This window comes from Lontra canadensis, unplaced genomic scaffold (assembly GCF_010015895.1).
Source record: "Lontra canadensis isolate GAN:19392208 unplaced genomic scaffold, GSC_riverotter_1.0 scaffold42, whole genome shotgun sequence".
Classification (NCBI taxonomy): Eukaryota; Metazoa; Chordata; class Mammalia; order Carnivora; family Mustelidae; genus Lontra; species Lontra canadensis.
This window is the reverse complement of record NW_022631036.1, coordinates 11,636,359-11,708,447: the sequence shown is the minus strand read 5'-3', so window position 1 is coordinate 11,708,447 and position 72,089 is coordinate 11,636,359.

Below are 72,089 nucleotides of genomic sequence, written 5' to 3'. Positions count from 1 at the left end.
AAACTTAACTGTTTGGCTCAGCAATTTGTTAAGAGGCCAAATATGTTAGATATTATCTTTATCCCCACAAAGTTTACAAAAGCTAGTTGGTCAACCTTTGTAATTATTGTCAGGTTGATCTTCAAAGTACAAATTATAGTCTAGAGTCCAGGATAGCATTCCCTACTTCATTCTTGCTCACAGGTTGATTAAACATATAGTCTCATTCTTAAATGTGAATTCGAAGGGGATATTCTTCTGTGAGCAATTGAAATCTAACCTGGAGTTTGGGTTAAACTGAGTTGCGTGTAAGATTATTTTGGAAATATAATGAATTATCATATTAGAGTCTTCGTTACCAAGAAGAATTAAGAATTATAAATATGTGGGGTACCTGGGTGGCTCAGTGGGTTAAAGCCTCTGCCTTCTGTTCAGGTCATGATCAGAGTCCTGGGATGGATCCCCACATCAGGCTCTCTGCTTGGCAGGGAGCCTGCTTCCTCCTCTCTCTCTTTGCCTGCTTGTGATCTCTATCTGTCAAATAAATAAATAAAATCTTAAAAAAAGAAAAAGAAAAAGAAAAAGAAAATCATGAGGAAGGGATGCCTGGGTCGCCCAGTTGGTTAAGCATCCAACTTTTGATCTCAGCTCAGGCCCTGATATTTGGGTCATGAGTTGAAGCTCTATGTTGGGCTCTACACTGGGCATGGAGCCTACTTAAATTAAAAAAAAAAAAAAAATCACAAGGAAGAAAAAATACATTTATAGTACTGTACTGTAAAAAATCTGCCTGTTAGGGGAACCTGGGCAGTGAAAACCCATGTTGTTCAAGGGTCAGGTGTATTTATTATTACTCTTTTTTTGGTGATGGCTTTGTGCTCACTGTTATTTTTACTTGAGTGACTTTAAAAACCAGCAGTGTGAAGAAATTAATGTAAAGGGTAGGTATAAGAAGATCTGTATTGCAGGGTCTAATGGCTTAGGACCATCGATGAAAATAAGGGAGATTAAGTTTGAAATATTAGGTCAGCAACAGTCAAGTGAGACTTGAATACCCTAGCATATTTAAACTGATAGCAAATATTTGACAACCTATAGGCATATCAATTGGTGTTTCAGGCATTTGCTTAGTTGTTTTTAAGGATAAGGACTCTGATGAAGACTTGATTCTGTACCCAGGCTTTTTGACATCGGAGTCTACTTCTATAATATCTGTCTTAATCTCGTATTGTACATAAGATGCTTGAAAACTGATGAATCTTGTTATATTTTCAGCTGATAAAATACCTACCAGCATACCCATTTACTTTCCTCAGGTGCTGTGGGACTGCTTCTATAGAGAGGAAGCACCCATTTTGTGCTAAGCCAGCACAAACATTAGAAATCAGTCAAGGTCATTCAGTGTACTCAGGGTAATTCAAACAGACAAGAAGCAGCCTCAGCTCTTTTGATCTTCTTTCTGTATGCATTGAAAAAAATATATAGATGATGAAAAGAAAAATGTTAACGAAAATAATATCCCTTGATCAGTTCATTCAAGGGTAGTTCTAAAATAGAGCTAAAGTAGAGAGGTGGCTCCCTCACCCAAGCATTGGAACCTGAAGACCTGTTTGCAGTAAGCTTATGTAACCTTGGCACTGTGCTGTGCTTGTAATTGAAGTTCATCTTTATGAGATTTCAGCAGAGCCTGGTCAAAGAGGTTGGTCATTAAAGGCAGGAAGCACAGCAACTTTAGTAAATATAGTAGAAAGAAATGCAATTTTCCTTAGCAAGGTGTTGAGAGAGCTTTTGAAATTTATCTTAATTTAGCCTTCGGAAGATATGACCTTGCTCCTACATCTTACTGTAGAGCTGCCTTTAGATGTACTTGCTTTACATACTAAGGGAGATGACTGTGTTACCTTAATTGAGTTTGTGTTCTATTGCTTTCTCAGTAAATTCTATTTTAGTAGCTTCATAAATTGACCATAAAAACCTATGCTAGACTGAAATTTCAGAGACCTAGGAGAAAACTATTTCTTTTATTTAAAAAGACATTTATTTATAAGATTCAAGGTCATTTAGGTATTAATTTTCTTATTAACTCTTAGAGTTTATTGGTTTTCCTCTTCAGAAAATAATATTCTCCAACTTTCAGTACAGGAACACATCATTAATTTAGGTCAGCTTACGTTGTAGAGTAAGAATCACAAAAATCTGATTTTAGAAACCCTGGAGAGCAGCAGTACCTTGAGAAGCTGAGTAGTACAGCAGTCTGCCAGGAGGCAGGGATTTCACGGGACAGGTCATGTTTGGGCACACTTCTAGTTCAGAGAGCTCTAACTGAAAATTTGCCAAGCTGCTCATGGAGGAACAGAAGATGCTGTAATGAAAAGAGGAAATCATGTCAAACAAGGTGGGTTCTCTTTCTTTAGCTCTTTGAAAATCTCCTATCACTTTTTTTTTTTTTTTTTTTTTTTTTTTTGCCACCATTCCAGGGCGTGAGCCCAGGGGGATTCATTGCCCATTACATGCATTCCTCCAAGTACTAGACCTCTCCACATTTCAGTCTTGCTCTCTTGCAGCCCTCTTTTCCTTATCACCCTTTCCTGATGTCCACATATTAGACATAAACAGCGGCTGAAGCATACAACTAAACATGGCTATGGTCTCTGGTGCCACAATGATCACATGAAGATAGGATACAGTAAAGCACAAGTGCTCTTTCCTGCTGCTCAAGGGTCCAGACAGCTGGACACTGACCAATCTTAGCTGGGCCTTCCTGTTCTTATTTCCCTTTCATTTATAAGTCCCGCTCCTCCACCCACCCCAGACCTGGCCCTTGGGGTATGGTTTTTCCAGGTAATCCCATTACAGTGCACTGTAAGTACATACAAAAGCAAGAGGCAGGTGAAGATAGATGTAGAGATAGGAGTAACATGGCCTCAAGGAAAGGAAGCCAAGGAGTGCTGATAGGCATCAGAAGATAGACAAGGCAAGGGCACGTTCTCCCATAGAGCTTTCAGAGGGGGCACGCCCTTGCTGACACCTTGATCTGGGACTTCTGTCTTCTAAAACTGTGAGAGAATGAAATTCTGTTGCTTCAACTCACCAAATTTGTGATAATTTGTTGCAGCATCTACAGGAAACGAATATAGATTTTGCTCCTGGGAAGTGGCCTGTTAGTATAATAAATGCCTATTAAGTGTGGACAAGGGTTTAGAACTGGGTGATGGGTAGAGGCTGGGAGAATTTTCAGGCACATAATAGAAAAAAACCTAGATTCCAGTCAGTGCTCAAAAGGAAGTAAGGACCACGAATGAGAAAATTTCTTAGAGAATACCTATATTGTCAGGAGCAGAGTGCTGATAGAAATATGAACGTTAAAAGTGTTTTTGATGAGGACTCAGAAGGACATGGGAGAGCACGTTATTTTAAACTGGAAGAAAAGTGATCTTATACAACTGGAAGAGAACTTGACTTAATTGTGTTCTCTAGTAGTAGGCAAAATAGGACTTGACTTGCAAGTGAAGGCCTTGGATATTTAGCTGAGGAGGTCTCTAATAAAGTGTTGAAGGTATGGCCAGGTTTCTTTTTTCTGATTACAGTGAAATGCAAGAGGAAATAGAGAAATTGAGGAAATAACTATTAAGGCAAAAGTACCCAGAACTTGATAATTTGAGAAATTTGCAGCCCATTCAGATTATAAAAAATGCTAATGTTAGGAAAGCATGCTCTGGAGAGAAGCAAAGGTGTAGCTGGACCATGTTTTGGTCCATGTAATCATGAAGAGATTACAATGTGTTGCTCATGGATTCACACAGAAAACAGAGACAGAGTTATCCAGGAAACCTCTGTGGAGGACCCACTTGTCTATGACCTGAATCCCCTTGGTGTACACAGGAGAGCTGTCTCATTTGTGAGAGTATTGTTTCAGTAGACATACTGCCAGCCTGTACTAAAAGGGACAGAGACAGGATGAAATAAAGGAAAGCTGTTGGACTTCTCCCTTAGAGTCTCTAGAGGCAGTGTGGCCCTGTTGACACTTTTATTTTGCACTTCTCATCTCCAGAACTGTGACAGAATAAATTTCGGTTGGTTTGAGTACCTATGTTTTTGGTAATTTGTTAAGGCATCCCTAAGAAACTTACAGTGTATCACCTTCAACCTGCTTTTTTTGTGTGAGGAGCCAAAGCTAAAAAAGGTCGTGGTTGCTTGTTACCCCTTTGGATTGGTGGTGACAAGCAGGCCCACTTCTTGACATTCCCTCCAAGTGAGCCAGTCTCTCCCGGCGTTCCCAGAGGAGCTAATTGGCTGCAGGAAGACTAACTTTTCTTTGTCTCTCTAGCCCTTGTCAATTCCCAAGTTGTTGGAGTACGTCCTTGTTAGCTTCTACTTCTTTCACTCTTTTTTTGTTTCTCAAAAAACACATTAGCTTAGTACAGCACCCACCGGACTCTTTACCCTCATTCTTATCATCCAGTCACAGGGATGCCACAGCTCCTGTCCCTGCACTCTGCAGCCCTTTCCTCTTTGTAATATATCCCTGCAGGAATTCAAATGTAGATTTGCATTTTAATGGAAATATAATTGACTTCCCCTGAACATTTAAATAATTAAGACTTCACATTTACATTTTAATCCAGGTATGCTATAGCCCTTTTTAACTTTTGGGGAAAGAGATCTTTTTTGACAGGTAAAAGTAGTAGCTCTCAGGCTCTGAGCACCCACCCTGTGCCAAACATTTTGGTAGTCACTTTGTAGATTTCATAACATTTAATTCTCACATTGGTCTTTAACTTCAACCCCAGCTTGCAGAATAGGACCAAAGACATAGAGACACTAGGCAATCTACACAAATTCACATGACTCAGGGCACCATAGATTAGTCTGAGAGACCCAAGATTTTTTCTGTCTTCTACTTATGTTTTAGATTTTTATATTCTCCACTGTTAAAGCTTGTCATACGGATTTTTAAAACCTATGTTCTCTCATTTTGGATTATTGCTGTCTCAATGGAAGAAATAATAGTAACTTATATTTGATTTTACTGAGCACTTACTACTGTCCAAAAGACTAGACTTCTCACAGTTACTATTATGTATGATCTTTACTACAACCTAGTTAGGTGCTTACCAGTTTCCTGATTATAGATGAAGAAACTGAATCTTAGGTTAAATATCTTACCCAAAAACACACAACTTGTTTGACGTAAAATATATATTTGAATATAGATTTGTCTAAAGCAGAGAATGAGTCCTTGACTAAAGAGTATAATAGCTCAAGAACTTCAAAGGCAAATAGTGTTTTATTATATACAAGATCCCGAGTTAAGAAGAAGAGCATAACTTTGTAGGAAATAGACTGATGTGTTCAATAGATGCTTTTTGGTCACACACCATATTAATCATTATTAATCACTATTAATTATTAATCATAATTAATCACTAATCAAAATAAATGTCAGAATCTTATTTATGTATCATGACCTTCCGAAAGTCATTTGAAACAGCTTTCAGTTAAAAGGTAATAAAAACTAAATCCAAACTCCTGAAACAAGAATAATGAGAAAAGAGACCAAAATCTTGAAGCATGTTAGAAATAAGAAAGACAACAGACCCCAAATGGTGTGGCCCATGTCACCAAACAGTGACTTAATTAAAACTGCAACTTTCCAAGAAATGGAGTCTTAAACCAGTAAATCAGAATACTTGATCAGCACTAGTTAGGTCATCTGACTGATAGACCCCTAAAGAAAAATAACTTTGCAATAACCAACCTCCTCTTTTGTTAGTGTAACTTCCTTGTTCCTGATCCTTTCTGCATATAGAGTTTTTCATTTGATATACCTCCTCAGATCTCCTTTCTATCTGTTAGTTTGGATGTTGCCTGATTCAAAACAGTTTTTGCTCAAACTCTTAAATTTTAATTTGCCTCAGTTTATCTTTTAGCAAGCATAAATGGAAAAGAAGAATAGCTATGAGGAAGCTTGGTTGAATAATCACCCCTTAGGTATGTGCACATGTGAAGCATTTTTATTTGAAGCTCTCCATGAACTAACCTTGGCCTTGAGTCACCTAATCTTTGTTAAGCAGATAGCTTTTGTGTTGTTCCAGTTTAAATATCAACTGAATCCTATAATTCTTTTGTAAGCCAAATCTCTGCCACTTCCCAATTTATAAGATCAGTCTCAAGTTCAACGTAGCCTGAATAGAGGTAACAGTCAGTTTCCTGAGGGTGTAAATGTGCAAGGTTATTTTCCCATACTCCCTCTTTCCTCCAGAGCCTGCTTTCCCATTCCTGCCATGGACTGAATGATGTGTCTAGACTGTGACTGTGTGCATGGCTGGAAATATCTACATACATGTGGCTCTGAATCAGTGGGAGGCAAGCTTGCTATTCATTTGCTGTTGGTCTCTGCTGCACTTGTGTGAGCCTGATTATTGATTCTCTGAGTGACCAGAGTCTATGTTCTGAGTCTTAGCTGCAGTATAGTTATTGATCCTCTGGGGGCTCTGCTCAGCTTTGTTGTGCACAGTAAATTGTCCATAGTAAATTGTCTTGCTACCAAAGATTAGAAAGATGAGACCTCTTGCTTCTAGGGTCCTTATGCACTGTTGAGCACCCATTCTACTTCCTCTTGATTGAAGAGATTCTCATAAATCTTAGCCATGCCTGCTTTCAGCTTTACTTGCTTTTACCTCTCCTGGCAGCTTTAGTGACTCAGCAAATGATTTAGCAAATCAAGAAAAATGCCACCACTTACTACATAGCAATAGGGAACTGTGCGTGCGCCCCTGCTCTGCCCCTCACTGAGGGAATGAGTTGAATGACCCTTTTTCCTCCATAGCAAGATGAGTATTATAAGAAGTTGATAATGCTCTATATTCTGCTACTCTAAAATGCTGTGTCTCTTAGGCTGTTAGCCCCCTTACATTAAAGGATGGCGATTTGTAGACTGATTATTAGAATTTGCTGGAATACCTTATTTTAATAAGCTCCAAGAAAGTATGGTTAGCAACACAGTGGGCTTCTGATGTTTTGTTCTCAGGTGAAACTATTTCTACAGTAACCCTAGGCATTCTGTTTAATCGTTGATATGAGAGGAATGTGTTAACGGCATCCACCCCAAACTAATAAGTCAGAATTTGGGGGAGTATTTTCCCAGCACAGTATTTAACCAATGGGCTAGAAGGGAAGCCTAGTGAAGAAGAATGAATATCCCGTTTGCTCATTACAACCTCATAATCTCATAACAGGAAGAAAATATTTTACTAGAAAATTTGAAGTGAAGAATCTCACATAGTTGAATATAGGCTCTTCGTTCTTAGCTTCCAGGTAGCCAAGTAAAGAGAGAAACAGATTGTATAACTCTGTCTTCAGTGTCTAATTAAGGAACGATAATTGTTCAGAATTAAAACTTTTTTCCAGATAGAAGAAATTGATAGCATGAGTCTTAATCTAAGGAACATTCACAATCATAATGGTTCATATCTTAGATAACACTTTTATGACATAAAAAAGTACTTAGATATATTGCTATTGCTTTTATTTTCAATAAGAACTGAAAACTGTCATTGTGGAAAAGTTGACAATGATGTGATGCCATTAATCTACTCTGATTTTTCCAGTCATCAGCACATTGGTCTAGAGGTGCTAATGATGCTGTATGATCATTGTTTGGACAGTCATGTAAATAAGCATGTTGGGGGAGGATGCATTTGCCCAGATTACCTTAAACACCTCTAAAATCGGTGTTTATTTTTTTTTTCTCCCCTGAATGGATTACTTTGAAAAAGAATGATGTGTTAAGTATGTTGATGAATTTTGTAACTGGAAAAATTAAGTTACTATCTGTTTCATAATTTGCTACTTATGCAATCTTGGAAAAGTTGCTTAATTTATTTGAGCCCTAGTTCCTCATTTTCAAATAGTGGTAACAATCTCTCTTTAAAAGCCTATTTTGATGATTAGGTAAGAGGTAGCACATGTAACTGTAAACTTGGTGAGGATTTTTGTTACCCTTTAAACTGATCTATTGGGGGAGATTATCAGTTCCTTCGTGGACTTGACTTTGTATATGGTGCTAACTATTGTATTTTCAGATTCTGGCACCAGGCTTTTCCCATGAAGTATATGTCAGAATATAAGATGATAACCTTAAAAATTAAATGTTTTGTAAACCTTATTTATTTTGCTATTGTTGTTTGTCCTTATTGTTAGGCCAAGAGCTTTACTTTCATAAGAATGAACCCTCAGGGGCGCCTGGGTGGTTAAAGCCTCTGCCTTCAGCTCAGGTCTGATCCCAGGGTCCTGGGATTGAGCCCCACATTGGGCTCTATGCTAGGCAGGGAGACTGCTTCCTCCTCTCTCTCTGCCTGCCTCTCTGCCTACTTGTGATCTCTGTCAAATAAATAAATAAAATCTTTAATTTAAAAAAAAAATGAACCTTCAGCCTGTTTGTTTTCTGTAAACACATGAAGTAAAGGCAGAATGAGACTGTGTGAGATACTTGCCTAATTTATAATAGGGGTTGTCACTGGAGTATTAAGAATTTGATGGATTTTACCACAGTCTCTTTCATTTTATGGAGTTTCTTTGTAAAAAAAGAAACATTACTATCTCTTCATGGGCTTTTACTACATTTTCAATCTACCAGCCCTGCCACAAACATCAGATTACTGTAACTTAAAAAAATATCATTCCCTTATAGCACAATTCATGCTCCTGCAGACTGTGCAAACCGCATCCTTTATGGATTATACTGCTGAGATAACACACATGGGGTTGAAGTTTTTATGGCTTTGGCACTGATACTAATTCTGCTCATGCCTTGGCTGGGCTTTGTGTTCAAGGGATTTAGAAGTGTTCCCCCTTCCCCTCCTCCACAAATAGGAACAAGCCCAGCAAATGTGGGTATTTATTTGTTTTTATAAAAATATCTACATAAACCAGCCCAACCAGGCCTGCAGCTGTTGATCAGTAGTGAAGGAATCAGCCTTAATCTCTCTCTCTCTGTTTAAGAGCTCATATTTATATTGACATAAATTTCTATTAGTAAAAATAGAATCATCAGCCCTAGCCCTCTTCTTATTCTTTCTCAGGTACTGATATATTTGGAGGAAAGAATTATATGCCTGATGAAACTTAGTATTAAACATAAACGTTAGTAAGAAATGTGAAGACGAAAGTATCTTAAAATCTATACATTGAAATAATTTGTAGCTTAGTACCCATATTATTGGACCATTTAAATTTTGTAATTCACACCAATCTGTGGTAACTGACTATGGGTATAAATCTCATTTCCTAGGAAAAAATAAACTTCCAAGGGAAATATCAATTTCATGTCTTACTTTCCAAAATTTCACTGTATATAAAGTCATAATGGTCACTGGTGAAGTCATCATCATGTTTTCATGGTGTCTGTGGACTGGCTAAACCCCTTCCGCTTTTCAATTTTATATTCACCTTTTCCTGTTTCTTCTGGAGAGTGAGAAAAAGGAACTTGTAAAAGACATAAAATGAGTCATCCTTCAACAAAAGATTTCTCCTGAGATGGTACTTCTGAGTGTAAATTGCCTTCTTTCTCATCTTCTCAGAATAAGGACTAGGAGCTGTTTATTCTCTACTGCTTTGACTATTGTGCCTATAATCTCTCTCTGTCCCCCTCCCTCTTTCTCTGTTAGTTTAGTGGATGGCAATTATGTATTGTTTTTCTAGGTGCCAATTGTAGCTGCCATTTTGCTATTGCAGCGGTGGGAGGCAATTGTGTATCCTCTTTTCTTTTGAAAAGGGTATATATAATCAGTAAGTAATTCTATCTATTACAATGGCAAGTAGGTGGTGTCTACAGCAGACAATCATTTTTCAAAATAAAATGATATATGCGTTAGATTCCAACTGTTAAGTGAACTAGAAACTTAAAAAGTCAGAAAATCAAATGATATATTATTTCAAAGTTTCTTTTTGTTTTTAACCATAAATTTCAATATGTGGAATTTATAGTGAGACTGGATAGAAAGCCGAATGTACCTTTAAGGTATGATGAAAAAATTTACAGATATTTATCTTTAGTTAAGCAAACATAGTATACATATTGATTAAAAATTATATTTAAAATTAGAAGTTGATCTTACCATTTCTACTTGACAAACATAACATAATGATTTTTTTTTCTGGTTTTCTTTTCTTGTCTTTTTTTTTTTTTTTTTTTTAAGAAGATGAATTGATAAGTTCAGGTGCCTGTAGTTTTGAGAGCTGAGTGTGACACCAGTGGTGCATCATGTTTCAGACTTGTTATTCTGTACTTAATTGTTTGTTGTTGACTAGAAATAAGGGATCTGGAATAGGAAATTATAAAATATCTAGCTGTTGTGCTGAGCAAATCCCTTAACCTCTCTGAGCTTCAGTTTTATAATTTTTAGAATGGGGGAAAAATATACTTGCCTCATAGGACTATGGGGAGGATTAAAAGAGACCTAGAAGATGAAACACTTAGCCCATTTCCTAGGATGAATGAAAACACGTCAATCTTCTATCTGTGGTTGTGAAATAATGGTGATGAAATGTGAGAGCTGAGAAGGACTGCAAAGGTCTTTATTTGCTAGAAGATCAGAGATGTACGGGAATATGAGCAAGGTCACACAGTTGGTGGCAGAGCATTGCCAGCTCTCACTTAGATCACTACTTATGGTATTTTACAGTCTTACTCTGCAGGATTTTCTGCCAGTAACTCAGAATCCCATATGGTGTCATCATAGTGCTGCTATTTCATGATAACCTTTTAAATGTCAATAATCATAGCTGTGATATTTTTGATGATAAGCAGTAAAGAGAACAAGTGAGAATTTCAAAGAGCAACTGTCTTTACTGCTCAATTTTCTTTGTGAATCTCTGAAATTTGATCCATGTTGGGCTCAATGGCCAATGAATAGCAACTTTAGGAATTGGGGAATGGGTTCAAGTTTCTTAGCCTGACTACTAATGTACATGGCTTCTGATCTGAGTCTACTAAAAAATGGGTCCTACGTTTTATGTCACCTATACATTTTATATATCAGTACAGAAATATTGTTTTTCTTTTTTTTTTTAAAGATTTTATTTATTTATTTGACAGACAGAGATCACAAGTAGGCAGAGAGGCAGGCAGAGAGAGAGAGGAGGAAGCAGGCTCCCTGCTGAGGGGAGAGCCCAATACAGGGCTTGATCCCATGACCCTGGGATCATGACCTGAGCTGAAGGCAGAGGCTTTAACCCACTGAGCCACCCAGGTGCCCCTGGTTTTCATTTTTGAAAGGAAATAATTTTTTTGACTCTAGAAATCCTTAACTTGCTACAACTTCACATCATTGTTTTATCTCTAGTCACTAAAGTTGAAAAACATTTCAGTATTACAATATCAGTATTTTGAAGACAAGTTTATTCCTCTGATGATTTTGCATTGGATTGCTTCATGATAAGTACTAAAAATAATTTAGTTAGAGGTATCATCATAGTGCTAAGTTCCCTCTATTAAATAAATACTGAGCAGTTTGATACATAACCATTCTATCCAAATTATGTCCTATATAATATCATGATGAAAAAAATTATATTTAGGGATGCCTGGGTGGCTCAGTTGGTTAAGCAGCTGCCTTCGGCTCAGGTCATGATCCCAGCGTCCTGGGATCGAGTCCCACATCGGGCTCCTTGCTCGGCGGGGAGCCTGCTTCTCCCTCTGCCTCTGCCTGCCATTCTGTCTGCCTGTGCTCATTCTCTCTCCCTCTCTCTCTCTGACAAATAAATAAAATCTTCAAAAAAATTATATTTAGACTATATTATTTGGTTAGAATGCTTTCTGCTATATATAACAGAAAAGCCCCAATCCCAGGAATTTCAAACATAAGAAATTTATTTTGCCATGTAGAGTAGGGATGCTCCAGCATTGGTTAGTTAGGGGAGATAGTGAAGTCCTCAAGGACCCAGTTTCCTTCTATCTTGTGTCTCTGCTATTTTCATTATCGTGGCTTCTTTCCCACATGGTTACAAGATGTTTGCTATAGTCCCAGTTTATCACATGGAGATAACATGATATCCAGCAGCAGAAGTGGGGCCATGATTTCCTTGTCTCTCTTTCTGACCACAGAGACTTCTTTCAGAAGCCTTTCAGTAGATTCACTCTTCTCTCATTGGACAAAATTACGTGTCCATGCCGATGGGAAATGGAACTACCAGGATTGGCTCGATTATTCAGGCTCTGCTTCTGCCCTTGAGCAGGAACGATTGTTCATTAGGAAGGAGGAAAGGGGCAATGACAGTTAGATAGGTAACTGAGAGTGTCTGATATATAGAGGGAGCTTGACAATAAGTGATGGTAAAACTAGGCAAGAAAAGAAAATAATGGAGAACTCTGAAAACCATAAATAACATTAATGCTTATCTTTTAATTTATCTGGAGCAAAAGGGGAAGAAATATAACTTAATTGTGCCATCTAAATGGTTTCTTCTTCTGGTAAATTGTCCTCCTGCTGTTGATGAAGACAATTATTCCATATGTGTATTAGAGTCCTGCTAGCTTAATAGATCCCTAATGAAATTAGTAAAGTTTGTGCTTCATTATATAACTTTATGGGGGAAAAATGTTATTAGAGATACCTACAAATATTTTCACGCTATGTACTTACATGTTTTATTTATTTATTTATTTATTTATTTATTTATTTATTTTGTTACAAAAGGACATTTGGCAATAGTCCTTTATAAGAATCCATTCATTTAAAGTGCTGCAAAATAATTTGTATCTTGTGGGATTTGAAAAAACTTTTCTAGCATTAATTTGATATCAGTGTCTGGAGGTTTTTTTTTTTTTTTTTGGTGAGGTCATCACAATAGTAGTGAGAATTCGAAGTCAGATTCTTAGTGTTTTCAAAGGACAGTAATAGTAATAGGACTTAGTATCAAAAGTAAAACAAATATCTGTTCTCTGTATGAAGCCTGCGACATTGGAAGTGAAGAATAGGCGAGTGAAGGTAAGATATAAAGACTCCAGTGAGTCCTGGAAGTAGAAAAGTAGAGAGAGACGAGGTGGTCCGAAGAGTTAGTTGATAGTAATTACAGAGGGTATAGTCAGTGCAGTGTGGCCAGGATATGGGAAGATAGGTTGGAACAGACACCAGTAGAAAGTCAAGAAAGGTGACAGCACTTAATCTTGATAACATGTGGTCTCAGATATGCCCTGTGTTATTAGAATAGAACAAAAGAAAAGGAATTGAGATACTTTATTTTTATTTTTTATTTTTTGGTACATGTTCAGTTTTTCTTCTGCAGACTTTGTCCTTATTAGCTACTCATGTGATAAGACTTCACTTCCTCTGATGCCATTGTAACTTGTGGTTTCTTCATGATGAGCTTACTATGCTCTAATAGAAAGATTTGCTGGCTTGTTTGTATACTTCTTTGGACTTTGGTTTTTTTGTCCCTATTTTTATTAATCAGACTTCAAATCAATTCTGTATACTATTGTGATGATTTTACTGGATATTAGGGAGAAGAAGGAAAAATAAAGGAATTAATATTCATTGAGTTCCCCACTCTGGAGGAGATGCTGAGCTACATGTTTTATTCACTCTTTTATCAAAAGAAGTATTGTTAATAACTACAAGGACCAACGTGGTTTTATGTACTAAGAATACAAAGATGTGTTGTGTGAAACATATGTAATTTCTGCCTTCGCAGAGCTAATAATTTACCAGATGAGAGACAGACAATGCACAAGTCAATAAGCCAATAAAGAAAGATTTTCTAAAAAGAAGGCCAATTATAAGATATGGGTAAGAGTACATGTTTAAACTCTTCTTATACCCAGAGAAATGATAGAAAAAATATTCTTAGAAAGTTAACTGATACATAACCACTTTTCAAAGAGAGAAAGTGAATTTTCCTTGGACTGAACACTGTGAAACTATGTGGAGTAAAGCAGGTAGGAGTTTCAATAATAATCTAATAATCTATCTAATAATAATGACGTCTGCTCCATGAAGAACCAACACAGCCAAACTCTGGTGAGCCACCAAGGCTTAGGACACATTCAGGAAAGTTCTATTGTGAAAAGTGAGTTCACAGTCCACCCCCCCCGCCTCAAAAAACAAGTAATGAAGATCAATGTGAAAAAATGCTTTACAGAGTAAAAGTAGATCTTGGGCCTAAGAAAATGATTAAAAGAAAGTTCAGGGCCTGTTTTTGAAATTCAATAGAAAGATGGATGAGGATTAGAAATAAAAAGGAAATTCCATATCTAGCTAACAAATAAGGAAGGGATGCTCAAACATGTGGTACCTAGAAAAATGCAAATTAAAAAAACAATGGAGTATCACTTTATACTTACCAGCAGGAAAATAGGTTAAATACCTAGTATTGTTTGGGGCATGAGAATATAAGGACCCTTGTGGGAATGTGGATTGAAGCTGGCGTTCTGGAGGGCAATTTTGCAGCACTCAGTGACATTAAACTATGACATTTCCTATGGTCTATAAAGTCATGGACTTCTTACCCTGGGGAAGCAATTCCATAAAGAATGTGTGCAAATATATTTGTTGCATGCTTATTAGTGGTGGTGGCATGTTTGTTGTCATAAGGCAACAAATAGATCAAATAGAATAGAGTGTAGAGTATAGAACTTGGGACCAATGGCTAGATGGACAAACAATATAATTAGAGTTCTAAAATATGTAGCTGAGGAAAAACAGCAAGAAGTAGAAGTCTACAAACCGGTAGCATTTATATCAGTTACACATTCGTGCCCACAAAATAGCACAGCATGTTTAAAAGGACATATACAATTAAAGAGATACATATCTAAACCATTAGAATGGTGGTCTGCTGATGGAGCAGGGAATGGAGTTGGTCTTGGGGAGCAAAAAGTTTAAAAGGAGAAAACAGCAAAAATAAAATGATGAGATAGCTTCAAGAGATAAAAGAAATAATCACTTCTAAGAAATAAGAATAAGAGATTAGGAAATCAAACCAATTAGAAGTTAATAAAGTGACAATGCATCTTACGCAAGTATTATGAAGGAAACAAGTTATACATTCTCGTAGAAAATAGTGGTGGCAGCATGGAAGCAGGACTGTCCACGGTCAAAGAAAGGCTCTCTGAGCTGATGAAGTTTAAGTCCAAACCAGTAGGAGGAGAAGCAGCCAGCCATGAAATCTTGAGATCAAGAGCCTCCCTGACACACAGGTTGTTGGCTTGGTTTAGACATCAAAAGGCCAGTGTGGCTGGTGTGTGGTCAACAGGGAAAGAAGAGTCTAAGAGAAGATATAATCACAGGTTATGGCATGTAGAGCCTTTGGATTTCATTCCAGTTATAGTGAGAAACCCTACAAGGTATTAAACATATGTTAATATTTGGCCTACGTTTTTTAAGAGTTTACTCTGCTGCTCTGAATAGAATGGAGTAGAAGGGAACAACAGAAGGATAGGAAACTGGTTGGGAGGCATTCCATGAGAAAGATGATGTCTTGAACTATAGCAGTGGCAAGGGAGATGGAGAGCAACAGAGAGAAGATATAATTTGGAGGTGGAATCAACAGGAATTACTGACATGCTGGTTTAGAAGGTGAGGGAGAGGGGAAAATAAAGGCTTTTTGGCTCTTAACTTACCATTCACTGACAGAGGAAGAGTAGGTGAGAATCATATTTTGAATTAAAATCAAGAATTTGATATCAGCTAGACCACATTTGGCCTCTGGTGAGACATCCAAGATGTCAAACAAAGTACTGGATAAAAAAAGGCAAGAGTGAACATAATAGATTTAAGCTGGAGATATAAATAGGAGAGACAGTTTTCATATGGACTATATTTAAGCCATGGGAACAATTAGCCAGACAGAGTGTTTCTGGGGAGAAAAGAACATTTATGAAGCATCTTGGGGAACTCTCATAATTTGGATGTCTACTGTGGACAGAGGAGCTAGCTAGTAAGGAATAGGGGTAGTCCAAGTGGCAGTAGGAAAACCAGGGTATTTTCTCCTAGAACCAAATGAGCAGTGTTTCTCAAGGGAAGTAGCTGCTAATTCTGTCATATTATTCTGAGAAATAAAATGAGGGCAGAAAAATGGGTCCAGAGTTTGGCAACAACATTGGAGACTTTGGTGATTTTTTTTTTTTAAAGATTTTATTTATTTATTTGTCAGAGAGAGAGAGCACAGGCAGACAGAGTGGCAGAGGGAGAAGCAGGCTCCCTGTGGAGAAAGGAGCCCGATGTGGGACTCGATCCCAGGATGCTGGGATCATGACCTGAGTCGAAGGCAGCCGCTTAACCAACTGAGCCACCCAGGCGTCCCAACTTTGGTGATCTTAATAGGAGCAATTCCATGTTGTTTGAGGACCTGAGGGGAATGGATTGAGGAATGAATGTAAGATAAAATGAAGACATCTGTAGACAACACTTTGGAAGTCTGTCTCTGTATAACTAGGGCAGTCGGTATAGGTAAGGAATGTTGGCTTAAAAAAATAAGTAGTCTGTCATTTAAGAACATTTACAAATGGATTCTAAACTCAGTACTTTCTCTATTCTCTCCATCTCTGTTCACTCATTTTCCCAGGCCAGGCTGAATGCAAGCAATTAGTTTCCTTATATAAGATGATTACCGAACTTCCCATGGTAGGTTAATAATTTAGCATCCTATAAAACTAATGTTCTTGAAGTTATCTGTTCCACATTATTGGGAGGTGGGGTCTACAACAACAGAGATTTTTGTTTGTTTCGTTTTTAATTCTGCTACGTATTTTCTTCTTCATTGGGAGTACGATCAACTACATGTGGAGTATTCAAAAAGCTGAGACCTTAGTTCTTGTCATCATATTTATGATTTATCCTGTTGACAGTTCAGGGCCTCTTATAAATAGACACCAGGGCAGTTTCCTAGCTGACCTACTGCTTTAATATAGCTTTCTTATCCTAGATCCTTTGCTTATGGTATATATGCCCATCTGCAAGTTTTCGTCTTCTCTGCTCCTTCTTGCCCTTTCTTCGTAACATAATTTCTTCCACTTTTAAATTCTTTCTGACCCTGCTATGTCTATGTTCCCTTCCTTTGGACTTCTGCCCTTCTTTTTGTCTACAATATCTCCTTAGCAGTTATGCTTTGTTCTTTACTTGCAAATTTTTAATATTTTTATTTACTTAAATGAGCACTTATTTATAGTACCCAATAATGTTTTGATTGGCTTCTGAGGAATTTATAGGGTTAGCTGATATTTTGGCACTCTCTGTGACACCTATCTATACTCCTGTATTTCCTCAGGAAATATACCTAGTACATGACATTAGATATGAGACTGGAAAGGAAATTTTGTATAATGCCTTCTTTCCCTGATTTAGAGAAATTTAAGGACATTTTCTTCTCGCATCTAAAGTGTGTCACACCGATTTCTTAGTAAAAAAACAAGGAACAAAGCTTTGATAAACTTTTGAAAATCTGGAGTCATGCAGACCTGTTTTAGAACCCTACTTCTGTCATTTACAAGCTTTGCAGTTAAGGTCATGCTTATTAATCTCTCTGATCCCTGTTTCCTTCTGTTGAGTGGAAATAATAACCTATTTCTTTGTGATACTTTAATAAGTTAATTTTGAAAAGCTCATAATAAGGTTGATCACCATGAGTTATTAATTACCATGAAAGTGGTAATAAAACAAAGTAAAAAATTTTGGCTGCCCAGATTGATATTAGGTCCCTTGGTCTCTTCAGCTTTATTCCTCTGATATAGTCTGGGTGATTTATATCAAAGGGCTTATTTGATTTATTTTTCAAGTTGGGTAGGAATTTTCTCATTTACAAACACAGTGCTTTTCTACCACTTGAAGAAATTCAGTATGTTTCGGTTGAACTGAATTTCAAGTGATCATTTGGCCTACGAATGTATATGTGTGACCCTGCTGTTAGAATTTCTTCCTCCTGCTCTAGCCCTTTCAAAGCTGACTTCCCACTAGGATATCCAGAGAGAAAACTTGCATGTATCAGGTCTAGTTCTAAGTCAGTTCTATGCTGTACTTTGATCTGACCGAGGCTGAAAACCTGGATTAGAGCTGGAAACTTCTCACAATTTCTTTACTACCATTTTCCTGACATGATGCTGTTACACTAGGGCTTAATGAAATGATGTGCAAAGCCTCTATCCTATTTTATCTTTCTCTAATTCTGATTTACCATTTACAAAGTCTAGATAAGCATAGCAGACTTTACTGAGGAATTGATAAATCTACTAAAAGTTACTATATGGGAGACAGAGAAATACATTTTAAATCAAACTTTGAAATATCATGATACTCTTAAACCATAGCAAGAGAACAAGGAGGTTAAGTTTATTTCAGATCTCACAGACATACATACCTCAGAACTTTACTCTTCAGGACCACTTCATAGTATTTCATTCTTCAACACTTCTGCATGTTAAGATTCCATCCCCCATTAAGAAACTCCACTCCTGTCATTGCTTCTGTTAATGGGACATAAAAATTTCCCAGAAGGCTGTGAGGCTGGGTTCTAGCCTCCAAATCTAGTTCCCTTGGAGGATTCCCTCCAGTAAGATATCCTTATTCCTCTCCATTGTTTTTCAGTATCCAGTGGGTTACACACATATGCGCAAATACAAGTGGTTATGTAATCCCTGTTACAAATAGAAACATTTCCCTCACTTTGGTTGTAATCCCGCAGAACCAACCTTCAACAAATGGGAGAAAATGAGTCATTATGTTATTATGTTGAGCATTGTTAGGCTTTCTTGTTTTTCCAATTGTGTTTAGGTTGTGCCTCACTTTCTCCAGTACCTAAAATTCAGGAGCTTGGAAAATTGTAACATTACTTGATGGACAGCACTTCTTCTTCCTCTTTTTTTTTTTTTTTTTAAGTTGTTTTAATTTATTTAATAAAGATCACAAGATGACCACTAGGCGGCGGGGAGGGTGGGGGGAAGCAGGCTCCCTGCCAAGCAGAGAGCTTAATGTGGGGCTCTATCTAGGACTCTGAGACCACTGAGCCACCCAGGCACCCCAGATGGACAACACTCTTAACTGTGCAAAACCTCTGCAGTAAGTCTGAGCTTTTATGGTTCTTTCTTTCTTTCCTCTGTTTCCTCCCTCCCTCCCTTCCTCTGTCTCTCTCTCTTTCTGTCAGATTAAATCTTGGGTTATTATAAATGAAAGAAAGACTACATAAAGAATCATTTTCTCTCATCCAAATGACCTCTAGGAAATTGGAAGGATGTCTTAAAGGAAGTAATCAATGATAATTTTACCAACCATAGCCACAGAAAATATCAAGAAAAAAAAAATCAGTACTCACATGGATTTTCTGTAATCAAAAAATCAAAATATTATGATAAAATGTCATTCATTGTAGAAAATTTCAAAAATTATATTCCTAGACACATAAAGAAGAAATAAAAATAAATCTCACAGTGAAGATATAAAGGTGCTGTCAACAAGTTTGTGAACATTTAGGTCTACCAGCTTATCTATAATTTTTCTATTATCTCTATGGAATTTTGATCAACTTGTATTAATCATTTTATAATTAAATTATTCTAAATAAATCATAATGATTCTCATGTATTAAACATTTTTGAGGACTTGATTTTTGGCTAGGATATTCTGCTATAAGTATGTGCTGTTATTTAATTTATTTAATCACTTATTGTTCCACAATTAGAAAGTTTTCAAGGACTGTTTTACTTCTTACAATAATAGTTTAGGGGCACCTGGGTGGCTTAGTGGGTTAAACCTCTGCCTTTGGCTCAGGTCATGATCTCAGGGTCCTGGGATCGAGCCCCGCATCGGGCTCTCTGCTCAGTAGGGAGCCTGCTTCCTCCTCTCTCTCTCTCTCTCTGCCTGCCTCTCCACCTACTTGAGATTGAAATAAATAATATCTTTAAAAAAATAGTTTAAAAATTATTATTTATATTACCTGTATTTACTTCTTAACTAATAGTTGCCTACTTATATTTACTTACAATAATAGTTGACTTATCTTTGAATCATTTGCTTGCAAAATAGAAAATTGAGATCTAACAGTTCTTAAATTTTTTATTGTTAACTAGGCCCCCTATATGATTTTTTTAAAAAATCTACCTTTATGGCTAAAGTTACAGATCTGTAACAAATATTTGAAAGCAAATCATGGTTCTTAGAAAAATCTTATTTTTCTTAGTTAAAAACTTTAACTTATGATAACTATTTCTTCTAGTAGTTTTCTCCCTCAGGATACTGAAAAATAGGAATTACTGTAAGTGTTAACCATCTTAATAATGTTTGTGTGTAGTGGGGTGATCTGAAGTACCTTTAAAAATAAATATACCAGAAAAAAATGTACCAAGGAAATGTCAGTATTTTTCAATGGGTCAGGAATAACAGAGCACAGTTGAACGTAATAATGTTTCTTTGTTAAGAAGATTCATTTTCTCTGTTGGTCATCATGTTGACATTTCCAGTAGATGGCATTATTACACTAAAGAACCAAATAATATAGGACATATTCTTGAACATTTTGGAAAGGAAGGGAAGAGGGTAAGGAATTATTACTCATTGAAGTCTGTTAGGTGTTGGTCTTTTTATATGTGTAATTACACTTAATGCACACAATGATTCTTATAGGTAGGTATTATTATAAACTGAGGCTGACAGAATTTAAGAAATTTAATGTTCTCAAAGCAAGTAAGTGACAAGGTCCAGGATTGTAATCTAGATTTGGCTGATTCAAAATACCTGGGTGGCTACTATGTTTAGAATCTGTGGCATTACAATGAAAATATTCATTCTATAGAAACAGTTTTAAATGAATGAGGTTGATACCATCCAAATTTGGGGTGGTGGTTTAGAGTTTTGTTGTTGTTTAATGAAATACTCTCAACTTAAAAAAAAAAAAAAAGGAGTCATTTCTGTCACGGTGGAACAAAGACATCTGAAAAATCTATTCCTTTTTAAAAGCAGAGAGAACACTGCCCCCAACCCCCTGAAAGTGAAAATCGATGTTTTCAGAACTCTAGGAAATAATTAAATATTTAATTAAAATTTAATTAATTAAATAATATTAATTAAATATCGCAACAATCTGGAGAGGGCTTATACAAAAAATATTACTGAACGTTGGTAAGAACAGCAGTATCTATGACCTTGTAAGTTGTTCTGTTCTCATTCCCTTTTTCCTAGCACCAAGGCAATTTTGAAAACCAGTAGCCTTGTAGCCACAATAGTTGTGAAATCCAGCAGCTTAGAGATACTTAGAAAAAGGAAGAATGGAGTTGAATATCTCCCAAATGCCCCATTCCAAGAGAGTCGTTAATATTCGACCTGTCGAGCAGATCTCTGGAAAAGCCCTTCACAGAATTTGTTTATATTCAGTCTAACTCAGAGCTCACTCAGCGGGAGAAGCTCTTTCCCCTGGAGTCTGTCAAAAAGCCATTAACATCAATTATTTAGCATCACCACTATCTGAGAAAATACCAGTTGACCAAAACAAATCCGAATGTAAAAACTTAAATGAAAAATTAGGGAGATAGAATGTTCATTGGAGGCTTTTAGAAGCTTGAATTTATTACGGGACATCTTAAAGTCCATGTACATGTGAGAGCTGTCAACATGCCTGGAGAGACCTGGGAGAGCACTAATTTCTCATCTCTGGATGAATATGAAATTTTGTATAAGCTGGAAGCAAAGGCTAAGGTAGAGTTGTAAATTGCCAAGCACTGAAGTTTTGCCCTGATACATACAAGAGAAACCATCAGCAAAAAGCAAGAAGTTTACTGGTTCATGGTATTTAAGGAAATCTCTATCTAATCATTGGGTTGCCAGTAAGCTAAGCAAACAGAGACGTTAGTGGCTGTACACACACACAATAAAGACTATGGAGAATTAGCCCAGAAAAGTTCCAAGCAAACAGTAACTACTACTACAACAAAAACTACAAACAGCAATGAAAATAAATACTTGGTAAGGAGGAATCTCATTTTTAAAGTTACCACATTATAATATTGTATCACCATTTTTGGGGGCAAAAACATTATCAAGCAAGGAGAAAAACGAGGAAATGTGATCCATACAAAGGAGGAAAATCAATCAATGTAAGCTGCATATAAAGAACCAACTCAGGGGTGCATGGGTGGCTAGTTGTTAAATGTCTGCCTTGGGCTCAGGTCATGATCCCAGGGTCCTGGGATCAAGCCCTGCATCGGGCTCCCTGCTGCATGGGAAGCCTGCTTCTTCCTCTCCCACTCCTCCTGCTGTGTTCCCTCTCTCGCTGCATCTCTCTCTGTCAAATAAATAATTAAATCTTTAAAAAAAAAAAGGATGAACTCAATCCACAGGTAAGTAGAAGAAAGGAAATAACACAGATGAGAGAAGAAATAAATGGAAATTGAAAGGCAAAAGAGCAAATCCAGAAGATGAATATTTGGTTCTTGAAAAGACCAACAAAATTGACAAATCATTAACTTAGAATAAACAATAAAGAGCTAGACCCATTACTAGAATCAAGAGTGAAAGTGGGTATTACTACTGACATTTACATATCTGAAGAGATTTTATAAAGAAATGCTGTGAACAACTATACCATAAACTGCACAACCTTTGTGAAGGGAATAAGTTCCTAGGAAGACACAAACTACCGCAACTGACTCAGAGTGCAATCTGTGTTCACAGATCAGAAAAAACTTATTGTTGTTAAGATGGCAATACTCCTTAAATTGATCTACAGAGTACATGTACTCCTCTCAAAATCCCACCTGCCTTTTTCTAAAAATGGCCCTAACAGTCATATGGGAATGCAAGGAACCCAGATCACCAAAACATATTGAAAAACAATAAAGTTGGAGGATTCACGTTTCCCAATTTCAAACCTTTCTGTAAAGCTACAATAATGAAAGTGTGTTTACTGGCACGAGGATCAATAAATGGAGTAGAATATAGATTCCAGAAATAGTTTCTTACCTTTGTCAATTGATTTATAAGGAGTGTCAAGACAATCTAATGTGAACACAATAGTGTGTTTTTAACAAATGGTGCTGGGGCAACTAGATTTTTATATGTGAAAAAATGGACTTGGACCCCATGTCACACCATATAAAATATTAACTCAAAGTCCTACATTTAATAGCCTATATAATAGCCTATATAGCTCTTAGAAGAAATATAGGAGTAATTCTTCATGACTTTGGGTTAGGCAATAGTTAGATATAATATCAAAAGAGTAAGAGACAATATTATCTGTCAACTAAACTCCAATTTAAAAAAAAAATTACATGAGACAAAAGAAAAAATAGATAAATTAGACTCTACCAAGATTAAGAGAAACTTCTGTGCTTTAGAGGACACTATGAAGGAGTGGAAAGGCAATGTACAGAATGAGAGAAATATTTGTAAATCATATATCTGATTTAAAAGTATATGTCTAGAAGATAAAATTCATAAAACTCAAAAATAAAAAGACAACCCAACTAAAGATGGACAAATGCTTTGAATAGATATTTCTCCAAACAAGTTACAGAAGTGACTTACCTATAACTTCATGAAAAGATTCTCATCATTAATTATTAGAGTAATACAAATTAGAACCACCATCAGAGATACTGTGTAATACCCCTTAATAGCTGAAATTAAAATTAATAGATGATAACAAGTGTTGGTGAGGGTATGGAGAAATTAGTACCCTCCCATATTGCCGCTGGAATTGCACTTTGGCACACCGTGTAGCAGTTCTTCCAAATGGAAAACACTAAGTTGCCATGAATGGATCCAGAAATTTTACTCTGTCAGTATAAATCCCCTGTCCACCAATGTGCAGAACAACATTATTCATACTACCCCAAGTGTAAACAACTCAGGTGTCCATCAGCTAATGAGTGGATAATTAAAATGTGGTGTATCGATACAGTGGAATATTATTCAGCAATAAATAGGAATGAAGTGCTGATACACGCCACAGCTTTGAAAAGACAGTGTGAAAGAAGCTAACAAAAAAGACAACAAAAGACAGCACATTGTATAATTCCACTGATATTTAATGTCCAGAATAGGCAGATCTATAGATCCAGAAAGATTAGTTGTTCCTTAGGCTTGGAGGAGTGGAGGAAAGAGCATTGGACTGACTGCTAATGGGTATGAGGTTTCTTTTTGGGGTGATGATTTACAATTCTTTGAATATACTAAAACCCACTGAAATATACACTTCAAAAAAGTGAACTGTATGGTGTGGGTATTATCTCATTAAAACTTATAAAAATCTGTAACACGAATGCAGGTTTTCTTTTCAAACTGGGGTGAAGTGTGCCTATTCTTGGGGATGTGTAGGAAGAATATCTAGCATATATTAAATACCTTCTTTGGGTCAATGACTTTAGAAATATGATCTCACTTAAAATGACCATCTTTGTCATATTATTGTTATCTTTGTCATTTTACAGATAAAGAAATGTTATGTTAGAGGTTAACTACTTTCCACAGGGTCACACATCTAATAAGTGCTGGAGCCCAAGTCTATCTCTTTTGCAAAGCTTGTATACTTTTTATCCTCCATTCTGTGGTTCATTGAAAAGATGTTTCATTATTTTCATTGTTATGTTATATGTTGTTATATGTATATGTATATTTTTGCTCTAGGAAGGGTGATAACTGCCCTTGTGTTAGTTTTGCTTATTGCCAAAAACAAGTTGAGAAGAAATGTAAATTTTCTCTTTTCACACCACTTTATTAATTACTAATTTCAAAGCTTGTCAGTCTGTGACATTCTGTTTGGTATATTGAATAGACTTGGTACTGTGTTGACAGAGGCTTCTTGTCTGTCTGTAAACTGAAATTGAACTCTGAAATAAGGAAGATGAATGTTTTGGGGGGTGTGGATTTTTCTTGGTATAAAAATAAGAGTTTTCTTTCAAGTTGATTAATAATGTAGTCCTTCACTTCCACAAAACAGTTTAGAAAAGCAAGAAATAATCTTAGTTTTCAAATATATGCATTGGTTTTAGAGTTGGTATTATCATACTAAAGTTGATCTGGTTTCGAGGAAATTATATATGCATCTATGTAGGGTTTGTTAACATTTTTCAATTGTAAAGAAATTACATATAGTATTCTTTTAAGAGGCAGACTACCTCAATACATTGATAATTATTCTCTGTACAGAATGTTTGAGGAACAGGGTACTTTCTCTCCCTGGGTCTCATTTTCTAAAACGAAGCACTGTATTAGCCACTCCTTCGGGTCCTTTCCAGCTTTTTGATTATATAACACTTTGACTAGCACGCAGGCACACCTGCAAACCTGCCAAGAGTTCCTCGGAATCATTAATGATTATTCATGGTAAGGGAAGCAGAGGCAACATTGACTCTGAAAGCCGATCCTTCTCACTGGAGAAGTGCGCTCTTGTGTTACAGTGTTTTTGTGTATGAGAAATGCCACCTGCCTGTACGTGAAGGTCTCTAAGCACAAGGGATTTACTCAGTGCCCTTCATGTTGAAACATCTCCTGCAAGCCTAGCACAGTGTACCTGCGGTGAGTAGTATGATGCAGTAGTATGATGCTTACACTGATGTTTTTGAGAGCTTCTGCTACACACATCCAGCTTGATCTTTGTCTCTTGCCAAAAGATTTGTGACAAATCTAGGATATCTTTTTTTTTTTTAAAGATTATGCTTAAAAGTTGCTTTTAATAAGAATTTTTTTTGAAGTACTCTAAACCGAATTTCCTCTTGGTGACTTACACATATCTTTAAGTGGGATTCCATAGTAAAAAAAGAGTAAATTATCTGAAAAGAGAACAATGTGTGCTAATAGTATCTCAGAAAGAAAAATTATGATTCGCAGAATCACAAGAGTTTTTATTTTTGAGCCTCTTCTTGCCATGTAGAGCAAATTCATTTTTAGTGACATAAACTAACAATTATGCATGAGTTCTCTACTAGCATAATTAAGAGTCTAAAATTAGGACAGCATCTAAAAAATTTAGGATAATATTTTAACTTGTTTTTAGTTAACAAGATGAGATAAAATACAGATGGATTTTAGTACATTATTTAAAAATCACGTTTGCTTTCAAGCCTATTCTTTTTGTTTCAAGTCCCAGGATAGTTTGCCCGAAGACTGGGAAGAGTCAAGGTTGCCATAATGGGCAGCCATATACTGGGAAGGGCTGAACAGGATTTCTAGGGACTAGTCATTTTTGTTGCTTAAAGTAGTCAGGGCTAGCTATGTTCTATATTACTGCTGCTTATAACCCCAGGAGCTTAAAGAATCGGAAACCAATAGCAATGAACTAAAGAGACACCACTTTGAACCTTAGAACTCTTTAGAATGCACAAATCCATTTTCTCCCTATAATTACATCTTATAATTTTTTCTAAGAAAATAAGAAAAATATATGCTCAATGTAAAAATTTTGGAAAATATAAAATACAGAGAAGATTAAAAATGCTCTTATTAATATTTTAGTATAATTCATTATAGCTATTATAGTCTTTTAATAAACTTTTGTATTTAGATAATCTAGCCCATATCTGTGAGGAATTTTGCTGAAATAGTAATATGAGATAATTCTGGGGAAGTTGTATCAAATAGTTCTACATCCTGAGAGAAACCTATATTGATATGAAATGAACAAACATTTTAGAATTTTCTGGAAAAAAAAAAAGAAGAGGGAGAAAGAAAAAGAAAAAGTAAAACAGTTTTATTTAAGCCCAAGTGAGGACAGCTGCCCTAGATAAATAACCTTCACAAAGAAGAGAGTGCTCCAGGGAAGAAATGTTTAATACAGGGTTACCTATGTTTTTTGTTACAACAAGAGTTACAGATCATCATGATGAAGGACATTTCAGAAAATCACAAACATTATTTTATGGGTTTAGCATGGGCAAGTTTGTAGGCTTCAGAGATATGGGGATGGAACTTAGGGAGATTTTTATTCTTCAGTTTGAAATGTTTCTTGGGTTATTCACTAACGAAGCAGATGTACAGTGTGTGCTCAGGGCTGAAATAGAGCCTATACTTTGAAGTTGGGCAAAGTCATTTTGACCTTGGTAAAAGTATGGCTTCCCAGGGAGTGCAGAGGCAGGACACACAAACTTTAAAAGTTGAAAATTTCCTTTCTCACATGTTTACAAATGATGAAATGTATGATAGCTCCTAGTTCACCTGTTTTGTGGGTCTTGTATAGTATAAGCTTCTGGGTTATTCACTTCAGAAAGTTAGGTGCAGTTAATGGGTTATGCCTTACAAGATAGGCAGATAACTTGGCTTTATTCTATGGAAAAAAGAAGATACTGAAAAATGAGCAAAGGATAAATATAGGCAAGGATGTCTGGAAGGAAAAAAAATTCAAGCAAACCTTGAGATGTTGTCCTATGAGTAATTTAGACTGTTTAAACTGTGTATCAGACATATCTTGCACATTTTCAGATTTTTGTGGTTTCATGTCTGTCACCCTTGGTCACTGATCCACCTACGTCACTGCTATGGTGACACACTCCATGCGGGTTGAGTGATTACCACTGCCTGGAGCCAGCAACCGTACACCCAGACTCACTGACATTCCCAAAGAGTAAAATTTGCTAAGTACTATTTGGAGCAATAAAAGAACACTGAAGGAGGTGAGGAAAACTTTGCTGGGACTTGAAAATTTGCTAAGATTTCGTTAGATGAACAAATTGGAGCGGAAGATTTGCTATGGAGAAGAGCAGAGACATGGAGATCAATTAGGAAGTTGTTGCAATCATCCTCATAATGATGAAATAAAACTACTACAGTGGCTTGGGAAATGGAAGAAGAGAATTATCGAGACATAATTACATGATGGAATCGACATATTTAAGAAATTGAAAGGTTGTAACAGGAAGTGAAAGCAGGTGAGAGAAGTAATAGCTGAGGAATCTCAGGTTCCTGGTTTAGGCAACTAGGCTGATAATGAAACTATTCATCATAGTAAAGAATTCAGGTAGAAAATTCTTTAGGTTACGGTGGTGATGAGATCATTCTTTGATGTTTTGCATTCAACATGTTTGTAACATATCCAAGTGGTGGTCCGTAAGGAACAATTAGGCTATAGGGAGAGAAGTATGGGAAAGACTAGAGCTGGTGGCTTCGACTTCCAGTTAATTGAAGATTGGATCTATAGGCATAGAAAAGGGAATACAACTGAGACTGGAAATTTTGGGCAATGCTAACATTTATGCTTCAGGAAAAGGTGAGTAAAGTCAAAGTAACTGAGAAGAAGTAAGAAGTGAATGAAAAGATAGCAATGAAGTGACAGAGAATTTATTTAAGAAGTGATAGCATCCAAGAAATTCAAGGGTCTGTGTTCCCATGATAAACTGTAAAATTATAAGGCCAACAGAAATTACATATCAAGAGATATTATTCCCAGTTCCTGGAAGAATACTTCAGGACATCTGTTGCTGCTTTTAGAGGGGTCATCTAATAATATTAGTTTCCTAGGTTTGACTACTTAGTGGCATAAACCAAGTTATTTCCATGAAGCTTTTATACTGTCTATATTGGTGACTGGAAACTTTTTTGTGTTACATTCACATCACTTTTACATTCATTAGACATTCAACAAATATTTATAGAGTGTCCACCCTATATGAGAGGTAAGACACACTTTTAGTGAACTCTATAAAAAGGCAAAGACCCTTGCTCTTGAGAAGCCAATATTCAAGAGATAGAACAAGAAATTAACATAATACATACTTTTATAAAAGGTAATAAGTGCTATGGAAAAACTAAAAGGGAATAAATAAGAACAGGAGTGTAGTGGGAAGAAGAGGTTTGGGGCTGGGTAGTCTGCAGTATTAAATGGTGCAGGAGACCTCACTGAGCAATTGAGGTTGGTCAAATATAAAGAGGAGAAGGAGTCGGTTAAGTGGATACACGAGGAAAGAGCATTCCAGGCTCAAGAGGGGTGCAGGTTCAGCATGCGTGGGAATCTGGAAGGAGACTGCAGATGTAGGCAGAGTAAGCAATGAAGAGCAGGTAGATTCTGTAGGGCCTTGTCTGACTCTTATTAGCAATAGGAAAAGAAAAGAAAAGAATCTTTTGCAGGTTTTCATCAAAGGAGTGACCTGATCTGACTTGCATTCAAAGTATCATCTTGGCTGCTCTATTGATGGTAGACCTTTTTCTTTTTTAAAATTCCATGGTTACTGCTACTGCCTGATGCATAAGAGTGAAAATAGGAGAGCTAGGAAAAGGTTAGATACAGGTGAAAGGTGATGATGTTTTCAGGGTGGTATCAGTGAAATAGTGAAAAATGGATGGACTCTGGATGTATTAGTGGATGTATTAGGAATATAGAGTCTACAGTATTTCCTTTACAATAAAACAATTTTGTATAGTAGTCAGCTCTACCAAACGTTTGGCAAATGACCTTATGAAAAAATATTTTGCAAGGTATTTAATCCAATGTTAATATGTTACCATCAGATTCATTGTCCTAAAATTTATGCCAGTGGGTGTTGTAGTTATTGCTGTGTTTATATCACTGGGCTCTGCAAATATGTATCTGGTGGGTTTCATGATGTATAAACAGGATAACTTGTGAGGTGGTAGAAATTATACTTGTACTTTCCCCAGTGGCTTTAGATGGAATATACTTTCAGGTTGTTTCTCCCTTCCACAGATTCTGTACTTCAAGTCCCTGAATATCTAAATAATTATCTTGTCATGACTCTCTCAGTTATGTGTGTCTAGTTGGTATACTTTGCATGTTCTAAACTATAGTCATTTTAAGATAATGCCTTTAAATTTTGAGACATATAATATTGTATTATTACTGGCCAAAACCTTTGTGAGAGACTGTTATGAATGCAGAATTTGGTTAAATTGAGAGGCATATTTGGATGACTTCATAAATATTGATTTAAATACATGCTGGTCTTAGAAAATTACAGTTTTCATGGTTTGATCAAATAATGCAGTTTTGCAACATTGCTGATTTTGTCATATTTAAGTTTTCCTCAACCGCATTGGAATGCTCTTCTCTTTAGGTTAGACATGGCATGGTATTTAACTGTCTAGTTACTTTACTAGACAAGTATGTTGTCTTGGGCAAAAACAAATAGGTGTGTTAAGCAAACCCTTACAATTAGTCTTTTTATTTTGTTTTATTTTACTAAAATAAAAATAGTAAAAATTACTTTTGGCTAACAGTCTAAACTGTTACAGTATATAACCAAATGAGCTCAGTGTATATGTGCATACACACACACTGATAAGTGTCTGCATGTGCACACATATACATATGCAAGCCCATGATGTTTAGCCATAATTTTCAGCTAGTGAAATTAAGCTCAACATGGCTATCATATTTGTAGCCATTGTGTATTGTGTTTTCATTAAGTACAGACAAATAATGAAATGTTTTTCTCTAGTTAACCTAGGGCCTAAATCTTACATTTAACCTGAATATCATGAATGTCTATGTTTGATTAAGGGCATGACAAATGTATCACTTGTTTTAAGGTTAGAAGGAATAGAAATGCAAAGATGTTAAGTAGCTGGGCAGGTCACATTTCTTCTTGTGGTTTGTAATATAAGTGAATAAATTATTGCTTACATTATAGTTTCTGAGACAGATATTGCAATAGACTGGCTATCAAGGAGTGCTTTTAAATTTTTGAGTTAACTTTTTGTTAATAAGTGCATTTTGTTTGGATAACAAAACAGAGCTAGAGTGAAAAACACTATTTTTAAAAACAACTGAAGGTCACTGCTCTGCCCCTCTGGGAGTGGCGTGATTGCTCTCCTAAAGTAGCTGGACATTTTTTAACAAGACACCTTGAGAGACCTCTTTATGTCGGAAAGCAAGAGCCCTCCAAGGTATGGTTTGAAGGAGATGATGGCTGGACTGCTCAGCATAAGAAATAAATGGTTACTGGAAGGTGGGAGAGAAAAAGAGAGGGTCAGAAACATAATGGTAGATGGGGGACAGTAGAGAAATAATTAAGAGTGAGAAATTCCTAGGAGAGGGATAATTAAAGGACTGTAAGGACAGTCCTTTTTTGTTGTTGCTGTCGGGAGCTGGAATCACACTCCCCTTTAGTAGTGTCTGCTCTATACCCAAATTTCTTGACTAAACGCTTTTTTGGTAAAGGAGAAGGCTATATGTCTGTGATAGCTGCTGAATAGAGATAAGAGAATAAATATGTTGGGTCAAACGCAAGTGAGAATTTAGCAAGAGAAGAAATCAGAATTAGAGAAAATAGAAGGCAAGCTTCCAGATTTGAGAAAAATTCTTTCTAAGGAGATTGCCCTGGACATGAGATAGGAATTAGAGGCAATCAGAAAGCGGAGGATGACGCCTGGATTCTACTTGCCTTGGTCGTTGCTTTGAGTCTTCACTTCTTTTATATTCAGAGAGCTTAAACAGCAGCTATAAATGTAGAAGGATTTGTTCTAACTCTAAGAGTGGAGGCAGGTTGTTATTCCTGGGCTCCTAGCAGCTTGGGAATACAGTAGGGAATCTCTGAAACATTTCAAACATTCGAAAACTCTAACAGAAACTGCAAAGCTTCTCATGATGAGGTGACATGAGCTAAATAATTTGTCAAATATCTCCTCGATAACAGAATTATATCCACTCGGTTGATAATTGTGTAATGGTATCTCATGCCTATCAGAAGCTCTGATTAGCAGTTAGATGTATTTGATGGAACAGGGAGGAGAAAACAATTATTAAAAATTTCAATTTCTGTTTCTGCTTGTTCCTCCTGGACTGAGGTGAGCCTTCTCATTTTGAAGTCCTCTGTGTTCCTTGAGCAGATAATGAGACTATAGAACTGCAATGAAGACAGATGTCTGTTAACTCCTACTCAGTCCCTTCATAGAAGATTACTTCACTGTGGAATGGGTGGGAATGGCTCACCTGTCCTGTTAACTATAAGCAGCTTCTCAAGGAAGTCAGTAAAACTCTCCGTAGAAACATCTAGAAATTTATGGTGGTGACTGTAGGCAAGAGCCCTTGGAGATTCTCATATCTCCTATTGTGGTTTGAAGAGCGTGCTTCAAATAGGACCTGGGATGATTGTTGTTGGCTTAGTCACCAGCAAAAAAAAGATTTGCAGCTGAAACCCAGGATTCAGTCTGCCCTGCAGCCCCTGGAAGAATCTTAGTTTCCCTACAGATCTCAGCCAAGTCTCCTACTGATTTCCACCCTCCCCACCACCAGAGAATTGTGCAATATATATTGTCTCTGAATCAGCCAACGTTTTGTTTTGCTTTGTGAATTTTCATTTTTTAAAACTGTAGTCCAGGATCTGATTTCTTGATTTTTTTTTTTTTAAATACAATTTTCACACAGCTATTTTAAACATTAAGAAAGAACTAGAAAAGGCATGGTTGGCCTAGGGAAGATATCTGGTCATGGTTTTCAACAACTAGCTTTTACTGAACACCCATTGTGTGTGGAAATGCAAGGTATATAGTGATACTTTTGGGACTAGTCCCAAAGTTTCCTCCTCTAAAATGTGATGCCATTGAGAATAAGCATTATCCCCTTTTAATTCCCTACCTGACCTAGTTCCATACATGTGAGATGAATGAAGAGGTTTCCTTTTTCTCTCTAAAGACTTAGATTATGAGACCTTGAAGGAAGAGAGGCCAGGTGTTGGAGGATTTGGGGAGACTGGCCCCTGGCTACAGACAACAACTGAATTCTTAAATCCTGGGAAATACCTTTTCTTTGTGGTTGGACAATTCGTTACCTCATTTGGGACATTTGTGTCAGCTGTCGGAGCTCTTAGACGTGCATCCCACCAAAATAGAGATTCTTTATCAAATCAGAAATAGTGTTGGGGCACCTGGGTGGCTCAGTGGGTTAAGCCTCTGCCTTTGGCTCGGGTCATGATCTCAGGGTCCTAGGATGGAGCCCCACATCAGGCTCTCTGCTCAGCGGGGAGGCTGCTTCTCCCTCTCTCTCTGCCTGCCTCTCTGCCTGCTTGTGATCTCTATCAAATAAATAAGAAGAAAACCATTGTTTGTGTTTCCATGGGGAATCTACATAAATGTGTAATATGAAGTGAAGTCAAGGAGTCTTGTAGAGTTACGTGAATAAATGGTGGTCTTAGATGTCATGGCTCTTGAGTGTGGGAAGCATTAAGGAAAGAATGGAGTTACGTTATTATGCAAAGCTCTGTCAAATAGAGCAGAGTGGTTTTTGTTTGTTTGTTTGTTTTTGTTTGTTTGTTTGTTTGTTTTAGAGCAGAGTGTGTTTTAAGGTATGGTGTCAATTCCTGGTAGATTTGATAACGTTCTCTGATTTTTATTAAAAAAAAATCTTCTAAACTTCACAAAAGATGAATTTTATTGTATTTAAAAAAAAGTGAACCTGACGTGTTTAACCAATATGAAGGCGGTAATTAAAGAGAACTCTCCATTCCATGTTAGAAGACCTCATCACCCTTTTAAAATACAAATAACCATTTTGTTTCCTTAGTCTCCCTCACTTCTTCTTTGGCCTGCTTCTTAAAGGTGGATGATTCCCATTTTTTCTTTGGAGTCTCTCTGTCTTCCTCCTTTCTTCCCTTTTTTCTAGTAATTACATTGTCATTTAAACATTATGCTAAATATTCAAAGCACCACAGGGTATAAAAAATTATTAAGACCTGATCTTTGCCCTAAGGTTCCTGTGTTAGGACAGAGAGGTAAGACGATCTGTAATAATATGTAACAAAGGCTGTGTACTTTGGAAACACACAAGAGGTGACATTTGAAGTTCCATAAAGTCCAAATGGGTATTGAGGAATGGGGCGTTTTAGGAATGGGAAATGCACAAAGACTCAGCTAGGGGTATGAAAGTGCATAGTGTCTTCTGAGACCCATAAGTCATTTTGTGTGTTTGGAATATAGAATGTGTATTGGAATGTGCAGCAGCTGAAGCTAGATAAGTGGGTAACTAATCATTTTATATTTTATTCTGCAGGTAGCGCAGAGTAATAAGAGGTTTTTAAGCACTCAGTGGGCCATTTCATTTCTTTTCATGCCTTAACCAGCATCCCTAGGTTAGTTATTCCCGAATCTTTACCTGCAGTTCTGACTTTGTTCCTTAGTATCATAATCATATACGAAATTGCTGACTTATTATTATCCTGCTGTTACTCAAACAAGTTCACTTCAAAAGAACTTACTTTGCTCCTTTAAATTGTTCCCTTCCTTGTTTTGTGCTGCCGTTTCTCCCAAGTCAGCCAGACTGAACATCTCCATGCCACTTTCACCTTCCCTCTTTATTTCAATTTCCCCATAGTCTTCTGTTCACCAAACCCTAACAGTTTTGCCCCAAAGCACCTCACACCCATTTTCCCATTTCTGTTCCTACTGCCACTTCTTCAGGGCTCAGACTCTCATTCCTTCTCATCCAGATTTTTTCAATGGACTTTTAAATGATTTGGTTATTTTCTTTTTCATTTCCAGTCCATATCAAATATAATGGCACCAGAATTTTCTCCCAGAAATGGGGGGTCTCATCTTATAATTCCTATGCTCAAGTGGTGCCTGGGTGGCTCAGTTGGTTAAGTGTCTACCTTTGGCTCAGGTAGAGCCCAAGGGTCTAATCCCAGGGTCCTGAGATCAAGCCCTGTATTGGGATCGTTGCTCAGCGGGGTCTGCTTTTTCCTCTCCCTCTGCTGCCACTCCCCCTGCTTGTACTTTCTCTCTCTCAGTCACATAAATAAATAAAATCTTTAAAAAAAATAATTTCTATGCTCAAAAGCATTTAATGGTTCTTTGCGTATAGAATAAAGTACAGATTCCTTAATGGCCACAAACCAGGGTCCGTGATCATCATCTGTGTTCTCTCCAAAAATAGCTTTTTCTCTTTTCCTCCTCCTTTTTGTAATCTCCTTCCTAATAAATGCTCCTTGTCAGAAATCATTCTTAGATCCACCATAATGCTTTAAAACAAACAAAAACAAAAAACCAAATTCTTGATACATCATGTTTAACCTTACATGAAACTTTATTCCTTTAATTATATAGTTTTAGAAGACAGAGTGTATTTAGTTATCTATTACTGTGTAACAAATTACCCCCAAATTTAGAAGCTTAAGATAACAGATATAAATATATATATATATATGTTATAACCTCACAGTTTCATTGGGTCAGGAATCCAGGTGCACTTTAACTGGGTCCTCCTGCTCAGGTGTCTGGCCAAGGTTGAAATCGAAGTGCTGCCATCATCTCAAGTTTCAGTTGCAGGGGAGTGGGGGGTGGGGTGTGGATCTGTCTCTGAGCTCAGTTGTTGCAGAATTCAGTTTCTTCCAAGTTGTTGGACTAAGGGCCTCAATTTCTCACTTGTTGGCCAAAGACTGCCCTTCATATTTGCCATATGGACTTCTCCATAAGGTAGCTTTCAACATGACAGCTTGTTTTAATGGAAAAAGAGACAGGGAAGGAGGGGAGGAGAGACAGAAAAGGAAGTCATTGTCTTTTATAACCTTATCTTGGAAGTGGTATCGCATCACTTTTCTTTTTAAAGATTTATTTATTTATTTATTTCAGAGAGAGAGCCTGGGTTCAGTGGTGGCAAAAGAAGGAGAGCGAGAAAGAATGTTAAGCAGACTGTGTTGAGTGTGTAGCCTGACATGGGGCTTGATCTCATGACACTGAGATCACAACCTCAGCTGAGCCAAGAGTTGAATGCTTGCTTAATTGACCGTGCTACCAAGCCTCTCCCAATCACTTTTGCCTTATTCTGTTTCTTAGAATCATGTCACTACATTCAGCACACTCTCAAAGAGAGGGAATTATACAAGGTCAGCAATACAGAAGGCTGGTATCACACAGAGCATTTATAGTTTTGCTCTTTACCTCTGTGTCTAATGATTTAGACATTGCAGGTCTTTCCTAATTATCTGGTGAACTGAATGAAAAACACTATTCCAGTTTGCAGCTCAAGTTTATGCTAGCGTTAATAATTTCAGTTAAGAATATTTCATTAGAATCAGTCAACGTTTTTGGAATTTTATATGTAATAAAAAATGAGGTAAAAAATGAAACGATGCTAAGGGATTCAATTGGGAGCTCACCAGATGAAACCCTCTCCCTTCATTTGGTCACGATGGCTATAACCTGCTAGCTAGGGAGGGAAACAGGATAGTGTGAGGGGATATTACCCCATGAGATCATTTTCTTGAATTTCACTTGAGGTTAACAATAAAATACATACTGGAATCAGTTCCAGGCAATTTTTTTTTCAATATTTTGGTTATTTGGTTTCTTAATTTTATGTAAGTATGTGCTTCTTTAAACATTTTAAAATTTAAGGCATTGCTTGGTTTAAGTGATTTTTCTCTATAAGGTATAAATTTGAGGTATTGATAGTTTTGAAATTTAATACTGCTTATTAACTTAAAAGTTTCAGAAATAATGTACTTTTTTTTACATTAGTTTAAAATAGTTAACTTTTTATGCCATCTTTATATGCTAAAGACTATTTTGGTAGGTGTTATAGGCTCAAATCTTGGGGACTATTATTGTAGTATAGCCACCTCATTTTATAATTCAGAAATATTATACTTTGACTCCAGTGAATTATTTTTATATGGCTTTTCAATGTTATAAACAGATTAAAAGAGCATAATGTGAAGAAGAGAATAAATTCTTTTAGAAATATTCCTGGTTTCGCTTAAGGTTTTATTCATTATTTAGTTCAAAATAACCTCAGCTTGATCTTTTTTATGTATGTATTATCTATTTTTGAGATGTTTGAGACCAAAAGAATAAAGCTGAAGTTCCCAGGAGCAGCCAAATAATTGCATTTTGAATTTATAAAATCCTTTCTTTTTAAGCCGACAATAGTGATGAAACATTTGCATTTGAACCTGGCAACATATAAATTTGAAAGTTTGTAATGAATAAAATTGTGAATTAAATGAAAGAGAGAAATATTACTCTTTAAAAAAAACTTTAATGGAACTACTAAATATGGATTATAAACCAATTTGTTTTTCAAGCAACACATTATCAACGTTTTCAGATCCTTAAAAGTTGTTCAGGTGTTTTCTTCCCTAAACTTCTCTCATCTTCAGGTACAATTTTTAATGCATGTTTTCAGTTCTCTTTAAATATATTATCAAGTCCTATAACCAAGACGGGTTATATATATTTATATTTTGTACCTCTTCCTCAATTTGAGCTTAATGATCAAACCCATTTAGAATTTAAGAATTTGGAAGATAGATAAAAATTAATTCTAAACTGGTTACAGGTAATGCCAGTTTTACTACATTGCCAACTGTTTTCTCCATAACATGAGATTAAGCACAATGTTAAATAAGAACTAAATCTGATGCTTCTTAGAAGAAAGTGACATTTTTTTCTAAATATTAATGATTACATGGGTACTAAATTTTTCAGTTTGGCCTTTGAGGTGTGTTTGATCACACACTACATTTTGAGGAAAAACAAAAAATATTTTTTGAGACAATCATAATAAAAAAAGAATACCTACAAAAATCCATGTGGATTTTCCCCAGGTGAATTAACAGTTCTGTTGTTCAAGTTGATAAAATTAGCTAAAAGTATAGAACATTTAAGAAATGCAAAGCTTCAAAAACAAGTACAGTCTATATATCTTTGACTAATGGGCAGTTTGACTTTTTCATTCTAAGAAGACATGAATTAATCAATGGTTTTGAAATTCCATTCCATTAAATATATTCAAATGTATTTTAAGGTTAGGACTATATATTAAAGCAGCATAAAACTTGACAAAATAATTCTGCCATTCCCTGATTTTAAACTATCAAAATGATTTTCATAGTCTTGTGAGTTATAACATGGAAAGAATAACTGTAAACTGAGTAGGTATTAATGGGAGATAAGAAGAAAAGGTAATGCCATGATAAGACTATAAAACTATTTATCATATTTCAAACTGTTTCCCTGTGGAGGTTATACTGTTTAGAATAAGATTATGAGTAATTCAAACCTTTACTTTTCCATGAGAATTTTGTTATGGCATGTGTTCATACATGTATACATATTTGAAATGTGTCAGTTGCTAAAAAGTATAAGTTGGCCTCACACAGTTCACAGACATGAGGCTAATTCATCCAAAATGATCCTCTCTGGTGGTAACTTGGTTTTGTGAACTATGTATCAAAAGAATGTGGTAATTCAGTACCACTTACTAGTTGCATGATCTTGGGCACATTTACTTAGAATCTCTAAGCGTGTTTCACATCTGTTAAAGACCTGCAATTAGAATTTATCTCTTAGGGTAGTTGTGGGGAGTTAATAAAAATAATAGATGCATTATGACTAGCATAATGCCTGGCAAATGTAGGCATTCACTAAATGCTTGTTATTAAAAATCCTTCCTTCCACAGCTTTTATTCAGCATTTGTATATGCCACATAGTACTCTAAGGTCTCGGTGTACAACGGTGAACAAAACAGATAAATGAGGGATGCCTGAGTGGCTCAGTAGGTTAAGCATCTGCCTTTGGCTCAGGTCATGATCTCAGGGTCCTGGGATCGAGTCCTGCATCTGGCTCCCTGCTTCTCCCTCTCTTGCTCCCCCTGTTTGTGTGCACAGGCTCTTTCTCTCTCTCTGTCAAATAAATAAATAAAATCTTAAACAAACAAACAAACAAACAAACATGAATGAGACAGTAAAAAGTATACACATAACCAAGATTATATAAGTAAAATAAATGGTGGATTAGATAATGATAAGTAATAGGAGAAAAATACAGCAGAGAAGTAGTAAGTACATTGAGGTAGAGGTTGTAATTTTGAATAGTTTGGCTAAAAAAGGCATCACTGAAATGATGACATTTTGGTAAAGACCTGAAAGAGGTGAGGGAATAAGCCATGGGCTATCTGGGAGAAGAACATTTCAAGGGGGAGGGATTGGGCCAGTACAGAGGCCCTGAGGTGGGAGCAATAAGGAATCTGTATGGAATGAGCAAGGGTAGAAGATTAAGGGAGAAGTTAGAGAAGTAATGTGGGCCAGATGGTTTGGACCTAGAAGGAGGCTGCTAAGACCTTGACTTTCTTAGAGAGATTTAGGAAGGCTTTGGAGGGTTTTGAGCAGAGATGTGACTTAATCTGACCTATAAATCAAGGGTCACTCTGGCTGCTGTCTTGAGGCCAGCCTGAAGGGATATGATTCGAAGGCTATTGTCAGTTTAGGAGAGAGATGGTACCTTGGAGGTGATGATAGCAGTGTAGGTTGTAAACTATGTTGGCTAATTGATGTATAGTGAGTATTAAAACAACAGGTTCTGTTACAGGATCAGGTTTAGAGTGTGAAAGAAGGGTCAAAGATGCCCCAAGGTGTGGGGCCTGAACAACTGAAGAGTGGCATTGCTGAGAAGGAAAAAATTGAAAGTGTATATGAGCAGGGGAAGATCAGAATTTCAATTTGGCTTATGTTTTGTTTGTGAATTTTATGAGACATTCAAATGAAGTTGTGGAAATATAGTTGGATTAATTGTACTGGAATTCAAGAGAAAGATCTGGGCCGGTGATAAAATTTTAAGAGTCTTAGGCATGCAGATGGTTTCTAAAGCCATGAGACTGAGTGAGATGTCCAAGAGAGTGAAGTGGATAAAGTAGGAAAGATGAACCAGCAAAAAAAATTGAGGGTGAGTACACTGAGACAGGAAAAAAAAGAAAACAAAATAAAAAATGAGACTGATGATATTCTAGAAGCCACAAGAGTAACAGTTAGTGAGATGCTAATGGGTCAAGTAAGGTGAGGACCAAGGATTAACCAATATGTTCTACAGGAGGTCATTGGTTACCTTTTCATTAACCGAAACCTAAAGTTGCCTCATTGATTCTGCCCTCGCATAGCCGTCTTCAGCTTTCTCGGAACCACTTTTTGGTCTGCTGTTTTTTCTGTTGCCAGACTGTTGTTTCAGTATTCTTATACAGCTTTTGATTCTATTATAAATGAACTTTCCTGTATTGTCATTGTGTCATGGAATTCTTTCTTCACATCCTGGTGCCTTTCTGCGCATGGGTTTATAATAGCCATTGTGAGTGGAGACCACCCCCCAGTCCTACTCTGCCTTTGAGATTGTTCTGCAGTGTTAGCATTGTTTTAAGGCCACCTGCTACTTCTCAACACTTTTTTTTTTTTTAATCTTTAAGCAAAACTCTTTTCTTTTTCTGGTGCTAATATTATGCATCTAATTTCCATAACCTGCACCACCTCTGTGTCATTATCTCCTGGCATTACTACTGCTACCCAAGTTATTGGATATTTTGGTATTGTCAATCTCAGGCAACTTGGATCATTATAAGTAGTCCACTGGAAGAGCTCATAGTTTGTCAAATGTTTATTACATCATATGCATATCTCTCATTGTCTCTAAAAAGGCAACACTCACTTATATTTATACACTCTTCTGTGACTTTTAAAAATGTACACATCTCATTAACTTTAAAAATACACATATCATTGAGAGCAGATGTAGAGTCAATGAATACTTGATACTTTATAGAAGAAAATTTGGTTTAGTTCTAAAAAAATATGCTAAGTACCAAATATGTGCTAAAGCTTAAATTGGGTGGTAAAGCTTCAGAGTGAGTAAGACAGGGTTATTGCCCTCAGGGAACATGTGGGCGGTATGTGTATATGTGTATGTGTTCTGTTGTGGGCTACACAGTACTGAGATAGGCAAGAGACAAATATACTGTCAAAATCTTATACTCATGTGTGCTAAGTGCATCAAGAACTCAGGTGATCTGAGTCATTAAAGGCAGGACTGTTACTTCAATGTTTACCTGTCTTTGTGGGCTACTTCAATACCTGAGAGCTTAGCTATCTTTAACTCTGGCTCCACTCTGTTCCTGGAACTAGTTGAGAATCAGGTGAATGGCACAGATGTGGGGGTGGTCTCACTGTCCTCTCACTGCCCCAAACAATAGGATCCTGCAATTTGATGGACACAGTGGCTGGGAGGAAGGAGAGGGGAAAAGGTCTAGGAGTGGGAAAGTACTGAGTACTAAGTCAAAGAGGGAAAAAATGTGTCTTAAAGTTTCTTTCCTCTTCCTCCCATAGAGTTTTTAGCCATAAAGAGAAGTGCCTGAGGAAGAGCTCAGTAGAAGTTCGCAGTGAAAGGGGTCTCTGAATGGAAACACCTGGTAGGGACTGTAGGTGTATAGGTGTGTATAGGAACGTGGCTGGTCGGGGGGGCCCTGAGTCTTTCACTGTAATTCCTTTCAGAGATTGCAGTGCATTGGCTGTTCGTCAAGCCTGGTGTGGGGGAAGATTTCCCCTATGAGGCCTGATAGGTAAAGCACTTCTATTTGTCTGTGGTTGGTCCTGAAGGATCACACACAGGTTTTTGGTCAGGAGCTAGACTCTTCAAAGTCTAACAGTAGAAATAAGTCTGGGATGCTAAGGGTTGTAAGTGAGAAGAAATTTATTGAGCCTGAGTGTAGGGCAGGGGAGGTATCAGGGAAGCTTTCCTGGAGGCTGTGAATCTGGAGCTGATCTAAATGATAAATAGATGTTGGGCCTGTCTTCTATGAGAAGCATATTCTGAGCTGAGACAGAGATATGAGCAAAACCATGGAGGCATGACTTTAGGTCATGACCTAAAGTGTACTTAAAGATGACAAGTGTCTTAATTTCCTATTGCTGCTGTAACAAATTACTACAACCTAGTGGCTTAAAGTGGCAGAAATGTATTTCTCTTATAGTTCTGACTATCAGAGCCTAAAATAAATGTGTCAGCAGGGCTGTGTGTCCTCTGGAGACTTCAGAAAGCAGAAGCTGCTTTCTCCAGCTTCTAGAACATTCCTACATTCCTTGGCCTGTGGCCCCTTCCTCGGTCTTTAAAGCTAGCAGCATAGCATGCTCTCTGCTCTCCGGTTTGGTTCTTAGATTTTCCCTTTCCGACTGTGATCTTCCTGTGTCCCTCTCCCCTGTGAACACGTTGGGTCCATGTGGATCAATCAGAATAATCCCCCATTTCAAAATGCTTAAACTTACATCTTGCAAAATCCTTTTCTTCCATGGAAATTAATGTTCTGATGTTCTTTTATTTACCCTGCTAGTTGAGGAGGGCTCTTTATCTTAAATGGTACAATGCCAAACACATGACATCTGACACTGGAACAATGAGATGGACATCATTTTACTGGTCATATATATTCAGAGCTGAGGACACTGTGTATCATGCAGGGGTTGCATATAATGCAGGAGCTGCATTTGGGAATACAGTGAATTAGTGGGGGGCTGTGAGAGGCAGGCTTTGGGTTTGGGTTCCTGTGAGAGCATGATTCATCAGAGAATAGAATTCCTTTGTTTGAATAATTTTGTGAACTACAGAGAACTGAAACCCACTACACAGAGATAAGCAGGCATTGTGTCTGGTACCCATGATCAAGAGGGTTGTTTAGCTAGGGAACTTTACCTGCAGGAGATGAGTGGGTAGGAAACTTGGCAGTTAGGCCATTTGAGGCCCTCCCAATACTTTAGGTCTCAAGGCAACACCTAATGCTGAATCTTAATCTCAGGCCTTACATTACAGGCAGCGTATTCACAGGTTCTGGGGATTAGGATGTAGGCATTTTTAGGAGTCATTATTCAACATATCACAACAAATAATTGAGTTATGCTGGAGAGAAATTTATAGTTTTGAGAGAAATGGATGGAGGTGAATTTAGGATAGTTGGTAGAACTCATGGATGGAGGTGAATTTAGGATAGTTGGTAGAACTCAAGCTGTATCTGCTGAAAATACAAAGCTGAAGTCCTTATAATTCTATCCTGATAATGATGATGATGATAATAGTAACTAAAAGATCAGCTTACATTTATGGTGTACCTGGGTGGCTCAGTCAGTTGAGCCTCCAACTGTTGATTTTGGCTTGGGCCATGATCTTAGAATGGGATTGAGCCCCAAACTGGGCTCTGCCCTCAGCATGAAGTCTGCTTGAGATTCTCTCTCTCCCTCTCCCTTTGCCCCTTCCCTGACTCATGCTCTCCCTTTAAATAAAATAATAAAATCTTAAAAGAATAAAACATCAGCTTACATTTAGAGGACACAAATCACATGTTGTACACTATGCTAAGGGCTTGACCCGAATTTGCTAGTTATCATTGGAACACTGTGAGGTATATCTCCATTTCACAGATGGAGGTTTGGAGATTATATAACTTACTCAAGATCATATAGTCCTAAAGTGATAAGCCACAGCTCTGACCCAGATAGTTAGTATCAATATACTACAGTATCATGCCATAGAGTTAGCTCTTTATCACACTAGTGATGGGAGAAGGGTACATGATTCAAGGGTCCTGGAGCAGGGCACAACATGAATAGGCATCAAAGTCTGTAAGTTTGGAAAGTCTCATCTATGTGTGGGGAGGAATGGTTTAGGGGCCTGTTAGGGAAAGGTGCTAAGCTGTTGAGGTTACTTCTGGCCAGCATTCTTCCCTGAATTGATCAGTCTTGTTCTCTGATTCTCATCTGAAACACAGGATTTAGTCTAAATTTGGAACATTTGGTGGTCAATTTTTCTTGCTTTACCAGTGGACGTTACCGTGCATTAGTGGTCATTAGTGGTATGCATGCACGGTACCTTTTCTTCTGTTATTTGTCCCTATGAATGAAGCACTTTTCTGTGACTTGTATGTGAAGCACAGAATCGAGGGTGTAGATGCAGAAAGCCTCTCTTGGCTTGTTCTCCAGTGCCACACTGGGGACATAGTGTTTACTCAGCTCTTTCTAAAATAGTATTTTGTTTCCCATTCCAGCATTGTTCCCTGTGAACACAGCTTTAGGGCTGGATTCCCTGTGGAGTGGGGTGAATGATAACATTCAAGTCTCCCAGTCTCCATTCTACACCCCTCAGGTAACTCTTAAAGGCAGAATATTTTTTACATAAGGGTGGAAGAATAATGGTTTGGAACCTGTGTAGTATGCAAATAGGAGAATGTTCAAATTGGTTCTCTCCTCAGCCTTTGGTATTTTCGGATACTATAATTATGCAGTCACCACCTGAGAGGCTACAAGGGAAACAGTGACATTGGGTGAATGGACATTTTAATACAAAAATAGAAATAACAGACAACTCCTCTCAAAATCCAGGGATCATCTTTGTTAGAAAGTTAGTTGTAATAGGAGTCTGAGATACATTTTCTCACTGTCAGCATATTCCATATGACATTAATAGCATTATTCTGAAAGTCAAGGTCAAATCACGTTAGTTTTAACCTACTCCATGCAGAGAGTATTTAGGAAAAGTAAATACTATCTTAATGGATATTTGTTCTTTTTTCTAGGATAGATTATTTTTACAATCGTAGCCTGGCATTAATTTGACTTTCTACTTTGAACTGCTATTGTTAAATCTCTTAAAACATCTTTTGCTATATATAGCAAGACATTTAATAAACATTTAAAAAAAGACAAAAAGCCAAACAAAATGCGAAATAAAATCGGTATAAGATCTAGGTCTTATACCAAGGTCAGGGACAAAGTTCCATTCAGTTATTTTTTGTAATACTGTCCTATAATTTATGAAATGTGTATGCATTCCTAAGAAACTTCTTCTGCAGTGCCAAACAAATGCTTTAGAATTGGAGGACAGTGTTCATGGAAAAAATTTGAATTAACAACAAATAAATTTTAATATTTTTTAAAGTAAGTAACTTGAAAAGAAAGTTATGACCTTGTGTAAAAGTATGTATGTTAGAAACATCTTAATACATGAACATATTTAGCTACCACTTAACTGATATTTTTAAAATAAAAATACTCGGTTTTTATTTCATTTTTTTAATAAAGGGGATTAAGAAAAATATAGTAGGAGTTAAAACAATTAAAAATATACATATGTCTATATGCTGCATTGTGTTTCTAGATACTTTAATGAAACTTAACAACAACAAAATATATATATATATATATATATATATATATATTTTAAGATTTTTATATTTATTTGACAGACGGAGATCACAAGTAGGCAGAGAGGCAGGCAGAGGGTGGGGGAAGCAGACTCCCTGCTGAGCAGAGAGCCTGATGCGATGCGGGGCTGGATCCCAGGACCCTGGGATCATGACCTGAGCTGAAGACAGAGGCTTTAACCCACTGGGCCACCCAGGTGCCCCGAAACTTAACAAAAATATTAAAAGAAAAATAACCACAAGGAAGTAACAAGGACTTGCAACACAGCAACCAACCAGTGGCCATTAAGAGACCACATCTGGGTTCTCTGGAATTGGCCTGGCCTGAATGAATTTCAGAATTGCACTTTTATCATGGTGCCATTTTTATAAAGGCAAAAGTTTCATAAAGAATGTAACAATATTTTATATGTGAACACAGCCTCCATTTCATCATATTCATGAAAGGAAGAGAAAGAACACTAGGCTAAAAATGTGGCAGCCCTTATCCGTAAGTGTTTGGACTATAGAAAAAATAATAGCAGACAGAACATAAGGTCATTGACATGATTCCCAACTCCTGGTCTATGTGAATCCCTCCCCTTGAATATGGATGGAATCTGTGACTTGTTCCTAATCAACAGCATAAGCAAATGTGATGGGATATGTGTGATTATGTTACATAAGATGTAGCACTGGTCTTGCTGGAGCCACTCACTCCTGTGTTAATTACGAGGAAGAAAGTCACCATGTTGTGGATTGCCTGTGTTGAAAGACCCAGGTAGGAAGGAACTAAGGGTGGCTGTTAGAAGCTGAAGGTGGTCTCTGGTCAACAGCTAGCAAGATTAAAACCCTTAGTCCTACAACTCTAAGAAACTGAATTCTGCAAAAAGTGGATCATTGCCTGGTTGAGTCATGTATGTGACACCATAGGACCTGCCAACACCTTGATCCCAGTGGATGCAACTCTACCCAGAGGACCCAGATTAGATATGCCCAGACCCTGACCCCCAGAAATGGAATAAATATGTGTCATTTTAACCTGTTAAGTTTGTTAAACCCAATATATGTTTATATTTACAGCTACATCATGTCTATATCTCTGTGAGTATCTGTAGCTTAGAGGTATCTGCATTAGTGGAGGCTTTCCAGAGAAGCAGGACCAGCAGGATGTGTGTATGTTCATATATACAACTTGTATGTTTGTTTCTCTCTAAAGAGATTGATTGATTGATGTGCCTTACGGAATTGAATCTCGTGATCATGGAGGCTTAGTGAATCTAAAATCCAATGGTGTAGGCCAACAGGCTGGGAGACTAGTGAAGAGTTATAGTTTGAGTCCAAAGGCAGTTTCCTAACAGAATTCTTTCTTGTTCAGAAAGGTCAGTCTTTGATCAGTTAAGGCCTTCCTCTGATAGAAAGGGGCCCACTCACATTATGGAGGGCAATCTGCTTTACTCAAAAGTCCACTGACTTTAATCTCATCTAAAGAATACTCACAGAAACATCCAGAATACTTGACCAAATACATGAGCACCATGGCGCAGCCAAGTTGACACCTAAAATCAACTATCACAGCATGCAAGAGAGAATCCCTTGAAAGGGATATAACCTTAAAAATTCTCTGAATATATGTTATCTACATAAAACAGCTATGTGAATGAATGGAAAATCAGAGCCTACAAATTAGTATAGTTGTAAAGAATACTGTGCACTCCATCTAACATGAGTAAAACTGATATTTCTATCAAATATAATTTGAAGTAAGTGTTTTCATATAAGCCTCCTCTTGTAGATTAATGAAGTAATGGAAGGATATTGAAAGACAGTGGCATAAAACAGCAATGTCAACTGGAAAGAAAAAGATAATAAAAATTTCTTTAAATGGAATAAAAAGATTAATAAAAATCCAAAATGTGATCAATTTCTATATTGAGCTGATTACAAAACATTATTTTGTAATTATTAAGCAAAGGGATATTAAAAGTAACACCAGGATTGTACATTACTAGTACTTGGACCCAAACTATCTCTCTTCAAGTGCAGTCTGGGATGAGAATTCTGCCATCCTCTGACTACCTTGCTTTTTAAAGAACCAATTTAATCCAGTTCAGAAGAGTGTGGATCTTGCTGCATTAGAAATGGTGTTTGGAAATAAGTTTTTGCTCTTCTATGGGCAAGGGCCGGTGCTTCAGGAATTCTGTTGATACCAGCAAGCTGTTCAGTGGTAGCTCTTTGAATACTACCCTGTCAAGGATAGTTTGTCTGATGTTCTGAGACCTGGGTCTGTGGAGTATCTGGGGCTTTATAGCTCCCTATTCTGTGTTCCTAGCTGCTGCTTTTGAAGAGTAGGGAAAGGTGTGAGGTGTGCACTTACTTTTCTCATTAGTACCAACTCTTGCCAAGGGTTCCATTGCTTTTGGTAACCCTAGGTGATGCTTTCTTGTAGTTGAGTTGGCTTTTCAGTAACTTCATGGAATGCCTTATGCTTGGTCCTTCCTCAGATTTATAGTGGCTTGTCCCCACAAGTCTGCTTTCTCTTCCAGATCATTTGCCTTTTACTTTCCTATGTCTTGTGGCTGTGCTGTGGGCTGATATGTTCCTACCTCACTCTGGAAGCCAATGACAGGGACACATCTTTTGGATCACCAAAATACAAGGAAAGTCTTATTATAAGTTTTTTATTCTATAGAATGATCCAATGATTTGGACTTGAAATTCAGTGAACTTGAAATCATATATATTCCAATAACTTTCCTAAATAAAAAACTTAACAACAGGCTTTCCTGAAAGCATTCTTGCTCTATAATATTTTTCTTTTAAAACCTTTAATAATTACACATTGCCTACTCCTGAGATTCGGTGTGAACTTTGTACCATGGTCCTTGCTCCTATTGTGTCTGGAATACTCTTTTCCCATCCTTCCACCTCTTCCAATGTGTGCATGCCTGTGCATGCCTGCTCCATCTCATACACACACACACACACACACACACACAGACACACACACAGAGTCTCTCTCTCTCTCTCTCTCTCTCTCACTCCTTTGTCACCTGAGGGTGCCACTACCCTTTAAGGCCCATTTCATTTTACATTTTCTCTGTGAAGACTTTTCAGATTTCTTTAGGTAAATGTTACTCTATTTTTCTTTTTAAAAATATTTATAACATCTTTATTTGTGTTAGAAGCTAAGAACAGCCAAAAAGTATTTCTAAATTTAAAGGAATAATCCAAGTATAAGTCATCCATCAATGGAAGACTATTCTGTAATAAAAAGTCACACTATTGATGCACACATCAACCCAGGGGATCCTCAAGGACAGGATGTTGAGGGAAGGTCTGCACTCTCAAAGATTACAGAGGCTGCTGTCTATTTTTCTTTCAACCTTTGTAGATTGGTTTGTTCCTCTCTTATGGTGCTTCTCTTAGTCTTTACTTATATTGGTAGCTTGTTGTCTTTATTAGATCATAAGCTATTTGGAGGCAGGAACTGGACTTATGATCCTTATATTAGTTAGGATCTGGATCAATGCCTTGCCCATAATAGGTAGTCAGTACTACATAATAGATAAGTCAGTAAATGGTTGTTGGATCAAAACGAATGAACTCCTTTTAGCCATGGCAGAAGCCCTGCCAACAATGAGCTGACGTTCTCTCCTAAAGGATATCCAGTACACTTAACCAAGTAGTCTTCACTTGTATGTGGTAAAATGAGAATCTAAAGGTAAATTAATGAGTTTTCAATAAAGCTAAATTTATTCAACTTATAGGAAAGCCTTTGCTGTTGCTATCTTTCACGACCTGTTGAGAATTAAAATTTCTCCTTTCTTTATGGAGGTGTTAGTTTGTCAGAAAAATAAAGCTTTAGAAACCATGTGTTAGTCTCTCCTATCTTTTTTTCATTTCTTTTTTTTATTGGTCAGTGATATCTGAAGTTTTAGCAACTTGTGATCTAGAGTGTTTGTATATTCCAATGTCAACCAACAAAAAGGTTGAAGATTATGGTGAAGCTAGATATGGTAAAAACAAACAAACAAACAAACAAACAAAAACAATGAACTGAAGTATAGGACAAGTAGTGTCAGTACTAGCATCCTCACAATTAGTTGGTGACATTTGTCACAGCCCTAAATACAATGGAGATTACCTTTCAAAGTAGTTTTGAGACCCAGGAAGTAATCAAGTTATACAATATTTTTGTTGTTTTTAGTGGAGTCTGCAAGGAAGGGATTGTGTTAGTTGTTGATAAGTGCTTCTTTGGATCTTTAGTGTCAACCATACTTCCTTTAGTGCTCTCTATAACCCAGAGAAAGTCTATGTCTTTCCTAGGATCTGAATTACAGGTTGTTGGGGCACCTGGATATTTCAGTCGGGTAAGCATCTGCCTTAGGCTCAGGTCATGATCCCAGGGTCCTGAGATTGAGACCCACATTGGGCTCCTTGCTCAGTAGGGAGTCTGCTTTTCCCTCCCCTCTTCCCCTCTCAACAATTCATGCTCTCTCTCTCTCTGTCTCTCAGATAAAGAAATAAAACCTTAACAAAAAAAGAATTCCAAATTGTTATCCTTCTGGTGACATTGATTTGATTACATATCATAAACTGTCCAGCAGGATGAAATAATAATGTCCACATTGGCATGCCAGTGGTAGGTATTTGTATAACTGATTCTAGCTGAGAAGATATATAGACATTATTTTATTTTTTGGTATGCTCTGGTAGGGTGAGAGGTGAACTTTAAGTCTGAAGCATCCTTATGAGGATATTCTATATGAAGGATTATTTCTATAATGCAAAATTGCCTTTCACTTTGCATGAATCACATTGAATCAAAAGAAAGAGATTGTATTAATTCCTTAAGTGATTGCACATCCACTCTGTGAAGACATGTTGCCAAAATACTACTCCTGAGTGGAGTAGGGTTAGAGCTGGAAGGGTGAAATTGGCCACTTATTTCTCTCCCCTGTCATTGTCATTAAAAAAAAAAAAATGTATTGCACAGGCCACACACACTTTAGAGTTGATGAAATTTGTCTCTTGTCTCCTTTGTCTTCCCTTAATGCCTGAATGTAGTTTCCTATAAGCATTACACACACACACACACACACACACACACACACACACACATATGTATTTATTTACCTATTTCTTTACCTCTCTCCCTCCCTCTTTCCTCCCCTCCCAGGCCCCCTGTGGTCTGTGCTGCTCTCTGGCTATGTACAGACTGCTAATGTGGCACTACCCCCTGGTCTTTCCTTCCAGAAAGTGAGCCCACAGGTTCCTGAATGCTTTACTTCTGATCTAGTAAAACCACACTTTTTTAGAGCAGTTGATCTCAGCTAGATGTTCAGAAAAGGGCAGTAAAATAAATTCATACTAAGATGCCATTGTTAATAGCTGACAATAGCTGAGGCGTCTCAAGTTCTATTTGTAGACCAAAAACTGGACTGGCCAATATTGGGCTCACAGGAAAGATTTTGATAGGAATCTTCCCTGAACCCTTTGAAGTCATCCACCAGAGACTAACTTAATCCCACTCAAGATGTAGTCTTTCTTCCTGAATTAAGATTTGAATGGATCACTGAACAATAAAGTGACTGCTCTGAATCTAAAGCAGACCTTGTTTGTAGAAGATCCTTAAACTGGAAGATTAATGGAAAGCCAATCTAATCTACCAGTAAAGGACTAAATGAGAAACCTTGCTGGAATTAAAAACAGTAGTTTGACATGGGGTCCTGGTCTATGTCCATTTAAAATAGGTAATAGAAGATCGAAGGAACAGAAATGGGATGAAGGATAGGGGATTGATGGTTTTGAATGTATCAAGTCCTTCATTATTATTTATCAAACATATATTGAACACACGGTAGGACACTAGGGTTTCAAAAGTGAAAGACTTTTGGTCCCTGAATTAAGGAAGCTCACTCTCTAGGGAGTAGGTCTGCAACTAGATATTTACCTTGTAAATATGTGATACATGCTATGATAAAAGTTAAGGACAAGGTATTCTGAGAGTTCAAAGTAGTACCTAGTTTAGACTGGGAGTGGCAAGATACAGGAGAATATTCAGGAAAGCTTTTACTGGGTATGCTAACATTAACTGAGTTTTAGAGGCAGAATGAAGGTTAACTAGAGGAATAAAAAAAGATCTCTTCTACAGTCTTGTTCTTTATCTTAATTGGAAAGTCATTAACCCTGAATTAGTCCATTTATTTGTTTTTTAAAGTATTTTCTAAGTTCACAAGCATATTGCAGGATAAATTAAAGTTTGAAAAAGCAACTGGAGCAAAAAATAAAAAGCCTTCATATTCCTTTTGAATGCCCAACTGTGTGTACATTTTGGTAATTATAGGCTCAATTACTCATGTGTACATTTCTACTAGTACCACAAATGATGGGTAAAGAAGAGTGCAGTAAGCTCAGACAGAAACTATTTAAAGTGGCTCAGCATTCATTAACTACAAAAACTCTAAATTAAAACAAGTGAGATAAATTATGAACATGAATTCAAGACGTGGGTATAGATGTATAACATAATATCTAGTGGGCTTCTCACACCTTACTGGGTCCATAATGTGCAGAGGACTTATAGAAACTCTAGGATGAAATTTATGTCTATCTAGAGAATCACTTCTCCTGAAAGATTTAGGAAAATGTAGTTGATAGTAAAACAGATATGAAACAGTCCACGATGGGTTGAGATAATATTTGTATGATGTGTATATATCTATAAACACATCCATACACAATCATGTATTTCCTTTACTTCTTTGGTTTGTTTAAGAAGAATAATTTGAAAAAATCCAAAAGACTAAAAGACACAGAGGAATGACAAAACTATGAGATATTATCTTTATCTTTATTGAATCTCCTTTTCCTTCATTGTTTATAAATATGTTCAAAGTGCTTTTAGATACAGGATACAAATACTGAGTCATAACTCATCTCTTACTCCTTGTAACTGCTGCATTTTAAAGGTCTTTTAGCAAAGAACATTTGACTTACTCCCCTTAACTCTCTTTTGGCTGACATTTGCTTTTGCTTTCTCTTTTTTGTCATTTTCAGTCATCACAGAGGCTGATGGAAAAGGTATGAAAAAAAAATAAAGCAAGTCTGTTCACCTGATGTCACTAAAAAGACTAACTTTTGGCATAAATTTTTCATTTTGGGGTAGATTATGACATGCATGACTTTGACATGACCCTGAATACATCTGGGGATTTTTAAGGAACAAAATAACAAAGCAGGGATAGCCACTCCACAATCTCTGACCCAGAAGCTACATGTTCTATTAGGCAGATTGACAAAAGCTTTACATAGGCACAGGGCTGAAAGCAGAGTATTGTGCAGTCTTGCTTCTCCCCACATTTGTGTTTCTAAGTGTATTCCATTTGACTCTGATAACCAATGTCAAGTACCTTTTCTGTAAAGTATGCAGAGTCAGTGATGTCAGAGTTGAGCAGTTCTTGGTTGGCAATATTTTCCAACGACATCTTTCCTTTCCTATCTTGTTCCTTTTTTTTTTTAAGATTTTATTTATTTATTTGACAGAGATCACAAGCAGGCAGAGATGCAGGCAGAGAGAGGAGGAAGCAGGCTCCCCACTGAGCAGAGAGCCCGAATCGGGGCTCCATCCCAGGACTCTGGGATCATGACCCAAGCCGATGAAAGGGGCTTTAACCCACTGAGCCCCCAGGCGCCCCTATCTTGTTCTGTCTTAAAAAAAGAATAAAAATAAAGAATAGGGCATATAAATATCTACTTAATTACAAAGCAATTTCTCTGCCTTCCTTTTCCTCTACACCAAATATTTATAATACAAATTCAAGTGCAGAAGGATAAACCTAGGGACACCTGGGTGGCTCAAGTTGGTTAAGCATCTGCCTTTGGTGCACGTCATAATCCCAGGGTCCTGGGATCAAGTCCTGCATTGGACTTCCTGCTCTGCTGGGAGCCTGCTTCTCCCTCTGCCTTCTGCTCTCCCTGTTTGTGCTCTCTTTGTCTCTCTGACAAATAAATAAATAAAAATCTAAAAAAAAAAAAAAAAGGAAAGATAAACTTAGCTGTGTATTTTCCCAAAACAATGCCCTTACAATGATTGTTTAAAATTACACTGGCAATGGATGAATCACTAACTTCTACACCTGAAACTAATATTGGACTGTATTTTAACTAACTAGAATTTAAATAAAAACTTGAACATTAAAGTTCAGAGAACTTTAAGTGAAATTAAAATAATTCCACTTAATGTAACATCCTGAGTTCTTAAATTTATTCCTAGGTATTGTACTAAGAAATGCAAGAATTGAGAATTGTACATTGAAAACTATAAGACATTTTTGAAAGAAATAATTGAAAACCTAAATAAATGTAAAGATATCCCATGATCTTGGATTGGAAGACAATATTATTAAGATGGTAATACTCTCCAAATTAATCTACAAATTTAACACAATCCCTTTCAAAATCTTAGCTAACATTTTTTGCAGAAACTGATAAGCTGGACTTAAGATTCACATAGAAATGCAAGGTAGCCAGATAGTCTTAGAAAAGAGTAACAATGTTGGAAGATTCAACTTCCGAATTTGAAAACTTACTACAGTGATAGAAGACAGCGTGAATAAATTTTCATGACTTTGAGTTAGACCACGGTTTCTTAGATGTGATACCAAAAGCACAAGTAATGAAGAGGAAATTGAAACATTGGACTTTATATATATGCAAATATTTTTGCCTCAAGTTATGCCATCAATAAAGGGAAAATATAGCACAAAGAATGGGAAAAATGTGGAAATCTTACCTGTTAAGGTCTAGTGTCTAGAATATGTAAAAAACTCCTACAACTCAACAATAAAAAGATAACTCAGTTTAAAAATGGGCATAAGGGGGTATCTGGGTGGCTCAGTGGTTTAAGCCTCTGCCTTCGGCTCAGGTCATGATCTCAGAGTCCCAGGATCGAGCCCTGCATCAGGCTCTTCGCTCAGCAGGGAACCTGCTTCTCTCTCTCTCTCTGCCTGCCTCTCTGCCTACTTGTGCTCTCTCTCTGTTAAATAAATAAGTAAAATCTTTAAAAAATAAAATAAAAATAAATAAATAGAAATGGACAAAGGATTTGTATAGATACTACCTCAAAGAGAATATATGGTTCACAAACATATGAAAAGATGCTCAATATTGTTAGTTATTAGGGAAGAGCAAATTGAAACTATTAAAATGACATAAAATTTCAAACCACTAGGTTTACAAAGATTAAAAAGATAGTAAAGTGTCGACAAAGATGTGCAGAAATTGGAATCTTAATACATTACGAAGATTATGAAATGGCTAATGACACTTCAGAAAACAGTTTGGAATTTCCTAACAATTTAAACCTAGATTTATCACATAACCCCCCAACTCCACTCCTAGATACATACCCGAGAGAAATGAAAATGTACATCCATTTAAAATCTTAAGAGTGTTCATAGCAGTTTTTTTCATATAACCAAAGAGTGAAAACAACCTAAATGTCCAACTGATGAATGGATAAGTAAAATTTAGTATACCTCTACAGTGGAATATTATTAGGTAATAAAAAGGAATCACATATAGTTATATCCTGCAACATGGATGAACCTTGGTCACCTTATGCTAAGTGAAAGAAGAAAGTCACAGAGGCCATATATTGTATAACTCCATTAATCTGAAATGACTGGAGTAGGTAATCCATAGAAACAAAACGTAGATTAGTGGTTACCAAGGGACTGGCGGAGGTAAGGATCTGCTAATGGGTGGAAGAGTTATTTTGAGGGTGATAAAAATATTCTAAAAGCAGGTTGCAAAACTCTGTGAATCTACTTAAAACCATTGATTTGTATATATTATAAGTGTGAATTTTATGGCATATGAATTATATCTTAATAAAGCTGTTTTAAAACATTATATAACAGAAAAAGTTATAAAACAAAATAAGGTTAGGATAAAATTACATATTTTTTATAAGAGTTTAAAAATGTGTTTATATTCCTTTTTTCATTTTGATACTGATCCTCCTGGGGGGGGGTGTGCTGTGAGTTTGAATGGCACATGTTATGAGAAAAGAAACATGCACAAAATCATTTACCTGTCATTTTGCAAAATTTGCTTGGTTCTATAGGTAAAGCTAACTCTGTTTTGCAAATCACTAGCCTCCATTTAAAACACATAATTTCCTATCTCATGAATCTTTTATTCTGTCTAATCAGACTTAATACAATCTAATTTCAAAACACTATAATGGAGCTTAGCGATCACTTTTTTCTTTTATTCATAAGGACACTGAAGGCCAGAAGAATTAAACTCCAGCATTTAAGCACATGATCATTGACTGGATCTGGAACTGGATGCAGGGTATTGTCTCAAGTCTAGGGAAAAGATCTAAATTGGTATCTCCAAGCTCTAAGTTACTAGCTCCCCTATTTGTAACCTAAACACTTATGAAAGTGTATCTGTTCAAATAAAGAACAAGTATTGGTTGACGTTATTGTTAGAGAACTCTAAATCTTTTAAAAGGAGAATTGTAACATTAAATTGCCAAAATGACCTATACTTATCATGCTAATACACCATTAAATATCAATTTCTCCTAATTTGTTTAAATCCTAGTACTATCACTTTTTAGCTGATCTTTTTTATTTTAGGAGATGATAATTTGTCATTATCCCTTCATTTTACAGTTTTCGTTGGTTTACAGTCATGTTATAGATGATCCAAGATATAATGAGATTATAAACATATATTTATTTATTCCTTAGAGGACAGCTTATTTTGAATTTAAATATCCTTAAACATCATTGATCCAACATTCACAAATTAAATTCTTAGATCCTTGCTGTGGAAAGGATAACACATTGGCCTAAAGTCTCACTGACACAATAACACTTATTCCACCAGTGTGTGCATTTCAAGCTTTATTAGTTTAAGAAGAAAGAGCATTAACATTCATATGACAATGCCTTAACTGTGAAAGGAAGAAGCAGGTTGGTTTTCCCTGACAATAAAGTCAGCACGAACTTCATTTGAAGTCTTGACGTGGGCTTCACTAATAGAGCTACTTTATGATAAAGATGCATCTATGACCCAAAAGAAACATCCTATCCATAATTTATACACATAAAATGAAGCGTACTTTGGAAGCATGTGAAAAAAGACAAAATACATAGTGACTAGAAGTGTATTAGGTACTAGAATGTCTCTGTTATGAGGCAGGAGGTATGAAGGTGAATTACTTCATTCTGAAGGCTTCTCCTCGGAGGGTTAGAAGTGTTCCATGACATTTTCAAGTGGCATGCCTGTGTGTGTATTCTCAGATGTCCAGTAGGAAAGAAATGTGTATGTGTATGCATATGCATCTCTTTGAACATTAGGCATGTTAAATATTAAAAGTGTTAATTTTAAACATTCATATTAAAAATGAAAGCACAATAAAACATTCCAATTAAATTATATCTAGAATATATTTAGAAATTATATTTAGAAATACTTCCATATTTATGCATATCTTAGTATTCAGAATATTTCAGAAGCCCTTATACTTGTCATAAATGAATGATAATAGCAGATGCTTAGTGAGTGCACCAAAGAGGTTAGATACCAAGTACGTTCAGTGTGGGATATTGCAGTCAACTGTTTTGACCAACTTAAAAGTCTTACAGCTTCCAATTTTTGGAATTGACCACATAGGCCAATTTTCTTTATATTAGTGTTCCTATAAATAAATATTAATAAGTTCTAGCATGCATATTTGCTTCCTTAATCCATTGCCTCTGTTTTTCTGTAGTTTCAGTTCTTTATTTGTTGCTGTTATATTATTTTGCTTTCTTGTCTCAGCCTTCCTTGTGCTGTCATTCTAGTATTGTTTATAAGGGCATTCCCTTGTGAAGTATTTCACTAACAAGGTTCCCTAGAGCATATTTGTTCTAGTTTCCTCTTTTTTAAAACATCATCTTGCTTGTGTTCAATCAAATCAATATAGTTAGCCAATTCTTTCAATACTCTTCATTGTCATGGAAGTAATGTTTCATTCTATAGTTTTTAACTTACACCTCTCATTTGCTTTCCTCTCAAATGCACAGAGATGATACAATTCCTTCAAAGTTCGCATGTCAAATAAATGTATATTGAGAATGGTTTCTTTGGAAACACTAAATATGAAAGTCTTTTTATCTGCTGTTTATCAACTAGTAGATTGACAGCTGTTTCTCTGTAGAAATTGTCAGTTTATTTCAGAACGCTATGCACATTAATAGTAAAATGCCCCCAAATCAGAACTGCTTCACTAGAAACAGTAATGAGGAAGAGAAAACTTAATGTGTTTCAGATAGAATAAAGTATTTGTTTTAAAACCTTATGAATTTTACACTGGAGTATTAACTTTTTCTTGGTCTTTTCATAAGGGATTTGCATTCATTTAGAGTGATTGGTGAAATAAATTTATTTCCCATTTATTTTTGTCTCTTCCCATTGTTGGTGAACTAAAAAATAATGAGATTTTTACTGATGCTTTTTAAAATTGGGTTCTTATTGGAATAAAGTACAATCACAATCCATGCTTGTATAGAGATAGGTTACACTTCTTCAGTTCTTAGGAATTTGTTGATAGATTAAAATCAATATGAAATTATTTTATCCTTCTTCCCCTCATTTCATAAAAAAGAGACACATGATACAGGTGATGTTAGCAAACTAGATAGACCCCCTGGTGTTTGTGATAGTATTTGCATACAATTCTTAAGTTAATTTTGTATATTTGATTCTAGCTTTTTTCCTTTTTCCATCTTTATTATAAGTTATTGGCCAGACCTCATTCTTTAATGAGAGAGAGAGAGAGTGTCTATACAAGACAATGAATATGTCAGTTTAGAAAAAAATTTAATGTCAAGTGAGAGAGTGTCCATGTAATACAAAATAATAATTTTAATAAACATCTAAAAATGCCAAACCAGTTAATGAAAAAAAAAAAAAACTTCACAGAAAACTCTGAACAATCTATATATTCATGTTTCATCTGTCTAAAGTGGAAGATAGATCAAAAATTTGTTCCAGATTTAAAGACTGGTGCAAATGACAATGAAGGGCTGGAGATTAAAAATTTAAGAGTAGCATTTAGTGGATTTTGGGCCATATGCATACTTACATTTTGGTAGCTCTTTATTTTACTAGACTCCATTAAGAACAGTTCTTTAAGCTTAAGTTATGCAGACCTTATAAGGTCATTTCTTCTGAGAATAATTTATCTCCCATTTACTTACATATAAGTTTCATAAAAATATGCTTGCTTTATAGAGATTTCCTCCCTGTTTGGAGACTGTTATCTTTAATATTCCTTCCCACCAGTTCAGCACACTGGCATACCCTATTCTCTGCCAAAACTGTCCAGAACTAAGTACCATATGTGTTTGGTCCAAAGTTCTCAATTGCCTTTTTAACCAGCTATGCAAATGTCCTTTCATCTGGGGATCCGGAGTGATTTATGAAACCCACCCTTGAGCCTGCCACACTTTCTCCTTAACGCTCATTTCTCGTATCTCTGCAGCTTGATAGTGGGACCATTGGTTAAGATCTCATCAGTGCTAAGCAGCTTCTAGGCGGAAGGGGAAGAGGAGTGGTACCTACAGTCCGAGCTTTGTAAGATATCGGGTGAATTGGGGTCATCTGGCTCACAAGCACAACATAATGCTGAATTCTGTCACTACTAAATGCAGAGGTTTTCTCAGCTACTACATACACAAACCAGGCAGGATCCAGTTCATACCTGACATGTCTGTGATTCTGTGCACTCCTTCCCCATTATCCCTTATGAAGTTCATCCAAAGTTAGCATTGCCAGCCACCTCACAAAGTGCCAGTAGGACTATAATCATTACAAGATGTTGGAGTCCCCCTATAAACCTGAAACTTGCCTTTTTTAAAAAAATATTTTATTAACTTATTTGACAGAGAGAGAGAGAGATCACAAGTAGGCAGAGAGGTAGGCAGAGAGCGAGGGGGAAGCAGGCTCCCCGCTGAGCAGAGACCCCGATGTGGGGCTCAATTCCAAGACCCCGAGACCATGATGTGAGCCGAAGGCAGAGGCTCAACCCACTGAGCCACCTAGGCACCCCCGGAGACTTGCCTTTTTGTAGAGAGTAAACTAGCACAATCTCTCTCTACTCTCTCTACTCTCAGCTGGTGAACTGAATCCATTTTCTCCCTGTGTCCTTTAGTCAGGTGTCTCTTCTTCTGTGCTGGGAAAGGGCCTGAGTTTCCTTTCTGAAGATTCCCTACTTATGATGCCGTAGAACAGCCAACAAGTTTGGAATGGGGCCTAGCATCTGTGACAGAAAGACAAGGTAGGGCTTACCAAGTCACACTATTCCCTCCCATCCCCTGGATTGGGTATTCTTAACTGTTGCGTTGTTCATCATGTTACTTAGTCCACATTGTTTTGTTGTTGTTGTTGTTGTTGTTTATTGCAATATGATTGACATATAACATTAATTTCAGGAGTACAACAAAACAATGTGATGTATGTATACACTGCAAAATGAAAACCACACTAAATTTAGTTAACCCTTATGGCCATATATAGTCACACATTTTTTCCTTGTGATGAAAAATTTTAAAGATCCACCACCTTAGCAACTTTCAAAAAAACCACAATGCAATATCATTAGCTATAGTAACCACAATGTACCTAACATCCTCAGGACTTAAGTTATAACTTCAAATTTGTACTTTTTGATCACCTTTGCCCATTTCACTCCCATACCCTCTACATCTGGCAACCCCCTTTTTCTTTTTTCGATTTCACATATAAGTGAAATCATATTGTATTTGTCTTTCTCTGTCTGACTTATTTCACTCAGCATAATGCCCTCAGAGTCCATCCATGTTGTCACAAATGGCAGGATATCCTTTTTTAAAAAAATAATGGAATAATTGTGTGTGTGTGTTGGTGTGTGTGTGTATGCACTTGTGTGTGCACACATGCACATGCCATTGATGGAGACTTAGATCTTTGCCATATCTGGGCTATTGAACATGAAGCTGTAGTGAACATGAGGGTGCAGATATCTTTTTGAGTTAGGGTTTTTGTTTCCATTGGATAAGTACTGAGAAGTGGATTTGCTGGATCATATGATAGTTCTTTTGTAATTATTTGAGGAACCTCCATGCTGTTTTCCATAGTGCTGCACCAGTCTACATTCCCACCAATAATGCTTTCCTGTTACTTATTCCCTATATTGTTACCAACATCTGTTATTTCTTTCTTCTTCTTCCCCTTCTTCCCCTTCTTCTTCTTCTTCTCCTTCCTCCTCCTCCTCCTCACCGTCCCCCCCTCCTCCTCCTCTTCTTCTTCTTCTTCTTCCTTCTTCTTCTTCTTCTTCTTCTTTCTTCTCCTCCTCCTCCTCCTTCTTCTTCTAAATAATAGACACCCCCACAGGTGTGAAGTGATATTTTACTGTGGCTTTGGTTTGCATTTCCCTGGTGGCTAGTGATGTTGAATACCTTTTCAAGTACCTGTTGGCCACCTGTCTATCTTCTTTGGAAAACTGTCTATTCAGATCCTCTGCCCATTTTTTTGTCAGATGCTTGTTTTTTGGTTATTGAGTTGTATGAATTCTTTATGTACTTTGGATATTAACCCCTTAACAAATATGTGATTTGTGAATATTTTCTCCCATTCAGTAGGTTGTCTTTTCATTTTGTTGATGGTTTCCTTTGCTGTGCAGAAGCTTTTTAGTTTGATGTAGTCCCATTTGTTTATTTTTGCTTTTGTTGCCTTTTTTTTAGTGTCAAGTCCAAAAAATCATTGCCAAGACTGATGTCAAGGAATGAGGCACTGGGAGAGCACAAAGATAGTGCCCTCCCTCCAAGGTCCCTGGAAAAGATTACAGTTGGCCCTTGGATGAGTGTTTAATTAGAGGCCTGCCCCTCAGGCAGCTGCCATAAAGATAAGCTAATAGGCCCCTGTCACAGAAAATTCAACATTTCAGTCTGCTGCTTCTCTTCTCTGGGAAGTGGCTAGTTAAGAATGTGTTCTCCAGGGGTCCCTGGGTGGCTTAGTTGGTTAAGTGACTGCTGTCAGCTCAGGTCATGATCCTGGAGTCCCAGGATCGAATCCCACATTAGGCTCCCTGCTCGGCAGCGAGTCTGCTTCTCTCCCTGTGACCCTACCCCTTCTCATGCTCTCTCTCTCTCTCATGCAAATAAATAAATAAGATTTAAAAAAAGAAGAAGAAGAAGAAGAATGCCTTCTCCATTTGTTATAATCCTGTGAGACGTCTGAGTGTAAGCCCTGTTAGCCACCAGAACCAGCCATTCAAGAGGTATCCCTGGGGTGGCAGCTGTAGAAACCAGGGCACCAGAAGTGTTTACAAGCTCCTTCCCAGGAGATACTAGTGACCTGGAATGAAGCAGAGGTAGAGAGCAAAGAAGGTACCTGCTGGTTTCTGTCCTTGGAGAATATTTCTGTAGGACCCCAGATATGTGTTAAGTTAGATGCCTTGTTCCTCAGCCCTGAGCTTTAGGATAAACAAACAGGCCTCTCACAGAAAGCAGCATGTTTCAGTCAGCTGCCTCTGCACTGGCTCTGGGAGCTAGCCAGTTGGGCTTGTGAGCCTTTAAGAATTGTTTCTCAGATTACTATAGCTTTGTGGGTCTCACGGATGCAAGCCTTCAAAGCCACATGTTTTGGGTTTCATTTCTCAGGCACAGATCTCAAAAGTTGGGGTTTCAGACATGAGGCTTAAACCCTTCACTTCTCCAGGAGCAGCTTGGAATTTTGAGTTCTCTCCAGATAGTGGGTTGCACACTGGACTAGAGTTTACGGTGAGATCATGTCTCTGCCTCTGCTACCCATGTTGATATAGGTTTATTTTCTCATTTACCTGATGTATAAGAATCGCTCAGCTACTTTTGGGGTTTCTTTTAGAGGAAATTGTTCCTTATGTAGCTATAATTCCAGTGTGTTCATGGGAGGAGATCCGTTCAAGATCCTCCTACATTGCCATCTTGAAATGGAACCCACATTAGTCTGGGTTACCTGTTAGTTCTAACTGGAATGAGACATTACTTGGAACTGTGGTCCAAGGGTGAACCTGGGAGGGATATTGCCAGTTCTTCTGAGAACCCCTCCCAGAACCTTCCAAGAAGAGAAGCCAGAAAGTGGAAAGGATAGTAAACCTGTGGCCAGAAGGGCTAATGTTCTGGGCTTCCAGATCCATGGGCATTTGTATGAAACTCACCGGAACTGAAGAATTTTATGGGAAAGATCCTGCTTATATCCACAGTCTCCCTGCATCCAGACCCTGGCCCTAAACCTCCATAACAGGCATACCTTACTTTGGCTTGGGTGTTCTACACTTACACTCTCCTGAAAATCCTTCAAGATGATCACAATTTAATAGCATTGAGATGATGGGTAATGGCTTAAAGGAGGGATTTGGCAGAGCTGGCAAATCTTCTGTCTTAACAGGCCACTTCTTAAATAACCTGTCTTCTCAGAAGTTTTCCCTTGGGTTCCACAGTCAAGTGACCCTGATCCTAATGGTAGTCAGATATCCAGGAAGCCTGATGATCTCATCCTTATTTCAGTCCTTTCTTGTTCTATACTTACTCTTGTTGACTGCAACAAGAGCAAGGCCAGATCAAATCATCGGTTTTATGTTTGAAAAATGGCAACAACAATATATAGGATTTGGTTTTATGTCCCTTTTAGTTTGATTTACTCTTATACCTACACTCAATGAAGAAGATATGCACAAAATATACTTCAGGAGTGTAACGATCTCAGTATTTCCCTTTGCTTTTCTTGAAATTTACATATCCAGAGTTTGGTGGTCTCTGGAGCTTTTATGGAGTGAGGTATCTGCCAAACCAGTTGAATTTGATGTCTTTTATACTATTTGAGGTCAGGGTGGAGTATGCACCACTTGTTTCTACCTATTACCATTTAAGAGAATTCAGCTATGTTGTTCCAAGCTCTATTTCTTACTACATTATCAGACCTACACAAGATTTAGTGCAGCCAGCCTGGCCATGGCTTATCACACATGACCACCTTGGACCAGTCTTTGGAATTTGGGGTCAAAGGAATTGCTTTGAAATATATTAGGAATACTTCTGGAGCTGGGTTGATCAGTTGTACTTGAAGCATCATACTTGAGCTATGCTGAAGATAAAGGGATTCTTGATAAAATAAGGAAAGGAAAAAATCTGAAAGGCAACCAAATGAGCAATGAAGAGCCCCATGTGAGAAGAAGGGGTTGTTGCTTGTTTTTAGGCTCAAGATTTTTACCTACAGCCATTTTGGATGTGATGTTCAAGTGCTCCTCCAAATATTACCCATACTCCTGGTGCTTTCTTATCCAGAATAGGTAGGAAAACAGTATTCACTCCTTTTTTTTTTTTTTTTACATTTATCTATTTTATTTTATTATATTTTATTTTATTTCAATTCAGTGGTATTCACTCCTTTTAGTTGTAGTATTGTAAAGAAAAGGGAAGCATCTCTTCTACTTTTATAAATACACTTTTATTAAGAAGGTTGGGTCAGGATAGGTTCTGAGATCAGCATCATTTAAGTTTTTCCAGCTTCATTATCTTTATAAAATATGCAGTGCATTAGTAATGCCATAGTTACTTATATTTGCTACATCATATGCATATGTTCTTTACCATTATTTCAACCATATACAATACATGTTTTCTTTAAATGAAGTATTTATTTTATATGAATTTATGCTTTAAAGAATAAAGTGAAAGTATACACATACACATATGTATGTAACTACACATGCACACAAAGCATACCACGGCATAACAAGAATTAAGAGGACACAGCAATCTTTTTTTAATTAAAATATTTTTATGTTCATTTAGCCAACATATGGCACATCATTAGGTTTTGATGTAGTGTTCAACAATTCATTGGTTTCATATAATACCCAGTGCTCATCACAACACATTCCCTCCTTAATGCCCATCACCTCGTTACCCCATTCCCCCACCACTCTCCTTTCTGTAACCTTGGTTTATTTCCTGGAGTCCAGAATATCTCATACTTTGTCTCTCTCTCTCATTTCTTCCCATCCAGTTTTCCCTCCCTTTCCCTATGGTTCTCTGCACTATTCCTTATATTCCACATATGAATGAAACTATATGATAATTGTCTTTCTCTACTTGACTTATTTCACTTAGCATAATCCCCTCCAGTGCCATCCATGTCCATGCAAATGGCGGGTATTCATCCTTTCTGATGGCTGAGTGATATTCCATTGTATATATGAATACATCTTCTATATCCATTCATCTGTTGAAGAGCATCTTGGATCTTTCCACAGTTTGGCTATTGTGGACATTGCTGCTATGAACATTGCGGTGCACGTGCCCCTTCTTTTCACTACATCTGTATTTTGGTGGTAAATACATTGAGGTGTATTTGCTGGGCCATAAGGTAGCTCTGTTTTTAACATCTTGAAGAATCTCCATACTGTTTTCCTGATGGGCTGTACCAGCTTGCATTCCTACCACCAGTGTAAGAGTGTCCCCCTTTCTCCATATCCTGCTGAAATTTTTTCACGTGTCTGTTAGCCATTTGTGTGTATTCTTTGGAGAAGTGGGCACAGTGATCTTAAAGTCATTTACTATATCTTGAAATGTAATAAATTTATTGTCTTATAGTTTTGGATTAATGGGAATCTACATTTATGAAAACTTTTTATGCATTACTTAAGTTATATTTTTTAAATTTTCTTAACAAATGAAATGGTGGCCAGTAGAAGGTTGGAATAACTAGAAAGAAATGAGCATAACTTAGTAAAAGAGGGTAGAAAATACAGTCTTTCTTATAACTGAAATTATGTAAAGTATATTTAAAATTATTTTCAAGTGATCCTTGCTCTTTTGTTACTTGCTATCTACCTCCTTCTCAGCTATAGTGCTTCTGATTTTTTATAGTACTTTTTTTATGTGGAAAAACTTTGGTTGCTGGGGTAAAAAGATTCCTATTATTGTACAGAGTATTAAAATGGATTATCATAATCCTTGTCTTTATTAGAGGTATCCTTGTGGAAGCAAATGGAAATAAAAGGATTTGACATTTGTAGAAACCAAATACCTGAAATGACTAACAAATTCTGCTGTTTGCAAACCCTAACTAAAGCTGAAACTAATTTTTTTTTTTTGGCTCAACTATTCCCTTCGACTTAAAATTTCTTGCATTCTTTTTTTATGAACTGGATTATAAGATTCTTCATCTCTGAATTGGTACTCTCCCTGTGGTTTTGTAGTGAAATCAGATTTTCTCTCAGGTATAGACATACTTTGTGAACCAGTTCAAAGAAGCAGACATTCAAACCATGACGACTGAGCATAGAGACAGAATGGATTTACTATTGTAATCAACAAAACTCACTAAAAAAATGTTCCTTTGACATTTAACAACATATGCTACTTTCCTACAAAGTAACTAGGCATAAATAGTATATGGTTTAAGAGTATGACTTGATTAAATCTTAGTTTTAAACAATTCAGTCAATTAGAATTCTTTTTTTTTAATTTCTAGGTCATTTTAATCTAAAAATAATACCACGTTAAAAATTATGTCTGATTCAATGTACTGATAATCAATTTTCTCCTTATCTCTGACTCTATTTTATGTGTCTCTCTGGTTTCATGTTTTTCCACTCTCTTGTCCTTGTTAGTTTTCCTCTCCTTTACCACTGTGCTCCTCCCTTAGTAGCATTTCTAACTCTCTTCTGTCCTGGGAGGTTCCTGAGTATAGCTGCTCTCAACTCTACACTCAATATATCTAATAGGCATAGAAGGTGTTCTGTGAGTTGGGCTTAAGATGGAGAAAAGCCAGCAGTGGGATCAGCTGGCTGTGTATGGCCAGCCCAAGGATGTCAGCACAACTGATAAAATTTGTGGCAGAGAAAGCAAAGACTGGGTAGGATGACACCACTTGAGCTAGATTTAGGGGCAGGACCTCTGAGCACCAATTGTTTAGAAAACCATTAAGAAAGGAAGCTGAAATATCACTAAGATGAAACAAGGCTGTTTAAGCCAACTTTCCACACATAACTCCTTATATAACTGGAAATATGTAATTTGGCCATGCTTCTGCCAAAGTAGACAGTGCCCTGAAGTGGAAAGGAAGAGAAAAAAGCATTCTTGCAGTGCCAATACATAGGCTAAATGTTTTTGTGCAACCTACTTGGTGTCTGCCAAAGTCAGAAGCTATATAGTCTGCTCTAATTCTGAGTCTGACTAACACCTGGTCTACTGTAGTTTACTTGGAATGTGTGATTTTCATAAAATTTAACCTAAATCTAATTTCTCCGAAATGCTTCCCAGCAAGCAGTCTGGTTCATACCTCTGCAAAAGAAAACTGAAAAGAAAACAAGAACTACAGAAAAATAGAAATTCAACTTTGTTGAGTTTTGTTTGTTTGTTTGTTTTTCATAACATCAATTCTCCTTAACCAGTGGAGAAGACCTGGGGAACAAACTTGTTTTTATGTACTATTTTTGTTAAAATAGTATATAATATTATATATTAGTATATAATAGTAGATTTTATATATCTATATTATATATATAATACATGTATAATATATATATTATATAATATATATAATAGTAGATTTTGTTATATATATGTTTTATATATATATATATATATATATATATACACTATATATAGTATATAATAGATTTTGTTAAAATCAGCCACCTTTAACTCTCTAACAATGTGAAACAGACACTTAAGGATTATAATTTTATTTTTTATTTATTTTTATTTATTTTTTTAATATTTTATTTATTTATTTGACAGAGAAAGAGATCACAAGTAGGCAGAGAGGCAAACAGAGAGAAGGGGGGAATCAGGCTCCCTGCTGAGCAGAGAGCCCGATGCCGGGCTCGATCCCAGGATCCTGAGATCATGACCTGAGCTGAAGGCAGAGGCTTAACCCACTGAGCCACCCAGGTGCCTCAAGGATTATAATTTTAAAGTGATAGTAAGGTATTAGCTTTCCAAGGTGCCTGCATAAATTTATGAAACCGAGAGTGAGAAAAGTCAGGTGTTGATGAGAGCTGAGAGGAGAATGTAGGTGTTGGCGTTGCTGAGATCTACGCATTCTTTGCCATAGACAGGGAGTGAACAAGTGCAGGTGCATGGTAAGAAAGGGATCGGTTTCCTTTTTTCTCATTTTCTAGAACTTCCAGATGTGGGAAGCGATGGCTGGTATGGATAAAAGAAGGGATGTGGTAGCAGTTGAAACAAGACTGAGAAATTGCATTTAGAGAAGGGGGTCTACCGGAACTCTATCTGTGTTCAACTGGCAAGGAGGAAAAAGAGAAAGAGGAATCAAACAGTGTACAAACTGTGTTTTTAATTATGATAGTACATAAAATAAAGCATATTGTAAAGTCATGAACTTATGAACAATATTAGTCCATGAGGGTAGATGTCGGAATTGTTGAATTAACACAAGCCACATCAGATTTGTGGGATAAGATGAAATATGCACGGGAGAATGAACCAAGAGTTCAGAACTGAGATTGGTGGTGAAATAAAGATCTAGGGAAAATATATGTAAAGACCACAATTTTGAGATGTGGTTTCAATGGATTTTAGTTTTACTTTTCAGAAAGATTTTTCATATTTGTCAGTCAAGAGCTATGTAATGATTACTTATCAGGTGCCAGGTATTGTTTAAAGAGATTACATTGACCCAGATTTTCTGGAGGCAGTAAGTGATATACAAAGTAAAATAGGATATACAAGAAGAGCCAGGAGCTTTAATTAACATGGTTAAGAAAGATATCCCTGAGAAGGTTGTTGAGTCATGTGGAATCAAGTTGTGCAAAGATGCTGGAGAATAGCATCATAACAGAAGAAATAGCAAGATCAAGGGCCCTGGGAATGGGAATGATCTTTGCCCATTAAAAGGACGAAAATAAGAGTGTGACTAGAATGTAGAGAATACAGAGAATAGATTGGAGAGGTAGACGAGGGCCAGATTATACAGGATTTTTAAAGCCATAGTTTTATTCTTATCACAATGAGATACTATTGGTGAGTTTTTAGAAATAGAGAAAGTAGTGATATAAACCTAGGAAGACACTGTAGAAGATGGATCACTGGGGATTAAGAGTGGGAGACCAGGGATCTGTGAGGATGTTAATGTGGTATTCCAGGTAAGAGATGAGATAGTTTACATTAAGTTATAACAACAAAAAAAGATGAGAAATGACTCCATTGGGGATGCACCTTTGAAGTAGAGTTAGGGAGAGTTAGTGATTCATTAGTGGATGGATGTGAGAGAAAAATAAAGTATACTCAAGGGTCAATTCAAGTTTTTACGTTCGAGTAACCATATGAATGGTGTGCCATTTATTGAGAGAGGGACGGTTTGAGGCTAAGTGCATTTTCCAGGCTAGAACTTATGTTTTACTTGGGGTTTATTAGTTTACAATAGTGATAACATGTAAGTAGGTAGTTCGTGAATCTGGGGCAAAGGTGAATTGACCAGTCTGGGGATATAACTTGGAGGATCATTAGCATAAATATTATTTAAAGCCATTTGATGAAAACTCACCTAAGGAAACATAGTGTCAAGAAAAAAGAGTCAAAGCAAGTCCGTGGGGTCAATCCAACCTTTAAAAGTCTGACAAGATAGAAGGAGGGGGCAACAAAGTGAACTGAGAAGGTATGAGCAGGGAAGCAGTAGGAAAATCTGATGTGATTATCCAGCAGAACACGAAGATTTTCAATAAAGAGAAAATACTCAAACATGTGAAAATTAGTAAGAAGTGGAAGATGAAGATGGAGTACTAACCACTGGTGAACTACCTCTTTTTCTCATGTGATCATCTCCCCAGTGTGGGCCTCTCGCTCTCCATCTATTGGTGGTGGAGCACCGACTCAGTAACAGGGAAGCAATCCTATCTGTAGATCAATCAGTAATTCATATTACTGGGATTTTATTTAACCTCACTGATCTATTGCCTGATTGTTGGTTTGCTCCTCAGTGTCTAGGGTGACCATATGTCCCTGTTTGCTCAGCTAAATCTCGGATAATCCTTTTTTAGGGCTTCATTTTATGACCAAACATATAGGATAAATTGTATGGTCGCCCTATCATTAATCCTGAGTCTGAAGCACCAGGAGCAAGGACTCAATTACAGGGAAGTATATTCTGCTTATGTGAAGTGCAGAAGGGTTTTTGTTGCCTTTGGCTGGCAGAGCAGCTGGTCCTCTGAAGACTGTAGAGATTTGGTGAAATTCCAGGTGTAAGTTGATAGTGATAGGTCTGGTGGGGTCCAGTGAGACAGGCCTTCCAAACAGCATTTCAGTGAGTGTGATTGAGGGTTAAGGAAGGAATAATCTTACATTCATATTGCTCATGCACAGGCTCACAAGATACCTTAGGTAGGTGTCCTCAATTTAGCTCTTGATTCGGATTGGTTTCAGTGCTTCCCAACATTTTTCATGCCATTTCCCATGTTGAACATGATAGTGTATTTGCTGTTTATTGGAGTAAATGTACCAACTACGATATGCCTGGAGGATACAAGTACTCAGTATACGAGTAACTTATTCACAATACAGAAATGGGTCATAGCATGCTACGGGGAAATCTGCATGAGAGACAGGCCCTTTAAGAGTCAGGGAGAGAGTCCTGAACAATTTTACAAGTCAGGGGAAATAGCCACTATGACATAAGAATGAAAATGCCTGCTCATGAGAGATCGGACACAGTTTTCCAAGTGGAGCCCCGCTGGATCCCATCCTGGAAGGGACTGTGTGTGTACTCCTTAAGAAATACATTTCAAATTAGAATTAGTGAGTGTCAGCTATCACCGTTATACATTTTCCATAGATTGAGAGAATACAGTAATGTTTCCAATGCTACTCTCTAAGAGAATGACTTGTATTATTGGATACCAACCCCTAACAAGATAAGATATACAGAGCAGCATAACTGAAATCTTTAATGGGCTTCCATTCGAGTTGATGTTTATAGCTCTTGGATTCTTAAGAACAAACAAAGAAACAAAAACAAACTGTTGTAAATTGACTCCAGACTGACTTTCTACCTACTTTTGAGTTTCTAAGCATTGGCCTCTATGAAGCTATTACCTATGATAATGGTTCTATGGGCTGGGAATTGGCTTATTTTCTAAATTTGGAGGCTGTGGGCCAGAGTTGCAAAAATATTGTGTCTTAGTAATGCTTTGAATTCTTCAAAGTGAGGCTCAAGAGAAATTTATTGTTGAATAATTCAACAACTTAATTCCTAAAAGACTACACTGATTCCAGTGAAACAGCCAAAGCTTCAGCTGCTAAAAGAACCCTAACTGTAACAGCTGAGCCTGGATAGAATTAGAAGGTCGGGAGGGAGGTAATTGTTGAACATTAATTAATTCACAGAAGCAAGATATTTGTCTTTGGACGTCATTTGGGCCTTTAAATTTGGGCTTTAATTTGCAAAAAGATTTAATCTTTTGATTGTTTCTCCCAGAAAATTTTATAATGGAAGAAATTTTATATTCAAATTTTCAGCATCTTTTATACTGGAGATATTTTGTGGTTGGAATCTTTTGATGTTATCATTCGATCTCTCTGCAGAACCCCCTACTGGAAGTGTGGTTGGACACAATTCAAGATGAGAACTATCATAGACAATGAACTTTTTGGCGTTTAGTGTAAAGTGAATATGTTACATAGGATTTCTGATTAACCTTTGTTCTAACTAATTCCTTCAGGGAAGTAATAGCCTTCTGCAGTGCCCATCTGCCTGTGTGAGACTTTGTACTGCCCATGCACCCTTGCCAGCTGACTGTTCTGTTTCTATTTCAAGACACACACTGATTTGGGATTCAACATGAAATTATGGCAAAAAGCCCTTTCACTCAAATACATGCAACTCATGGCATTAGACTTTCCTTAATGTGGTTATCTCAAAGTACTTAACCTGGTATTAACCCATGGACTTAATTACAGGATGTGGCTTTTTACTTTGGTCTGGTGCTGGATTAAACTATTCCTTCTCTTCCTTGATGTGCCCCATTGTCACCCAAGACCTGGCCCTGACACTGATCACACAATTGTTCTACCATGGCCTGAGCCTGTCAGTGTAACCCAAGCCATAGCTTAATGTGTGTTTATATCCAATCTAGACTTCTTGAAGAAGGCAGTTTGACTTGGTTTATAAAAATGCTGGTTTATAGGAATACATGGAACAAAAAATTAGAACTTAAAAAGTAAATCCATTATCCCCAGAAAGCAATATTTTTATTTCTCCCCAATAGTAAATAGTAAAAATATTTTAAAAATTAAGAAACTTCATATATTTGAGGGGCACCTGGGTGGCTCAGTAGGTTAAGCCTCTGCCTTCAGCTCAGGTCACGATCTCAGGGTCCTGGGATGGAGCCCCGCATTGGGCTCTCTGCTCAGCAGGGAGCCTGCTTCCCCCTCTCTCTCTCTGCCTGCCTCTCTGCTTGCCTCTCTGCCTACTTGTGATCTCTGTCAAATAAATAAATAAAATCTTAAAAAAAAAAAAAGAAACTTCATATATTTGAGATCACTTATCTCATCATTTTGTAGATGTAATAATAGAACACCAGAGCTGTCATAGATTTCTCCCTTCTTGCTTCTTCCATTTCTCTTTCTGCAGATACAGATCCATCTGACTTGAGAACCTGGGCCCCAAACGTCTGTGATTCATTGCCTCTCACTGTGCTTTATTACACGTGACTGGCCTCCTCTCTCCATACCTTTTATGAATTTATTCCCAAGAGTGGAACACTGGTTTCCCTGAACCAAATGAGAAGAGTAAATGCTGTACAAGCAGCAAATGCCAAGTGTTATGGAGCAAAGCTTGGAGGTGAACTATGGAGCCAGGAAAACTCTAGTTACTTAAAATACTATGTTTCGGTTTTTACCTTGGATCCCATGTGGGTTAAATGCAGACTTGAGTCAGCAAGATCTGGGTTTCCTTCACAGATCTATCACTCATCATGACCTGTGGAAGGCTACTTAAACTCTTAGACCTTCAGTCTCCTCATATATAAAATGGGGAACTAGGTCTGCTTTCCATTGGCTTTTTGTGAGGATTAAATGAAATGATGCTTAGCACAATGCCAGGCACTAGTAAGAGCTCAGTAAATGGGAAACATTAGAGCGACAGTGCTTTGTGTTCTGAAAACAAATTTTGGCTTAAAGTCCGTTGTTGCGTTTGCTTCCTTTTCTCC